We start from the raw sequence: 72,089 nt of genomic DNA on the forward strand, positions 1-72,089 counted from the left end.
GGCCATTTTGTGGTGTTTCTTGCGCAATGTACAACACCTTCCTCTCCTCTACGTATATTCCTCTGTGAAGCACCAATTGATCCCCTTGGGTCTCATTTCATATGGACGCTTTGCTGTTTCTCCACTGCCATTTTCCTGGATGGTTTTCTGGCTGCGTACTGCATTGATTTTCGCTCCATTTCAACGCATGTAAACTGGTTCTGAGGTTTTGCTTTTCCATTGCTCCTTATTGCCTCTTCTATGCCCTCTTCCTTCCAGTGCCTCTTCTAGTTATACATATAGGGTCTCAACTTCTTGGCCATTACGGTGTGACTTTCATTCCTGCGGTCCTCCTAGTTTGCCCTTTTGTTGGCATCATGTCTCAGAACGCGGGTCATACGAGATCGTCTGTCACCGGTACCACACCGAAACGCCTTAAGAATGACCCTCCTTCTCCAATTCGTTCCTCTCAGAACCCTGTGCTGGACTCCATCTTAGAAGAGGTACGTGGCTTACAACCATTTATGGTGGCAACTAACGAGAAGCTCAAGCAGATAGAGGAGCGGTGGGTCGTCATGGAGAACAAGGTTTTACAACTCGAACAACGCATCAGTGACGTCCAGGATGTATCTACGAAAATTCCTATTCTTGAAAAGGAGATACAGCAGTTGAAACTTCACACGGAGGACCTTGAAAATCGCAATAGGAGGAATAACCTCCGTATTTATGGTGTTCCGGAGTCCCTTGAGGGGGCCGACATGGTGTCCTTCATACGCAAATTCCTCTATGAACTTTTGGAACTCCAACCAGACTCTACTCCTCTAAACATACAGCGTGCTCACCGTTTGGGCCGACCCACGTCCAACCCGAGCAAACCTAGAGGTATTATCCTGCTTTTTCTTGAATTCACCGAATTGATGACTGTTCTTAAAGCTGCGAGACTGAAACGTCGACTCCTCTGGTCGGGCCATACCATCTTTATTGCCCAGGATTTATCAAACGCCACGAAGGCTCGTCGCAAGGAGTTCCTCAATCTACGACCACATATGCGGGACTTGCATATTCAATATGGTATCCTCCATTCTTGTCTCTGCAAAATAACTCACAACGGTCGTTCCCGTACATTTGATGATCCTCTGAAGCTTCGAGAATATCTCAGGAATGTTTCTGCTTCTTCTTCCACTATGGACACCAATGACTGAAATTCATTCTTTTCTGTGTCCTGCATTTACTTCTCTTACATCTGACGACTGTTGTGGCCTTGTCCCGGTCTCTTCCTTGTAATTCTTTGCTACGAATTTTCTTCTTTTTTTTTTTTGATTGTGTCATATCTATATTCCCGCGTTTTCCTCGCTCTGTGGGGTAGGCGCCCGCGCTGGCGTCTCCATGCTCCTAATGTTTAGGTATTCTCTTTTTTCTCAGGTCTGGCGGCTTTGCCTTGATCTGTTTCTTATCTCTCTCCTTCTTTTTCTTTCTTCTCTTTTTCTCCTTTTCACAGGCCATTCGTGTTTTCCCCTTGCTCATTTATGTTCCGGTCTCTTCTTTGTATTTCTTCATTCTTTTCTTATTGTTCCCTCCCGCATTCTTCATTGTTCCCCCTCTTTTTTTCTTATGCTTGAGATGCTCATTCGTCTAATGTTTCTCTATCTGTCTAACATGTTTGTCTCCATTGTCTTTCCTTGTAGTGGTTCACCCGCAGTGTATTGGACCCAGATGTTACCCTCCTCCCTTGCCTTCCATCTTGTGTAATTTTGTAACGTGGAATGTTCGTGGTCTGGGCAACCCTGTTAAACGTCAAAAGGTACTGTCCCATTTATCCAAGTTAAATGCTCAGATTGCTTTTCTCCAAGAAACTCATTGTACTGATGTTGAATCGTTGAAACTTAAGAGGGCATGGGTGGGTCAAGTTGTGTTTTCTCCTGCTGTTGATAAAAAAGGTGGTGTTGCTATATTGTTTCGTAAAGGTTTGGATGTTCAAATTCTCTCTTCTCAATCGGATGATGAAGGCCGTTGGGTTATGTCAAAAGTGATTGTACAGAATAAAACTATGGTGCTCCTGAATATTTATGGTCCTGTCCGACCGGACCCTAAATTTTGGTCTGACGTCAAAATCCTCGTTTCCTCCATTGACTGCCCTAACATTGTCATAGCTGGTGACCTTAACCAATGGTTAGATCCTTTTTCAGATAGACTATCTTCCTCCAAATTCCAGCCTGATAAGACACATAAATCCTTCCAGTCAGCCATTGCCTCACGTCCCCTTTTTGATGTGTGGAAAACATGCAATCCGAACTCACTTGAATATACATTCTACTCTAACGTTCACCACACCCGGTCCAGAATTGATTATATTCTAGTCAGCAAATCCCTTCTCCCTGCGATTCAGAAGTCCGAAATTGGTTCCATTTTTCTCTCGGACCATGCACCTGTTTATGCCACTTTTGACCTGGCCCAAACCACCTCCTCTTTCAATCGATGGAAATTTAATACTTTCCTTCTCTCCGATTCTGTATTTATGTCTAAAGTTAAAGATTTCATCTCTGAATTCTTTTCCTTCAATTTACCCCATGATACGTCAGTGTCGAATAATTGGGATGCCTTTAAAGCTGCTTTACGAGGTTTCACAATTTCTTATGTATCTAGGAAAAAGAAACTCAACCGTGATAAATATACCGCCCAACTCTCCAACATTAAGACCCTAGAACACTCTTACTTTTCGTCCAAGAATCCTGACGCTCTCCTCCAACTTATCAAAGCCAAATCTGACCTCAATCAAATTGCCACAGTTGAAGCTTGTAACACCCTCTTGAAGATTAAATCTAAATTTCATGGGGGTCAAAATAAAGCTGGGAAAATGCTAGCAAACTACCTTAAAATTAAATCTGAGCGAAAATCGATTGGCTCTATTCTCAACGAAGTAACCAACACTTTGGTTTCTTCTGATGAGGATATTGCTCAAGTTTTTCATAACTACTATAAACTCCTGTATACTGATGATACGAACCCTGATGATGTTGACCTCTCCCGTTTTTTCAAAGACCTTCCTCCTCCCCCATCTCTCCCTTCCGAATTCCATCACCTAGAATCTGCCATTACCCCTCAGGAAATTCTCAAAGCAATTTCCTCCCTAAAGAAAGCGAAAGCTCCTGATCCAGACGGTCTTCCAATTGAATTTTATGCCAACATGCATTCTATTTTTGTCCCCCATCTGTTACAACTTTTTAACTCCTTTATTGCAAATGCCAAAGCCTCTGGCTCCTTTTTGGATGCCCTAATAGTCATAATCCCCAAACCTGACAAAGACCATTCCCTTTGTAAAAACTATCGTCCCATCTCCCTGATTAATTACGATTGTAAAATTTTTGCCAAAATTTTAGCGGCCCGCCTCGAATCCCTTATCCCTCTCTTAATCAGCACCGATCAAGTTGGCTTTGTGAAAGGTAGACTTGCTGCTGACAATGCCCGTGTCTTTGCCAATATTATTTCACACAGTAAACAATTTAAAGCCCCCTTAGCTGCCCTATCCCTGGACGCTGAGAAAGCGTTTGACCGTATTAATTGGAATTTCATGTTTAAATCATTACAATGGTTTGGGTTTGGTCCCTACTTCATTTCCTTAGTTAAACTACTTTATTCTGCTCCTCGTGCAAGTGTTTTTGTTAATAACCAATTCTCTAAATTTTTCCCCTTATCCAGAGGAACGAGACAGGGTTGCCCTCTTTCCCCTTTACTTTTTATTCTTTGCCTCGAACCCTTCCTCATTAAAATCCGCTCTAACCCCCTAATCCATGGGTTCAAATTGTCATCGATTGAGACAAAGATTTCAGCCTATGCTGATGATGTCCTGGTTTACATGGCTAATCCTGTCTCTTCCCTCCCTCCATTTTTGGAAGAAGTCCGCCTATACTCCTCTGTTTCTGGTTATAAGCTTAATCTCTCTAAAACGGAGGTACTACCCCTCAACTCATCTTGTTACCAATATATGTTTGCATCAACTGATTTTGCCTGGTGTCCCTCCAAGATCAAATATTTGGGTATTTGGTTTTCCTCTACCTTAGGTGAAACACTTAAATTGACCTTTGCCTCCCTTACTCAAAAAATTCAATCACTCCTTCAATCATGGTCTCCCCTTTTCCTTTCTTGGTGGGGTCGTTTAGACACCATTACAATGATGATTTCCCCACATATTTTATACACTGTCTCCATGCTTCCTGTGAAAATCCCCAAATTGTATTTCAATCGGCTGAACTCCATCTGCTCCAAATTTCTGTGGAATAACAAAAGACCTCGTATTGCCTTACATAAACTTACACGCCCGAAATCTGAAGGTGGGGTTCGCTTCCCGGATTTTCAGTCATACCACTCTGCCTTTTTAATAAAACAAGCCTTCTCATTGGCTTTTGATTTCAATGATACCCCTCTGCCCAAATGGATTGCAGTTGAACGGTCCTTATTGAAAGATTTTACTTTCCAACAATCTCTTTTCATGTCAAATTGTTCATTCTTGACTACACACCCTGTACTGAAATACTCACATACTCTGCTGCACAATGTATTTTCGAAAGATTCGTCCCCTTTACAAAGTTTTCTTTCTTCTAGTGTATGGTATAACAAATATCTTAAGTACAAGGGTAAATCTTTTTATTTCAAGTATTGGAAAGAAAAGAATATTATGTTTGTAAATCAATTTTTCTCTGATTCCTCCATTACTTCATTTGATGTAATGAAAAATGTGTTTGATTTACCTATACATTTTCGCAAGGAATATGACATTATTACTTCTGCCATCTTCTCTCACCTTTCTACCCTTCCTACTTTTGATCTCCTTCCGTCCCTTACCCCTTCCACCCCTCTATATCCTATGTTTACTCATCAAATCCCTAAAGCTGCTCTAATTTATAAACTGTTATTGAACAATGTTGGCCTTCGACCTAAAACCATTACTGAAACTGTTTGGGAAACTGATTTATCTTTCTCGTTATCTGTTGATGTTTGGGATCGCTTATGGTGTAAATTGTTTAAGACTTCGATTTCAGCTCGTATTACTCAGTCACTTTTTTTTCTCTACCATAGAGCTCTTATTACCCCTGTACGCGTATCCCAATTCTCCCCTTCCTCCTCCCCCCTTTGTTGGTCCTGTTCCACCCATCCTGGTACACTCAAACACCTCTTGTTTGATTGCCCCTCTGTCCTTACTTTTTGGAGCTCAGTTTGGGAATATTGCATGCGTATTTTTCATTTTTCTGAACCAGTCTCATTGTTGCACATTTTCTTAGGTTCCCTATCTGATGTTTTGGACTTACATTCGTATGATGCTAAATTATTTGATCTTTTCATTGCAACTGCTTTCAAAGTAATTTTGTCTTGCTGGAAGGATAACACTAAATTGTCTGTGCATACATGGTGGAATTTTGTATGTGATGAGCACAGAATTGCAATTGCTTCTTCTTCTATCACTTTAAAAATTAAATCTGACCTTCTCTGGCTACCTTTCTCTGCCTTCTTATCCTCTTATCCCCCTCCCTGACCCTCCCTTCCTCTTTCTCTCTCTCCCTCTTATTTCCTTTCTTTTCTTCTCTTTCTTTCTCTCATCCATTTTCTTTCTTTTCAAGGTATCTCTGAACCATTTCTCATCTCCATTTATTTCTCCTGGTTATCAAATATTGGTTCTGTTTTTTATTTCTTTGTAATACTGTTATATTATGCTGTACTATTTTTCTTGAACAAAATAAAAATTTACTAAACTGAATATGTCTGTATGTGTAAGCTTGTGTATGAGTAAGCATGGATATGTGTGAGTGAAAGTGAAGGTAAAAGGGCATGGAAAGTCACTTCCGCTAACCCAGGTATTTTTGGTGAATTGGCGTCCATGGTGCCTGTGTAAACTGAGGTTAGTATCAAAACTCAAAGGGGTAAATACTCAAAGTAGTGAGAAAAGAATGGCTTAACAACCAACCTTCCTGAAAAAAACCAGTCTTCAGAACTTTCTTGGTTGGTATCGTTTGCTGAAAGAATAGAGTAGGCGATCTTGGCCGCCAAAAGACTATGTAAACAATGCATTACATAAAAAATGTACAGACCATTGATCATGTTGTACACAGCAGCTGAATTTGCACAGCTGATGGGCTTTTTTTCTCGATGAACAAGATTATCTGGAACCGTTTTGCTAATTTACCGTGGAAAAGGCAGAACAGGGAGTTGCAGTTAATTGAAACTGCTGCAGTGCTTTCGATTGCATCATGCACAGCTAAATATCCCTAAAAGGCCCGCAAAGCACGGTTATTGTCAGGCGTCTTGCTTTGCTTTGCTTGTAGAGCACATTAGGGTTTGTTTACTACTTTAGTCAATTGCACTCACATTATTTTTCAACGATACGGTTACAAATGCTGTGTTTCTGAGCAATCCTTGGGCGGGACGGATTTGCTCTAGAGACATTCAATTAAATTTGCTTAGATTGTTGAAGAAAATATGATTTTGGAAATGCTTTTCTGTCGGTTTTATTACGTTTTATAAATGCTATTTGTTATATTGTTTTCAATGGGGCAATACTGTTGAAAGCATTCAACAAGCACGTTTTCCCATTTGTTTTTGAACATTACACGACAGTGCTTTGTTGTAAACAGCCCATTCATACAGAAGCGACAGCGGAAACGTGGTCTAAAGTTCCTACTAACACAATAGTATCGAATCATCGCATTACAGTCTGTTTGTGCCTCTGGTTTTAACGTGGTTGCCAAGCATTTTTTTCCACAGAGACTGAGTAACTCTTTTCCCCGGGAAGAATGACCTTGGGGACAACATCAACAACAAAAAACAGAAACAAATGACTGCCAAAATAAAACAATGTCTAATATTTAAGCTTTGCATAGACAGCATTATTGTGAAAGCAGCCAAATTTGCGCAGAGGGGTCAAGGGAAAGTCCAGGAGGGCGGGATCCTCGCCAGATTTGCATCCAATGAATGTAAATGTGAATTATGAAAACTCGGATTTAGCCCACAATGGCTAAACTAATGTCATTCTAATGTTAGTCATGGAATATAGGGGGAAAGTGCAGATTTCCTTCCCAAAGCTATTCCAGGAGGGTTTACTGCCCCCACCTCAGTCTTCGGGTATTGTATTGTATTGCAATGGCATTTATATAGCGCTTACTAACCCTGACGAGGCGTCGAAGCGCTACGTTTTGGAAAGTTTAAAATTCACTCAATAGAGTAAAACAGGACTGGAATGTTGAAATGTAGCCACCCACAAGAGCTGATGTCTTGAGCGCCTTGCTGAAGACAAGAACATAACTTCCCCTTCTAGACCTAGGGTTCAAATCCCTGAAAGGCATGAATCTCTCGCGTTGCTGTGTGAGAGGCTGTTTTGAAGCTCAGTGACTCATGGCGCTAAGCAGCCCTTGTGTAAACGTCTCTGCGCACAGGAAATGCCATCTGGAACCAATCTGACCCCGAGTCAGGAAGAGAAACGCCCTTGAGCAGCCTCGGCCCCTGAAGAGGATATTCTTATCTCAGTGAAGGGTGGGATATCCCTTAAACTCGTAGAGGAATTTCAAGATGTACTTCATGGGTACCTACCGGAGCCTCCCACAGGCCGCTGCTTATAGAAAGCGCGCTGGAGTGGTTAACTATGCCCGTGAACTCTGACCTCACATTAGCGAGCGACCCGTGGATATCTCACTGCAAGCAATGAAGGCTTGAGGTCTGTGGGAGCAGGGTAGGATCTCGGCTCATGGTGGCCCTGGGCAGGGAGCGTAGGTAGGGGGCCCCGGAAGAGGGGGTCCGGGCGGGGCGGGGCGGAGCGCGTAGGCCAGTGAAAAGGGGGGGGGAAAGGGGGGGGGAGGGGTGTTAGGAAATGTTACAGAGCCGGAGGCCGCCAAATCCCTGCCAGGGGCCGCCACGCAAATATGTATCCATCCTCAGAGGATTATTATATTAGGGATATATATTGGCGTGGAGGCCCCTGGGGTTTGGTGGCCCTGTGCAGGTGCACAGCTTGCACATGCTTAAGGCCGCCCCTGGTGGGAGTCAGAATGTGGGAATCAGGTTGGAGGACATATTTGCGCTGGAACTAGGTGTGTGGGATTTGCTGCAGAACACCCGTTCAACTTTCAAGATGTTCAATGGAGAATGAACAATAAAGATGCCCTTCAAAGGTTTTCCTTCTGGGAGCAGTTTTTTTGTGTTTTGAAAGAAACACTGTCAAATATCTCCTACACTTTTGTGTGGTGACCTAATTGGACAGCACCCCACGCGAATAAGCGGTCCAGTACCACCCAGGGGCCAAACCACATACACATGCTGTTACGCAGATTTGTAGAGCGCCCTCTGTCACCCAGGAGAATATCCTGGTTATAGGCGCAGTAAGAAAATGGGCACAGAATGCATTTGCCCCTATTTGAATACTTGCACACTGCCATAAACGACTCATATAGTGTCCAAATGTATATCCAGATACAAGACTTCTGCATTTTAATTATATCTTGAGTGTTCTTTTTCTCCGGATTTCCTTATTTTGCAGAGTAACTTGTGAAACACCCTTGTTTTTCAGTGCCTTTGCTAGCTCCTTGTTTGTCCACTTAAATTATTCATTCTTTTCCTGAATTTGAAATGTCATTGGTTGTGTAGGTTTCAGGTGCCTCTTTCTTTTCCCTTAACTCCCTTAACTCGAAAACTGAATAGGTTATCACCTCATGGGATGTTGGATATATTTTTGAGTATACCTAATTATGCTGTACTTTGTTACATTTGCTAATGCTCTGCTTGCATACCACATACACTTCGGGCTTTATTACGAATTTCTCAAGTCTAGGTACATGGATGCGGGGGCTAGGGGGCTTGAGCTGGAATCACCAACACCGACCAGTATCCCTGCACTAAAATATGGGCATTCTGAGGTCTTTGCTCAGAATGGAGAATAACACGCTGGCCATGAATGCCAGGTCTAATCCATATGTTTTTCCCCATCTTGGGAATATAATGGGGTCACATTTACAATAATTTACTACCTGCTTTAGGCAGGTGGTATTTGAATTTGATGACTTATTTTTGGGCTGTGGTGCAGGTATCACAAGAGGGGGAGGGGTTTGGGGCATGGGATGGTGTTTAGAGACGGCCAGTAGTAGACTGCTGCTCACACTATGCCAGTGGTTCTTCTAACCTTATGAATTCTGGGAACCTCCTACTTAATCATTCCGGGGCCGGCCTGAGCCTTTTCGGTGATTTGAACCACAAAACAATGCAAATCAAATACAGAAACAAACATTAATCAAACAAAGACAGGCAACATACCTAAAAATTACAATTGACACCTACCTACTGGGAAATACCTTGCATTCTCTGCAGACCCTAAGCAACTGTCTTAGGTTTGCCAGCTGTAAATTGTGCAGTGCTTTATTTTATTAGCATATTCTATTTTATAATATTTGTTTCATGGAAAACATGCAATATTTCTCCCTAAAATAGTTTGGCTTTCATTACAATTGGGCAAGTATCCCTGAAGCACGATCATACGTTTTGTGTAAATTCCTTATAAATCTAGCCAGGTAAACACGAGGACATTGATGCAGAGAAAAAATGCAATAGGCCAAGTTTTGCAACTCGGGATGGGAGAAACATGGGGAATTACTGCAATATCCCAGTTATCAACCGCAGAACTCAGATGGACAAGGTAAAGATATGACTGAAAACCATGCTCCCCCCAGTATCAGTATTTCCTCGGGAGGGTGGTATTAGAATATAGCAGTGCTCCAAATCTTAGAATGAGGGCTCCTTGTTGAATATATTTTCATAATTATAACATATACTCTTAAAGTATGTTCTGACTTCCAAATACCCGCTTGTAATTCTTATCCCACTTTGATTAAACCGAGTTTTAGTCTTCCCTGATATCACTTCACCCATGGCCTTTCCTGCTAACCCACTCATCACATTTTTAAAACAGTGATGTTCTGTGCTCTATTCTGCTTTTATTTATAGCTAAAGCTCAATGACTTCTGCATTTCATATGTACTTTGACTATGCTTTTGTAATATGTCTGTTTCTGTGTAACATAAGAAACCTGCTTGTTTCTTTGTCTCTTTTCCAGTAGCCAAGCTGCAGCCTGTAACTGTGCAATATTTTACTACATGTATCTTTAAACAATAGAAAATTACATTATGAGATGCCATGAGGTTTTAACACCAATCACTACACAATTTACCACTGACAAACTAAAATGCTTGAGATAAAAAAAACCTGTTGATGTGCCCGAACAGTATACATCAAATGTCTTAAGATAGCAGTGTAAAATAATCTGAAGGGTTCATGGCTGCCTTGAAATGGATCCATGTCCCATTTCAACAGTCCTTAAAGTGACATTACCTTCCTTGACATAACCTTATCTGCAGTACAGTCATGGTCTCCAAATTCACCTGCACCTGGCACCTTTACTAATTAAATGTAATATCTAGGCCATGGCATGTTTGTTTAAAGTTACGTCAATGTAAAGTCCTGGCAGCTGAACGAATTTCAATGTCATTAAAAATTGAAAACCCGGGACATCATTTTCAAGCACACAGAATTAAACTTACGTTTGTTCAATGATTTGGCCTTGGATATTCATTAGGAATAGTCATGGGTAACAGTGATATTGGTGGGCTGTATTTGGTAGCCCTAGCCGCTCTCTTGTTACCCTTTATCTCAGCAGTCATGAAGGAAGAGGCAGGAACAGAACATTAGAAAGGCCCTGTTTGCATTATGTACTTTTCACTAATGTCCCTTACTCTAGCCACTCAATGGCAAATTGGAGGCTGTTAAAGGACGAAGAGTAGGACAAGAGACAACCTTGTGATGTCATTGGGCATCATAGAGTGGACATCTTATTTCATTTGCGGGGGTGCATCATAATCACGTGTAGAGCATACCCACATATAATCATCTACTGTATCAACGTGAAATGTAAGACTTGTGGAATGTGTTAACATAAATACGTGACGTATTTTAGGCTATTGACAAGTAGCATGGAGAATTAAGGTAGAACATTAATGTAACCAGCAGAGAATATTAACATGAAGAACTCGTGTTGTGAAGCTGACAATTATTCGTGTATTAAATATGCTTACTATGTCATTTCATACGCAGGTAAATGTATTAGTTGAAATTGCATTAATGTTATGTGAATTCGTAAAGCTTACATGATACATTCTTATGTTAACTGAAATTCATAGGTCTGAACCTTAAATCCTTGATAACTCTCGCTTTGGAATTAACAGTTTAAATTTCATGTGTGCTGTAGAAACTGTTCTTTCTCCCGTTTTGTGTTGCAGGTGAAGTAGCGCTCTTTTAGGCAGAATAATGTCTTTGTTTTACTAGTTAGGCAAGGAGACACGAAGTTACAATCGTGTTGTTTGAATCAATAAAGGACGGACGTTTCAATTCACACAGGAGAAGGTCTGGGAACAAAGGAGAGAGGGAGAGGAGCTGGCCTACCGGCTAAGGCGCTCGCCATCGGACCTGGGGGTCTGGGTTCGAGTCTGGGTAACAACGTCAAAACCTCCTGTGATTCTGGGCAAATCACTTAATCTCCCCGTGCCTAAAAATGAAAGTGTGTCCTCATGTAAAAAAAAACAACAAAAAAAACGTAACTTGTGCTATGTAAAGCGCTCTGATACCTGATTCGATTCGGGTCTAGTTCGCGTTATATAAAACTCCACAAAAAAAAAGGAGAAATTGTTGCGAGAAAGGTACACGGGCGACATCATCGTAAAGTACATTGAGGACTGTACCCAGATTGGATGGCGTGATTCGAGATACATCATGGGAGAGCTACCTGTGGATAACTGGTTGTTGGAATTAGGGATAGAGCCCCACTTCTTTCTTGCCTTCAGATAGGGAGCATCTCAGAACAAGCTCTTTCTTTGCACTGGTGGCCTTATGCTACTTGATCCATTGGTCATGGGGAGACTTCTTAGTAACACTCCACGCACTGACACCTTTTATCTGTTTCCTTGGGAATGCTTATGTAGGGATGTCACCTGTTGTAATGAAGACAAAATCCTGTTCCTTGGTAAACTTGAGATGGTAATTATTAAGATAGAAGGTTCAAGTTACAGAGAGCCCCACCAGGAGCAGACTTCTGCTACTCAGCCCATTCTCCCAACTGACAAACTCCACTCACCCAACATTCCACAGCATCATCCACTCCAACAATCCAAACCACACTCGTATTGGCTGAGCAGCAGGTACAACACTTCTCCCTTCTTCATATTAAACAAAAATACAATGCAATCATACAAGTGAACAGCACGTAAAAGAGATAATAACATGCACATAAAACCAGGAAAGGTACCATTGCATAGACCTGAGAATGGTTGAGGGCAAACCAGAAAGGATGAAAAGTAAGGAAAACAGTACTATGGGCTACAAGTTAACATCCAAAAATGCTAGAAAGCTGACGAGAAAACTGTATTATGCATGAATGTCAACAAAAGGCAAAGCAACGGTAAAACGTCAATGCCAACCCACGTACCTACAAACAAACAAGACAGGTAAGTCAACATTAAGGCAGAAAGACAACCTTTACACACATCCACTCTTTTTCCACACAAAACCCTCACCTTAACATAAAGCCAAACAAACCTACAAACTCCTACATTACTCACAACCAACCCCTGAGACACAAACATATCAGATGGCCAGGCCGAAAATGAACGTGAACACCAGGGAAACAAGCCACAACGGTGGAGAAGAAAACACACCACAGGACACACAAGCTCAACCAGGACAAACACGCCCAAGTTTTAAGGGAGAAAGGAAAGGGAGGACAAGCACACAGAAAATGCTAAGCAAAAACGCAAAGCTACAGGTGAAGTGACCTTCACCAACCAACCACACAAAAGTGGTAGACATGAGTGACTCAAAAACATAGTCAACTCTAACCAACGCCCACAAGGGAGACAAACCTATGTCCACCCGCAACCACAAAACAGTGGTAGGCCAGAGAGACTCCAAAGCCTTCTCACATATACACCCCCAACAGTGAGACACACTCCCACAACAACCACAAGGAGTCAACTAATTACAAACACTGCCCACAAAGGTAACAAACCAATGTCGCCGACACCACAAAAAAATAGTGGTAGGCTGCCCACAAAGGTAACATACCCATGTCACCCACAGCCACAAAAATAGTGGTAGGCTAGAGAAGCTCAAAACCAAAAAGCCAACTCCTACACACACCCCCAACAGAGAGATACACTCTCAGGACCACGACTAGGGGGAAAAACAGAGTGAAATCATGCAAAAGTCAACGCACACACACACACTCAGTAGGAGACAAAAACAAAACTCCCACAAGGACACAGGGTGGTAACCAAGGCGCCACCCCTTCCCTGAATTTTAAAACATTTTGAGGGCAGCATCACAACCATGGGATTAACATTTGTTTTTCCTTTAAAGCCCCATCTATAAAATGTACTTATTCTAGAATTGACTCCAACAACAAAACTTCAAAACTAACAAATGAGGATTCGCAAAGTCAAAGTCAAGGTTGTCAGGATTCTAGGAATGAGCCACAAGAAAGTCACTCTTCCAACGGATGCAGCAGTCTTTTCCCAAAAGCAAAAGTGTTGCACCGACCGCACACCACCACCGTAAAAGTAAAGCTCACCAGGGCAAAAAATGAAAAAAACAAGGAGCTTAGGCAACTCAAAAAACAAGAAAGGACAGCTCTCACCACATTTCCTTGGGTGCAAAATGGTAATCCGGGTCAGCACTCAACGGAAGAGGCAGGCTCACTGGTGAGGAATGAGTCGATCAGAGCGCAATGAAGTAAAACCTGACCACCTGCAAGAAAGACAACATGGCGGCACGCAGATTTACGTGAGGCCGGATGGTTTCCGGCACGTTCCTGGAGTTCAGCGTGAAAGCTGCAAGACACTGCACGAGGAAACAGGGCTCGCGCTGGAACCACCAAGTAGCGGCGGTTAAAAGCAGGTAAGCCAACGGATTTCAACGTTTTTTCCTTAACAGACGGAGAGGTAAAATGTTAGGTAAAAGCAATTAGAAATTACCTCAGAAATGCCAAACACCGCACTTTAGGTCCCCCAGCCAGTTCACAAAGACAAATGAAGACAGTAGAAAAACTCCTCCTTCTAAAAGCACCTCACGTGACACACTTCCACAAACGGACTGTGGGACTTTTCTTCTTGCCGCCCTTCTGCCCCTGGGGCTTCTCTTCCTAGCGGCCTTTCTGCACACGCACGCTGGGGACACCTCACGTCTGTAACTCAACTTGGCTCGCCATTGATACTTCCACACGTGGCTCAGGGGGCTAATCGCTCTTCTTACCAGGGACAGCTCTTCCAGAAGCACAACAGAACACAGGCTGTGTGAACTCGTCCTCCTTCCCCACACGGAGTGAAGGAACTCCTCCACCAGAATGCCACTGGTGACACGGGCTCCAGGGACTCCTCCTACGTGTTGCTCCGCTTGACTCATACACAGGGGAGTCCTGACACCACTCCACAACAGGGACTCTGAGCCCCAGTGGCACTTCCACACGGAGCCCTGGGGACTTGTTGCTCTTCAGCACCAGTGGCACTTCCTCACGGAGCCCTGGGGACTTGTTGCTCTTCCCCACATGGACACCTCTTAAAAGTTGAAGCTCTCCAGACGCTCTTTCCTGCAAAGGTTGAGGGAACACTTCTTCATCAACGGCGATCATAAGACGGACTGGGGAAAACCTCTTACTTGTTGCTTGTCTGGGGAACTCCACTTTCCACAGTTGCAGCAGCAGGAACTGGCACGCCCGAGTTGGGGACGTCCGGTCTTGTGGTCACAGGTGGGGCTCAGGGCTGCCAGTTTCTTCAGGCTCTGCTTCTTCAATTTCTATTTACTTAAGGCTTCATAGTTCTAATCCATAAAAGCAGCACACGCAGGTTCTTTTAGGTAAATCGTCTCCAAAAATGTTGTAATGAAGACAAAATCCTGTTCCTTGGTAAACTTGAGATGGTATCTATTAAGATAGAAGGTTCAAGATAAAGTTACAGAGAGCCCCACCAGGAGCAGCCTTCTGCTGCTCAGCCCATTCTCCCAACTGACAAACTCCACTCATCCAACATTCCACAGCATCATCCACTCAACATTCCAAACCGCATTCACACTGGCTGAGCAGCAGGTACAACATCACCTTAGCGTTAGAGTAGGGATAGATTCATGCTTTTAACTCACCAATCCTCGATGCAAAGACATTTGGACTCATGCTTCCTGATTTTTTTGTATCCTACTTCTTATTGAATTACTTGTGTTGTTTATGCTCCACAGGCTAAATTGGATGCACAGATTTGGCCTTATGCTAATTCCTTTGTATTTTTATACCCTTGTGTTGAGGTGTCTCTATGTTCAGTTATTTTTGGTTTTGAAATAAACTAACCTGAAGTAGTTGTCCGTGGGTTATTATGTATCTAAAAGAATTAGTGGTTAATTGATTGGTTCCTAACAGGGCTGGCTTTAGCACTGATGGCGCTCTCTGCGAAAATGTTTGTTGGCGCCCCTCAAAGACAACCTACACCACAGATTCCCACACTAACAACATTTGACAGTGTTCCTAAAGTCTCAACCACTGTCTCTTAGATTAATTTAGTTTTATAGCGCCACACATACCGGTTTAAGGTGTCAGAACACTTTACATCACACACACATTGCACAGAGACAATCATACATGTATAAATGAGTGTATAGGAAATGTTACATAAGACAAATGCCTACAAGGTGTAGGAGTAAAATATCATCTATTCTGGTAGGCAGTATAGTTTAGGAGTCCTTAGTCTGGAAAAACACAAGTTCAGAGTGTAAAATGTTACACCAATGTTAGGGGTTTTCTTTAATAGTAAGAATTGATTTCTACATAAATGAACCCTTTTTGCAATATTAGGATAAAAAAGACTGGCAAAAAACAAACATAACTCTAACACATTCCTTGCAGTTTGCATGCGAGTATATTTGGATTTTAACATATACAAGTATCAACAGGATCTCTCTGACAAAAGCGGTAACTCATTGCCCAATTTATATTTTATGCACTTTGTGATATGAATGGGACACAGTATTTTATTTGCAGCAGACATATTAACCTTCTGCACTACAAGTCAACATTTCTCAGACAAAGCTCCGGTCTCTCTCCAGGAACAACATTAGTTATCTTGACATTTGTATTGCTGGAACTAGGAACGTGGCATCAGCTGCTTCTAAAACAATAAACATGGCGCCCCACCCCAAGTCAGCATCCGGTGCGATGGTACCGATTGCACAGCCCTAGAGCCGGCCCTGGTTCCTAACGACTTTTCTCCCCTTTACACTTCCATGCTGCGAAAATGAACCATTGGAGTGTGACTCTAAAACAGGTCTAGACATATGGGCCTGGCCCTTTCAGGCACAATTGGTGACTGAAAAGATGGTCCTACTCAAAATGTATTGGACAGAGGAGGTTTATTAGTCACATATCAAAGCATGAGGCTTCCAACAGAACTTACACCCATAACACACCATAACACTTCTCTAGACTATATAAGTGGACAAAGGATTAAATTTGTGTATATCAAACATAGCATGAGTACAATTGATATATAGACATCAAATTTATATAGCCATGCTGATTGCAGTACCACATCTTTTAGTATGACAAGTTACACCACAAACTTTATTTTATAAGACGCTAACGTCTTATACAAGCACATTCTGTTACCTTTTGTTTAACCATCCTTCTCTTCTGTATATAAATCTCTCCTCTCACGAACATTATATATCTGATTACTATGCTTCACCCTGCCCATATTCTTTCTACCACTACCAAATGCATGATTGTCATTCTCGCTCACTACTTATCATAACTTGTGCCTTCCCTTCTCCTCCTTTCTTCTCTACTCCTTCCACTCCATCCTTAATATTTCTCTCACCTTACTCGTCAGCACACCTCAGCTCCAATTTCTCTTCGTGCCAGTTCCCTCTTTTTTAACCTTTTTCCTCCATGCATACAGTACTTGTACATATTTCTGCATCCCAGAAATGTCTGCTACTTTGGTTGGGACCCTGTCAGGCACTCGCAAAAGCAGTGATTCCAATATTTAAGGATGGGGAACATGAAATTACATGAATACTTTACATGAGATTAGGAGCAATAATATCAAACAAGAAAAAGTCACTTGGAGACAGCCTTCTACTTGCAGAGTTTGCTCCTCCAATAGGGAGGAGGGGACTGTAATCTGGGTTTGGAGACCACACCTGGGTCCCACATCCAACATTTTTGTGCATGTATGTTAAGATAATTCTAAAGGCCCTTAAGAAGTTCCAAAACACTAATCACCTGGATCTGGAATGGCAAACAGAACATACAGTATACATCTCTTTACTAAGCCATCTTAGAGGTTTAACACCAGATGTTTGTCCATCCCCATGAATGATTTGAGGAGTTGCCGACATGGTCCTTTATGTGTCATGAGGATCAGGATGGAAGCCTTCATGAAGAAGTGTTATATTTTCTCCGAGGAATCATTGTTTAATCGTGTATTTTATTGCTTATTTACTCTGCACATTATTTGTTGACTCTTTGGGGTTCGCAAGGTTTGTCAATTTGGTTGTTGAGGATCAGTATTTCCAGTCACAGAATCATTTGGTCTCTGGTGATTCAGCCCCAGTATCTCAAATGTTTCCTCTTTAGTATTAACCAGCTGCTATTGATATTGTTATGCCCCACCTGTACTTAATATTATTAGTACACAAATCGATAGTGGCTTCTTTAAATTCTTAGCACTTCAAGAGTGGGGCTTTTGAAACATCCTGAAATCTTGTGAGGGTGTAACCACAAATTGCAATTTCAACTGTTTTGTAGGCCGCAGCAAGGATGAATTGTTTGAGCTAAAATTAATTGAGGCGATCAAGCACATATGTTGGAAGATTTTTCTGTATTTAGAAGGAGGATTCGACCCTTTGGGTACTATCTAACATCATCTCTCCTTCATTTGGGGCTTGGATGAGATTGTGGAATAGAGGTTGTCATATTGCTTAAGGTCTGAATGAGCCTCACCTTTGCTTATGCCTCAAATATGTATAATACTGCAGCTTAACCATTTTTACCATTGTCAAGCTTGGTCATTATATGCTTTATTGGTGGATCGAGGGAGGCTTCTATATTAGAAAACTCATCACGTTCTTGCACTTGCTCTACAAAGCTGACTTCAACTAGTTTTAGGTGATTCTGAACATTTTGCAGAAAATGGTCCACGGTCGACAGGGACTTTGAAAAAATCCTGTCTCACTGCAGTGAATTCTTTGAAGAATTTGTATATCAGTAGATGAATGTCTCCTTTCATTGAGGAAGACAATACTTCTGTCTCTGCATTATGTTGCCCCTTGGAGATCTGTGGTTGTTGTTGTTGGTCAGGGGAGCTTGGTGTTCTCTGACATGCTGGCTGTAGCATTTCCTTTATGGGAGTGATCTTTGGCCTTTGGACTTGATAGTGGGTATGTCTTAGGTATCTAGAGAAGAAGGACTCATTTATTTAGGGATTTACCAAATAAAGCATTGGATTCTTAAGTTGCTCAAAGTAGCTAGCTTCGAACAATCATTGCTTTGGTTTAAGACAGCAGATTTCATAAGTAAAATGAATGTTTTAATATTTCTGATTTTATTGGGCCGAATGTTGGAGCCAGTGTGATGTGAGCAGCAGACGATTTATTATGCCCCCCAAACCTTCATTTACCCATTCTACAGATTGGGCCAGGTCACCTCTCTCCCAGAACCCTCACAAGTGCAACTCTCTGTCACTCTCTCTGTGGTCTGACCGATTGATGCGCTTTGAACAGTCTAGCACTTCTCAATCAATCGATCAATCAGGTGTCTTGTAAAGTACGACTACTCACCCGTAAGGGTCTCAAGGCGCTGGGGTGGGGGCTGCTATTCCATCCAAGGGAATGTGGTTCAGGTGAAGAGCGAGGTCTTGAGGTCCTTACTGCATTGAGGCAATGATGGTGATTGCCTGAGGTGGAGAGGTACGATGTTCCAGGTCTTTGCTGCTGTGAGGTAGGAAAAAGATCTTCTGACGTGATCTTGTGGATACATGGGATGGTGGCCTGGGCCAGTTGGGGGAGCAGACGTCCCTGGTGGGTACGTGGAATGTGAGGCAGTGGTTGAGGTACACAGGTCCCATGTCTTGAAGGGCTTTGTAGGCTTGTGTGTGGAGCTTGAAGGTGATTCTTTTGTTGACTGGGGGCCAGTGGAGGTCTCAGGTGCCCAGTGATGTGGCTACGGTGGGTAACGTTCTGGATGAGTCTGGCGGAGACGTTCTGAATGTTCTGCAGTTTCTTGAAGAGTTTCTGGGTGTTGCTAGCCTAGAGTGAATTACCGCAGTCGAGTCTGCTGCTAATGAGTGCTTGGGTGATTGTCTTTCTGGACTCAGTGGGGATCCACTTGATCTGTGTGGGTTCCACGTCCATCTTGGGTTCAACTTTCATGTTGGAGTATTCTGTCACAGTGACCTCAGGGGACTCGGGCTCCTCCCACGGTACAATGACTCATCTCGAGCACCTCACAGGGCTCTTCGATCTCTCTGAAGCTTGAGTGAGGTCCTGGAGTCTTGGGTGTGTAGACAGAAGAGTCGCCAATCTGAATTAATTTGTCGGGCACTGACTCAGATGTCATATTTTCCGCAAAGGCTGACCATTATCCTGAAAGAGCTACAGTTGTGCGCAGAGGGTGTGATAAGAATGGATTCTGCTACCCTGCCAAAGCATTTTGTTGCCAAATACACATTTTCCATGGTGGTTTGTAAGCTGTGGTAAGCAAAACAAGTATTGTTTTGGGCAGATTTGAGTGTTGGATGAGGAATTAGACCAAGTTAGAGGGCATCTGCTCTGGAGCTCAGGGGGGATGCTTCAAATTGATTCCCCTCTTTGGACATGCCATCTATTATTGCCTTGGTGATTTCTTACAAAATGGCCATTTAGGAATGAACTGTTGAGCGGAAAATAAGTGCACTCAGTGGCCCCAATGTAATATACGCAGCTTGCAAAATAGCAAGAAAAATGACCATCTCTATGATCCTATCTTGTTATGTTGCCACATTTAGTCATATAGTTTCATCAGTAGAGGCTGAAAGTCTAAAATATGTATTCTGGGATCAGCGACTTGGAGAATTTGTATCCGGGTGCAATTTAAAGTGATTAAAGTCTTGTTGAATTAAAATTATTTTACACTTTTAGTGTGTTTGAAGTCACTTGATCTTTTCTGCTATCAGAACTTTCTTCATCTCTAAGCAGCTAAACATGTGTTACAATCATAATTGACCTGATGCAGAAGACAGTACCAAGAGTTCACCTGAGACATCTTGGGTTCAAAAGTGGAAAAAGGCTTTCACGCATTCTCCATGAGCACGTTTCCAGAGATTTCACTCGGACCGATGCTGAGCATTATCTCCACCTGGATTATTCCAATGCTTCCATGTTTATAATGACCTAGAAGGTTATTCTGTGAGCTGCTTAAAGTGCGAAGGGCAGTACTGGGACTCCAGAATTTTGCACAGTGTGCAAAATGTCAAACTTGGGCTACTTCATAGTTAAACAAATACCATGAGTTATTTTAAAGAGATGGGATCAAACCTTATAAGCAGCCATTTCCAAGATAATTGTCTGGCCAATTGATGATGACTAAGTCTCCCAATCTAAGATGTTGCAGAGTATCTTCCTGTGAGGTAAGCTTATGTTTGAAGTGAATAAAATGGAGGCTTCATGAGAGGAAAATGCATTGCAATTAATTTTGTTTCCTGATTTTTACTGGGATCTTCATCCAATGCTCCTATTTTTGTTCCTGATTTTTGTTACAAGCAGATTGGATTGTTTCCCTTCTAGAATCACCACTCCCGTTTCTCTTTCCTGATGTTTTTCTTTCTTTTTAATGTGCTATCTTCATCTTCAATCAAGGAACCTTGAAACCGCATGGGTTGTTAGTGAGAGGTCTTGCGCTTACGATACTCAGCTGTTGTTCTCATGTAGCAAGGGAGAAGAGATATCAGGGATGCTGATTAAAACCTGCCTAGTTGCATTCTTCCATTGGATGACTGTTCATTACCTCAAGTGCGATGCTGACAAAACAGAAATTCTTTTCTGTGGCAATACTTCTCCAGAAACATGACAGACTTACTGGCCTGAAGATGCCTCCCCCCCCCAGGCCCCCAAGAAGGCAACCTAGGGTCAAATTTGATGATAGTCTGTCCTTTCAGCCACAAATGCAGTCAGTGGTAGGCACCTGTTTCGGTATACTGCAGTCCCTAAAAAAGTTCCTACACTACCAGTCCTTCACTGCAATAAAATAACAGTTATCTAGGATCTAATAACCTTGTGGTTGGACTATGGTATTGCCCTCTATTTTGGTTTGCCATAACACCTGTTGGAAAGGCTTCAGATGGTATAAAATGCAGCAGCCTGATTTCTTCAAAATCTGCCAGTCAGAGCACGTATGTCCCCATATCTGCGTTTACTTCACTGGCTTCCTATCAGGAAAATAATCCTATTCAAGGCACTGTTGATATTTCATGGGGCACTTTACCAGCATGGTGCGAACTACCTCAGAACAAGGTTCAGTTTCTATGCCCCGTCAAGAAACCTGGGGTCTACCAGTAAATTGCTAGCAGTGACTTCCACATATATTGCTCTGTGCAGGGTGTCACCATAGCTACTATTAGGAATACCCCTTTCTTCAGGCTATCTGGAAGAATTATAAATAGACCTTGTCAGGGTCCACTCTTTAATCGCCTTTCACCAGTATGCTCTGCCTGGACCAAGGCGTAAATGGTTGTGATGCCTGATTTTGCCAGTTGGGCAGGCGAGCCCCAGTTTTCATAAGAACCACATACGTTTTTCCACTCTTTCGAAACAGGACTTCTTAGTAATTGGAAAAGGGCTTATAATGTCATGAGCTTCTCCTGGAATTGATAGTGTCATGCCATGTGACAGTTGATTTGGCAAATTTCTCTCATAATGTGTGTGATCTCTGACTTTGCTTGAGCCAGTCGTGTATGTGCTGGATCATAATCTCTTTCTGAAGCCTTAAACGTTGGAAACAATGAACATTTGTCTGCGATTTGTAATTGCACAGTCTTCTGTACATATTTATGTTCAAATGTGTTCCTTTTCCATTTAATATTCTCAGTTTTTTATCCCACATTTACTTTTAGCGCATCTGTTTCACTATTGTTATTTTATTTAATAATTGTAGAATACCATGTACACTGAATCAAATATAACCACAGAACACAGGCAGAATAAAAGGAAACCCATGGGTTTCAAAAAAGTTCTGATACCTAGTATTTAAACGGCAGACCCTTCAGGTGTCTTTCATAAGCATAAATTAAGTAAAATAATTATAGAAAAGTGATGCGGGCAATCCTCATCATAGCTGGTTAAAATAGCCGTGGTCCTGTAGAATCTATGGTGTGTGAGGTGAAAATTTAGCTGCAATGAATTCTGGGAATGCACTTTATTTTGTGCGATGAAGAATGACTAGTGTTTTAAATAGAATGTGTTGGGAAATCGGAAGTCAGGAAAGGGATCTAAAAATGGACAAAATATAGTCTCTTCTAATGTCAGGACCTGGGCTCAGATAACATCATGAACCCCTCCTGCTCCCTCTTAGTGACAACCCTTCTTGCATCCTTTGCGTAGTGGTCTAGCACGCAGGGCTCATGTTGCTTTACCCCATGGTGCCCTATGCATGCTATGATATTTTAACTGATGTTTCTCCAGCACCCTCATGACTGATGCTTCCCCAGAATCCTCATTACTCATGTTCTCCCAACACCCCCATGACTGATGCTTCCCCAGCATCCTTCATAACTGATGTTCCCCCAGCTCCAACATGACTGATGCTCCCTCAGTATCGCTCATAACTGATGCCCCCAGGTCCTTCATGACTGATGTTCCCCCAACTCCCTCAAGACTGATGCATCGCCAGCATCCCTGATAATGTATGTTCCTTCAGCATCCCTCATGGCTGATGTTTCCCCCAGCACCCTCATGACTGATGTTTCCCCCAGCACCCTCATGACTGATGCACCCCCAGCATCCCTCACGGCTAGTGTTTCCCTAGCACCCGTAATTTCCATTACGCTTAAACTCTTGCAAGCGTTCCCCACATTCAGATAACCAATGGAATAACTGCTCTTGCTGTTCCTAGGGTCTTCATGTGGTTTTCCATTATATCCCTGCAAGCATTCCCCAGAAACCTGCGAGCCAATGGCAGCCTTGCTCCCGGTGTTACTGGGGCCTTGGTGTTGTTTTCCACTATGCAGGTTCGAGCAAAAACTATACATTTGTTTCCTGTTATTTGGTTCTGATCAACAAGTTGCACCTGCCCATTCTATAAGGTTATAGAGAGTATACTAACGTGTTTTTCCACAAGATTCAAGAACCTTCCAGACTGTCATGTGCGCCACATGCCACACATGATCTAGCTACATCCATTGAACCTTCCACAGGGTATATAATCCCCACCCAAACCCAAATTGTGGCTTGACCTTGCTCACTGCAGAACAAGCTTCCTCCTTCCCACTCACCTGAAGAATCCTGCCGGAACCAAGAAGCACTCTAGTCTCTTTAAAGTTCATCTGAACCGGTGGTTCCTGTGATATCCTGTCCTTCGTCGTCTTCCTCCTCCCTCCCTCCTGCACAGCTACTCCGGAACCCCAGCATCTCCTTGAGTCAAGGTTTCGAGATCTACTTCGAACTTCAGGCAAGTTGAAAAACTAGGCTAAGTATCTGATGTCAGGTTAGTGCGCACCAAACCTCCTACAGTAGTAAACAGGATTGAGTATCCCCATCTTAAAAGACTATAGACTTTTCCTCCATTTCTTCTTTGTGATTTATCCATCTCTTCGTGTGTGTTTATACTCCGGACCCTCCCTACAACCTTGATGCTAGAAATGTCACCGCTCAAGGATTAAAGACTAGTCCTTTGATTCTCTGATGAACAGTAATGCCAGGAGAAAGCACTTTAGAGTATTTGATATCTGCATCAACCTTGTACCCCATCCTGTGTTTCAAGTGTATCACTAAGAGTGCAAGTCACTCCAACCTTTGCTCCTTATGTATCCTTAAGAGTGCAAGTCACTACAAACTTTGGTCCAAGTGTATTTCGAGGATGAGAAAAACTCCAATCTGTATTTTAAGTTTATTCCAAGGAATGCCAATAACTGCAATCTGTATTTCATTTGTATTGCTACGAGTGCCAATCTATGATTTTGGTATTTCTGCTCTTATGACGAACTGCTGATGAAACTTGTAGATTTGTGTCACTAAAAGTTAATTTGTGTTCATTGTTTGTAAAGACTTGTTAGTGTGCAGACGGTAACTGCCTCCTCTTGATATTTGCAGTGCGTTGCGCCATTGCAAAGCCAGAGGTTCTGGTTCAGTGTACAGTTACCTCGCAAATGTAGGAGGTCTTAGAAGTGACAAATCATGTTACTCTGTATCGCACAGCCACTGAGTAGATCCAGTAACACATGTCTCTCTTTTCCTAATTATCCCAACCTCCTTTCCCCCAGGGGCATTGTGAGATCTAAGGTTTTGGTTCTGTGACTTGCATTGTCCTTGGGTGGGATAGGAGGTCCAGCATCAGCTCCAGTGTCGTCGCCATGGTTGGGACCAGGTGAGTGCACGATGGATAGCATTGAGGATGTTCAGACTGATCTTAACTCCTCCCCCTTCTTGTCAGATCATCCTGTGTGGTTATCTCATTGTCTGTGAAGAGGAGCAGGGAGAGAAAGAGAGACACACTCCTGCAGATTATTTGCTGAAAAATCTGGACTGGATTGTTTTGGCACAGCATCTTCAAGCAAAGTTCAAGGGGTCTGCAATTCACCTAGGGAAGAGATAGCACAAACCAGAGACAACACTAAAGACAACACACTAAGGGCTACTAATAGAATTATTACAGAAATAGCATTTTGGACTTACCTGAAGCAAGATGCATGCAGACTGTAACTACCCCCCAAGTGTACAAGGTGTCCTGCTCAAGAGATGAAGTCACATGTAATATCACTGTAGCACAGGGAAAGAAGGAGCCTAGTAGTAGAGAGATGAAACTAACAAACATATGATATAGGCAGGCCACGGGAACAATAAGAAATAAGGAACTAAAGCTGAAGGAACAAATGGGCAGAGTGTGAACCAAAGAGTAAGCAAAGCAGTCATAACAACCGCTGTTGCCAGACACCTTGAATCCACACATGGTAAGTCTCCCTCTACTGACCAGGAAGTGCTCCTGCTAGAACTGGTCCTAATGTGGATGGTGCAGTTCCAGTGATCTGCCTCCCACTGGAAGCAATGTCTCCTCCTATACAAGTCTATATTTTCCTTTGGCCTGTTGACCTGTTCTCCACCTTCTCCAAGTTTGAAGTCTTTGGGGGTCTTTTATCTGCGACCATGTCAGGCGTACTGACAGTACCAGTCATAATGAGGGCTGGGTTATGTACCAGTTGTAATAATTTTTTATCAATTTGTCTGAAAGATTCAGATATACCGAGGCAAAATTAGATTAGAATATTGATGAAAGGAATATGCTGTTCTCTGTTGAGAAAGGATAAACCATTCTTTACAGTTTGACTTGCCAAAAGCATGTGCTAGTAACTTTTTCTATGTTTTTCTTAACCCCTTCCATGCGTCAGATGGCCCCCGGCCATCCGACGTTACAGTTGGCATGTGCGGAGGATGTCCGGGGGCCATCCGAACCCCGCCCACTCAATAAATCACCAGCACCGCGGCAGAATTTGCGCCACCGCCAAGGTGTTAAAGGACATACTAGGAACAAAATACATACCTAGATTGCATTTGTTTTTAAATAGAACTAGAGGAAAACTTATTGCATCAGGCCAGAAAAATGGATTTCATTTATTTATGTTACGTTGTTGCTGGTGTTAAGGGACTCCATCTTAGCTGGGTTAAGTTTCATCCACCAAAAAAGCATCCATCTAAAGAAGCCCTTCTCAATCTCAGGTCCACTCAGTGCTCGCTGACCTCGCCCCTTAGCTGTTACTTAACTCCATCCAAATGCTCAAGCTGTAATCTCTCCCTCCTTTCCCTACCCTCTACAGTCAATATGTTGACTTCTGATTTCCCACAGCCTCTGCTCAAGCATAAATACATTGACTCCCCTCATGAGCTCACTTTTATCAGCTTGAATTGCAGATCACTGCCGAGGCACAAAAGAGATGTCTTTGACTTACTCACTACCGTACAACCAGCTGCCTTATTTCTTACTGAGACTTGGCTAAACGACAGCAGTGGCCCTGACCTAGCGTCAGCCCTCCCCGATAACTACACTTACATCGGCAGAAACAGAGTGGGTAAGGATGGCGGAGGGATAGCAATCATTTTCAAAAACACATACAACTGTAAATGGGAGGACTTAGATATACTGAACTCTGAAGCTGGCCTTTTTAAACTCCTGTTGTCCCCCAACTTCACCCTTTCCGGTACTCTTATTTATCGTGCCCCAGGTCCAGCCAGCTCTTGAGCTACCTCCCTTCCCGAGCATATTGCGCCCCTGTTGTTAGATGCTACTAACTTTCTGATTGTTGGAGACCTCAACATCCATTTTAACGACACCTCCTGCTCCACTAGTACCAACCTCATTTTGGATCTAGCAGCGTTGAATGTCACTCTCCGTAACTCGGGCCCTACTCACAAGGCAGGTAACTTACTTGACCCCATTTTTTCAAATCTGGACACCATCACTTGTAAACCTCACCAACCCATCCCCTGGTCAGATCACTATATGGTGGAATTTTCTATAATTATCGATCGGTCCCCCAAGACCATAGCACTTCCCTCAGGACCTAGGGTGACTAGAAACTGGAAACATTTGGACATCAATAAACTTAATTTTTGTCTTGACAACACCAGGCCTCTTACAACTATAAATAACATCGAGGAGGGAGCGGACATTCATAGCTGGCTTACCTCAGCTGTTAATGCATGCCTTCCCCAGTGTAAGAAGAAGTACAATTTGCACCACCCACCCGCCCCTTGGTTCAATGAATCACTAAAAAGGGAAAAAACAATATGTAAAAACTTAGAGCGGAGGTGGCGCACCCATTATGGCCCCTGCATTAAACAATTGTACAAAGCAGCCTTAGCCAAATATCATGCACTTTGCAATACAGCCAGGGCATAACACGTCAACCTTATTATTTTGAACGCACATAATCGCCCCAAAGCACTTTTTAAAGCTGTACAAGAACTCTCGGGCAACACATGCCAGCCAAAAGCCCCATGCCTGGATTCCATGCAATGCAATGCTGTGGCAGAATTTTTCATCACCAAAATCGATAACATCTATGCTGACTTCTGCTACCTAACACCTACCTTTACACCATCGGAGCGGACTGAATTGGCTACCCACAGTGAAATTGATTCACTGGACCAAACGCCCAGTAATTCCAGTAAGCAGTTAGCAACATGGGACCTTCTTAACACTACCACACTAAACGATATTATCATTAATATTAAATCAGGTTCTCCTATGGATCCTATTCCCCCACCAGTTCTACAAGCTCTGGATACCTCCAACCTCAATCTTTTTTTAGAACTTCTCAACTCATCCCTAAGGGAAGCTAAGGTCCCCAATGCATGGAAACATGCCATGATAGTACCTTTGCTAAAAAAGGCAAACGCTGATCCAGAAAACCCATCTAATTTCCACCCTATCTCATTGCTGCCGGTCTTTTCTAAAAATTTTAGAAAAATACATCAATATGCAACTCACCAATTACATTGAGTCAAGGAACCTCCTCCATCAATCTCAGTCTGGCTTTAGGTCAGGATTCTCGACAGAATCAACACTGTTAGGTGTCTCTGAGACTATTCGTGGCCAGGTTGATAAAGGGGAAACCGTGGCACTTATTTTGCTCGATCTTAGTGCCGCATTTGATACGGTTTCCCATGCCATCCTTCTTAATACCCTCCAATCCTGTGGTATCACTGGTTCAGCTCTAAAGTGGCTCGCAAGCTTTCTCTCTGACAGAACTTTTCAAGTTTTCTCTACCACATCTGCTTCCAAAATTCACTACTCTAAATACGGTGTCCCTCAGGGCTCCATTTTGAGTCCCCTACTTTTTAATCTGTACATCAGCCCTTTAGCCACTATTGCAGAACAAGCTGGGCTCACCATCTATTCATACGCTGATGATACCCAGCTCATTTATTCACTTTCCGCAAACTCACATTCCTATCCATCTTCCCTATGCTCTGGACTCAATGATATTGCCAAATGGATGTTTGAAAACAAATTAAAACTTAATGGGGGAAAGACTGAACTTCTTCTGTTCGGCAATAATACAGCTCTGTGGGGCTCACACCATTGGCCGCCTCAGATGGGTCCTCTTCCTTCCCCCTCCAAAACTGCCCGCAACCTTGGCATCATCTTTGATGACCAAATGTCTATGAAGCAACATGTGGTCAGAGTCTCTTCTACCTGTGTTACTATCCTCAAGTGGCTGAGGAAGATCATATGGATGCTTCCTCATGATACACAAAAAACCGTAGTCCAGGCTCTAATAACATCTAGACTGGACTACGGTAACGTTCTTTATCTAGGCGCCTGCAAGGAAGTAACACGGAAACTTCAGATGGTGCAAAACACAGCGGTCAGGCGACTTTGCAAACTCCCTAATAAATCTTCTACATCGACCTCCTTGCGTAACCTTCATTGGCTCCGCATCGAAAGTCGCACAAAGTTCAAGGCCCTGTGCTTTATGCACAGAATTAACTCAGGTAGGGCTCCACTTTATCTCAGAACATTAGTTCACCTATACTGTCCTTCTCGTGTCCTTCGTTCCTCTAACCAGCATGTTTCAGGTACCTAGGATTAAACGAGCTAGAATGGGCGGACGCTCATTCTCTTACCTGGCTCCATCCCTCTGGAATTCTCTCCCACTTCACTTGCGCACAGAACCTAGCTACCTTAAATTTCGTAAGGACTTAAATACTTGGTTGTTTAATCAATAGATTGTCCAATCTCTGTTTCTGAATGTCTCTGTGCCGCTTCTCTGCTTTCATCCTGTCCCAAGTGCCGGGAAACCTCCGGGTAGCTGCGCGCTTTATAAATTTAAATATAAATAAATAAATACTGTTACTAAGACGTTGGTGAAAGAATATTGAAAAGCCATGCCTGTGCTGATTTTGTGGTTGTAAATCTAGATTATTAGGGTGTTGTCGACATAGATATAGTATTGAACACCCAAGCAATGCAAAGGTTTGGCCAAAGGCAGCATATAGATGAATAACAGTGGGGAAAGCACCAAGGCCTGGGGCCCACCAGAGCAGATCTTTGTCTGACATAGGAAGGGAGTTAACGTGCAAATGTTTTCCTTCTCCTCCAAGAAAGACTGAATCCATGTAAGTGTGATGCCTCCAATACCCATTTCTTGGTCAGAAGGATGGCATCATATGTGAAGTTTAAATTCCGCTGAAAGGTCTAATAGAACAATGGCCAGACATCTTTGTCATCCATTAGCCTACGTAGGTTGTCCAAGACTGAATTTATCCTCAACTTGGTGCTTTGACCACAAATTATGCTAATCTGGAAATAATCCAGCTTGACATTACATTCAATTTAGACTTGCAGTAGGTGAAAAAAACTGTTACTCAAAAATGTTTCCTATTTATGCGAAAAGTGAAAATGAAGAAGACATTGTTAGGCTTGCTCAGGCTTTGAGATTGCTTATTTGAAATAGCTCAACCATTGGCATTGTCCATGACAGAAGTGGTTCTCATTGCTAAGAGAACAGTTAAAAAATGGCAAAAGTTGAGGGTCCCGAACAGGTCCAAGTAGTTACATTACTCTGGTCGGGCACAGATTGGTATGGAAGCCAGGGTGCTACCAGACAACAGTTTCCAATAGTTCATTTGTGTAGAGTTTTTTTTAACTGTGCTAGCCTATCACTAAAGGGGGGCACCTGTTCATATAATGTTAAAGATTAGGGTCGGAGTACAGGGTCTTTGGTGTTATGATTATGTTTCTTCTATTGTATTTCCCCCATATTGAACTTCTTTAAAACAAAATGTTTTCCTTAGGGCTAATGCCCTTAAACGCCAATGTTATTCACACGGAAAGAAATTTTGAAGTGCTTACATTACTAAAAGCCTTTGATTTTATTATTGTTTTCATGGTACATTTTAGTGTAAGAATCTATCCGAACAATGCCTCACATATATATATATATATATATATATATATAATCCTGCCTGACTTTTTGCGCACCTGGTTTAAATAAAAGTCACTGTGGCCAGCAGTGAGAACAGCAATTGCGGCGTTCGTGTTTCTCTTTTGGTGGGCCAAACACCGGAGCGGTAATTGGATATATATATATATCTGATTGAGTCTTCATGGTAGTTGAAGGAAGGGGTTTGTGGAGTGACCACATTGTAGTGAATGGAAAGGAACAATTATTTGGGACCAAGAGATGGCTTTACAGGGCAGGTACTGCACTGAAATCTATGGGGAGCTTTCAGCTTCATTGGAGGGTAACATTTATTTAAAGCTAGGTGGTACCCTCCACTCCTCCAGAGGATGATTGAGAGGTCTCCAAACTCTGGCAGGAATTCAAACTCTTGGTTTAAATGTGTGTAATCATAAAAAACCAATTTGCATGCAACAGTTACTAGATAAAAAGCCAGCACTATCAACGACATTAGGTCTAGTATTGGCAAAGTGGTTAAAACATTTTGTGCATGACGATGTCAAAAGTGCAACAAAATTATGAAACTAAGGGTGTGTTCCAGAAACAGAGGCTCACCATCCATAATACTGAAATGAATTTCTCTTCGGGTGGCCACGCACATCTGATCTGGAAATATGCAGTCACTCAGTGTAAGAAAGCCAGTAGCTGGAAGGGAATTTCCGATTGTCCCAAGTATACTGTGGTCGGTGGAAGCAAAATGTAAACGACAGTTGAATGGACCAATTCATGAGGAAGGCATATTGAAAGCACATGCATGTATGTATATGTATACATTTTATTGATGACTTTGAAAAAAACAAGCTGGCAAAGCAGCTACAACTATCTATCTCTAGGCCAGACCTAAAAAACATCAATGTCATTTTCTCCAACTTTTTGCCAGCACACACTGATGTGGTTTAGTTTATGCTTTGGTCTTCTGCAGTCTCGTTCCCTTGAAAGACTATGCCGTCATATTTTCGTTCAGGAGCTCAGATAATTTACAGTTACAGCTGCAAATCTATGCGTTGATTAATACATGTGGAACACTTCTGCAATTCCTTAGTGCGGCATTTTGGGAAATGTTACTATATTTTTATGTTACTATACTTTACTGAGTGAACAACCAACCCAAAATGATACTGTACTGTTTGTACTATTTTACTGAATTAAAATGTGTTACATGTTGGTTTAACATTTCTATGAGGTGTTCTCCAAGCTATCCTTTTTAGCACTCCTTGCAGATTTGCGACAGAGCACACTTCCAGCCATCTGGCTGCACTGAAGCATGACGCCTTTCTGCAGCCTCTCCAACATTTCCGCAGATCTGACTCACTACCACATCTCTCTGACTCACGCTGACCCGCCCAGAGTTACAGCGGCCATGAGGTTTAGTTGAAGTTGTAAAAAAACTTCACGCTCTTTCAGGCCAGCAACATATTCGTTTTTCAAAGTCTGTGCCCCGAGTCATGATACTATTACCCACTACCCAGGTCTGTAGGTGGGATGAAAGAAGTGGAGGGGCTCTAAAAGAGGTATGGCCTCTGCAATAGAGGGTGTGTCAAAAACATGTAAACTAATTTCTGGGATTTCCTTAGTGTGCCATCAAACTGGTGTTTTGTTTCCCCTCTGAGCTTTCTTTTATTGAATCCAGCTACACAGCACAAATAATACAAACACCTAAAACCAGCCAGAGCCATTGACTTGGCTTTATCAGTGGTTGTTAGCTGTTTAAGATAAATGAGTCACAACGACTGTGCTGTAAATAATTAATATTGAAAATGTCTCAAATCTGAAATTGTTAGACTGTGTATTAAACACTGTTGAGGCCTGTAGAAGGTGAAGTGTTTTTCAGAATGTCTCAATCACTCCTGTAATGTTCACTCCATGTTAGACATGAACAGACTTTTTCTCTCCACATTTTGTACATCCAGGGTCAGACGGGGACGAAAAATAGGCCCAGGCACCAAAAAAAGTAGGCCCCATTAATGAACTGATAGCTAAAGAAAAGCAGCCCATGTATGAAAATTGGGACCGGTTTAAACTTTTAAAGAAACACCATATACGTGTTTTGCAAGGTATGAAAGACTGCACACGTTTGAGCTTGTTGTAGGCGTTTGTTTTATAATCAGGAAAATCCTGCCCACCAGACCATAAAACAGACCCACTAACAGTAAAAACAAGCATTAGGAATGCATTAGGGCTCGGGTTTGTTTTAAGTTAGAGATAATGGCATTGTAAATGGCAATGTGTTTTAGGCACTCTGCACTACCACTCTGCACTCTGCACTACCACTCTGCACTCTGCACTACCACTCTACACTACCACTCTGCACTCTGCACTACCACTCTGCACTACCACTCTGCACTCTGCACTACCACTCTGCACTCTGCACTACCACTCTGCACTACCACTCTGCACTCTGCACTACCACTCTGCACTCTGCACTACCACTCTGCACTACCACTCTGCACTCTGCACTGCCACTCTGCACTGCCACTCTGCACTGCCACTCTGCACTGCCACTCTGCACTACCACTCTGCACTGCCACTCTGCACTACCACTCTGCCCTCTGCACTGCCACTCTGCACTCTGCACTACCACTCTGCCCTCTGCACTGCCACTCTGCACTACCACTCTGCACTGCCACTCTGCACTACCACTCTGCCCTCTGCACTACCACTCTGCACTACGACTCTGCACTGCCACTCTGCACTGCCACTCTGCACTACCACTCTGCACTCTGCACTACCACTCTGCACTCTGCACTACCACTCTGCACTGCCAATCTGCCCTCTGCACTACCACTCTGCACTGCCACTCTGCACTACCACTCTGCCCTCTGCACTACCACTCTGCACTGCCACTCTGCACTACCACTCTGCCCTCTGCACTACCACTCTGCACTGCCACTCTGCACTACCACTCTGCCCTCTGCACTACCACTCTGCCCTCTGCACTGCCACTCTGCACTACCACTCTGCACTGCCACTCTGCACTGCCACTCTGCACTACCACTCTGCACTGCCACTCTGCACTGCCACTCTGCCCTCTGCACTGCCACTCTGCACTACCACTCTGCCCTCTGCACTACCACTCTGCACTGCCACTCTGCACTACCACTCTGCCCTCTGCACTACCACTCTGCCCTCTGCACTGCCACTCTGCACTACCACTCTGCACTGCCACTCTGCACTGCCACTCTGCACTACCACTCTGCACTGCCACTCTGCACTACCACTCTGCCCTCTGCACTACCACTCTGCACTGCCACTCTGCACTACCACTCTGCCCTCTGCACTACCACTCTGCACTGCAACTCTGCACTACCACTCTGCCCTCTGCACTACCACTCTGCCCTCTGCACTGCCCTCTGCACTGCCACTCTGCACTGCCACTCTGCACTGCCACTCTGCACTACCACTCTGCACTGCCACTCTGCACTACCACTCTGCCCTCTGCACTGCCACTCTGCACTACCACTCTGCCCTCTGCACTACCACTCTGCACTACCACTCTGCACTGCCACTCTGCACTACCACTCTGCCCTCTGCACTACCACTCTGCACTACCACTCTGCACTACCACTCTGCACTCTGCACTACCACTCTGCACTCCGCACTACCACTCTGCACTCTAAACTACCACTCTGCACTACCACTCTGCACTCTGCACTACCACTCTGCACTCTGCACTACCACTCTGCACTCTGCACTACCACTCTGCACTACCACTCTGCACTACCACTCTGCACTCTACACTACCACTCTGCACTACCACTCTGCACTGCCACTCTGCACTGCCACTCTGCACTGCCACTCTGCACTACCACTCTGCACTGCCACTCTGCACTACCACTCTGCCCTCTGCACTGCCACTCTGCACTACCACTCTGCACTGCCACTCTGCACTACCACTCTGCCCTCTGCACTACCACTCTGCACTACCACTCTGCACTGCCACTCTGCACTGCCACTCTGCACTACCACTCTGCACTCTGCACTACCACTCTGCACTGCCACTCTGCCCTCTGCACTACCACTCTGCACTGCCACTCTGCACTACCACTCTGCTCTCTGCACTACCACTCGGCACTGCCACTCTGCACTACCACTCTGCCCTCTGCACTACCACTCTGCACTGCCACTCTGCACTACCACTCTGCCCTATGCACTACCACTCTGCCCTCTGCACTGCCACTCTGCACTGCCACTCTGCCCTCTGCACTACCACTCTGCACTACCACTCTGCACTCTGCACTACCACTCTGCACTGCCACTCTGCCCTCTGCACTACCACTCTGCACTGCCACTCTGCACTGCCACTCTGCACTGCCACTCTGCACTGCCACTCTGCACTACGCACTGCCACTCTGCACTGCCACTCTGCACTCTGCACTACCACTCTGCACTGCCACTCTGCACTACGCACTGCCACTCTGCACTACGCACTGCCACTCTGCACTACCACTCAGCACTGCCACTCTGCACTGCCACTCTGCACTACGCACTACCACTCTGCACTGCCACTCTGCACTGCCACTCTGCACTGCCACTCTGCACTACGCACTACCACTCTGCACTACGCACTACCACTCTGCACTACGCACTACCACTACGCACTACCACTCTGCACTACGCACTACCACTCTGCACTGCCACTCTGCACTGCCACTCTGCCCTCTGCACTGCCACTCTGCACTACCACTCTGCCCTCTGCACTACCACTCTGCACTGCCACTCTGCACTACCACTCTGCCCTCTGCACTACCACTCTGCCCTCTGCACTGCCACTCTGCACTACCACTCTGCACTGCCACTCTGCACTGCCACTCTGCACTACCACTCTGCACTGCCACTCTGCACTACCACTCTGCCCTCTGCACTACCACTCTGCACTGCCACTCTGCACTACCACTCTGCCCTCTGCACTACCACTCTGCACTGCAACTCTGCACTACCACTCTGCCCTCTGCACTACCACTCTGCCCTCTGCACTGCCCTCTGCACTGCCACTCTGCACTGCCACTCTGCACTGCCACTCTGCACTACCACTCTGCACTGCCACTCTGCACTACCACTCTGCCCTCTGCACTACCACTCTGCACTGCCACTCTGCACTACCACTCTGCCCTCTGCACTACCACTCTGCACTGCAACTCTGCACTACCACTCTGCCCTCTGCACTACCACTCTGCCCTCTGCACTGCCCTCTGCACTGCCACTCTGCACTGCCACTCTGCACTGCCACTCTGCACTACCACTCTGCACTGCCACTCTGCACTACCACTCTGCCCTCTGCACTGCCACTCTGCACTACCACTCTGCCCTCTGCACTACCACTCTGCACTACCACTCTGCACTGCCACTCTGCACTACCACTCTGCCCTCTGCACTACCACTCTGCACTACCACTCTGCACTACCACTCTGCACTCTGCACTACCACTCTGCACTCCGCACTACCACTCTGCACTCTAAACTACCACTCTGCACTACCACTCTGCACTCTGCACTACCACTCTGCACTCTGCACTACCACTCTGCCCTCTGCACTACCACTCTGCACTACCACTCTGCACTCTGCACTACCACTCTGCACTCTACACTACCACTCTGCACTACCACTCTGCACTGCCACTCTGCACTGCCACTCTGCACTGCCACTCTGCACTACCACTCTGCACTGCCACTCTGCACTACCACTCTGCCCTCTGCACTGCCACTCTGCACTACCACTCTGCACTGCCACTCTGCACTACCACTCTGCCCTCTGCACTACCACTCTGCACTACCACTCTGCACTGCCACTCTGCACTGCCACTCTGCACTACCACTCTGCACTCTGCACTACCACTCTGCACTGCCACTCTGCCCTCTGCACTACCACTCTGCACTGCCACTCTGCACTACCACTCTGCTCTCTGCACTACCACTCGGCACTGCCACTCTGCACTACCACTCTGCCCTCTGCACTACCACTCTGCACTGCCACTCTGCACTACCACTCTGCCCTATGCACTACCACTCTGCCCTCTGCACTGCCACTCTGCACTGCCACTCTGCCCTCTGCACTACCACTCTGCACTACCACTCTGCACTCTGCACTACCACTCTGCACTGCCACTCTGCCCTCTGCACTACCACTCTGCACTGCCACTCTGCACTGCCACTCTGCACTGCCACTCTGCACTGCCACTCTGCACTACGCACTGCCACTCTGCACTGCCACTCTGCACTCTGCACTACCACTCTGCACTGCCACTCTGCACTACGCACTGCCACTCTGCACTACGCACTGCCACTCTGCACTACCACTCAGCACTGCCACTCTGCACTGCCACTCTGCACTACGCACTACCACTCTGCACTGCCACTCTGCACTGCCACTCTGCACTGCCACTCTGCACTACGCACTACCACTCTGCACTACGCACTACCACTCTGCACTACGCACTACCACTACGCACTACCACTCTGCACTACGCACTACCACTCTGCACTGCCACTCTGCACTGCCACTCTGCCCTCTGCACTGCCACTCTGCACTACCACTCTGCCCTCTGCACTACCACTCTGCACTGCCACTCTGCACTACCACTCTGCCCTCTGCACTACCACTCTGCCCTCTGCACTGCCACTCTGCACTACCACTCTGCACTGCCACTCTGCACTGCCACTCTGCACTACCACTCTGCACTGCCACTCTGCACTACCACTCTGCCCTCTGCACTACCACTCTGCACTGCCACTCTGCACTACCACTCTGCCCTCTGCACTACCACTCTGCACTGCAACTCTGCACTACCACTCTGCCCTCTGCACTACCACTCTGCCCTCTGCACTGCCCTCTGCACTGCCACTCTGCACTGCCACTCTGCACTGCCACTCTGCACTACCACTCTGCACTGCCACTCTGCACTACCACTCTGCCCTCTGCACTACCACTCTGCACTGCCACTCTGCACTACCACTCTGCACTGCCACTCTGCACTGCCACTCTGCACTACCACTCTGCACTGCCACTCTGCACTGCCACTCTGCCCTCTGCACTGCCACTCTGCACTACCACTCTGCCCTCTGCACTACCACTCTGCACTGCCACTCTGCACTACCACTCTGCCCTCTGCACTACCACTCTGCCCTCTGCACTGCCACTCTGCACTACCACTCTGCACTGCCACTCTGCACTGCCACTCTGCACTACCACTCTGCACTGCCACTCTGCACTACCACTCTGCCCTCTGCACTACCACTCTGCACTGCCACTCTGCACTACCACTCTGCCCTCTGCACTACCACTCTGCACTGCAACTCTGCACTACCACTCTGCCCTCTGCACTACCACTCTGCCCTCTGCACTGCCCTCTGCACTGCCACTCTGCACTGCCACTCTGCACTGCCACTCTGCACTACCACTCTGCACTGCCACTCTGCACTACCACTCTGCCCTCTGCACTGCCACTCTGCACTACCACTCTGCCCTCTGCACTACCACTCTGCACTACCACTCTGCACTGCCACTCTGCACTACCACTCTGCCCTCTGCACTACCACTCTGCACTACCACTCTGCACTACCACTCTGCACTCTGCACTACCACTCTGCACTCCGCACTACCACTCTGCACTCTAAACTACCACTCTGCACTACCACTCTGCACTCTGCACTACCACTCTGCACTCTGCACTACCACTCTGCACTCTGCACTACCACTCTGCACTACCACTCTGCACTACCACTCTGCACTCTACACTACCACTCTGCACTACCACTCTGCACTGCCACTCTGCACTGCCACTCTGCACTGCCACTCTGCACTACCACTCTGCACTGCCACTCTGCACTACCACTCTGCCCTCTGCACTGCCACTCTGCACTACCACTCTGCACTGCCACTCTGCACTACCACTCTGCCCTCTGCACTACCACTCTGCACTACCACTCTGCACTGCCACTCTGCACTGCCACTCTGCACTACCACTCTGCACTCTGCACTACCACTCTGCACTGCCACTCTGCCCTCTGCACTACCACTCTGCACTGCCACTCTGCACTACCACTCTGCTCTCTGCACTACCACTCGGCACTGCCACTCTGCACTACCACTCTGCCCTCTGCACTACCACTCTGCACTGCCACTCTGCACTACCACTCTGCCCTATGCACTACCACTCTGCCCTCTGCACTGCCACTCTGCACTGCCACTCTGCCCTCTGCACTACCACTCTGCACTACCACTCTGCACTCTGCACTACCACTCTGCACTGCCACTCTGCCCTCTGCACTACCACTCTGCACTGCCACTCTGCACTGCCACTCTGCACTGCCACTCTGCACTGCCACTCTGCACTACGCACTGCCACTCTGCACTGCCACTCTGCACTCTGCACTACCACTCTGCACTGCCACTCTGCACTACGCACTGCCACTCTGCACTACGCACTGCCACTCTGCACTACCACTCAGCACTGCCACTCTGCACTGCCACTCTGCACTACGCACTACCACTCTGCACTGCCACTCTGCACTGCCACTCTGCACTGCCACTCTGCACTACGCACTACCACTCTGCACTACGCACTACCACTCTGCACTACGCACTACCACTACGCACTACCACTCTGCACTACGCACTACCACTCTGCACTGCCACTCTGCACTGCCACTCTGCCCTCTGCACTGCCACTCTGCACTACCACTCTGCCCTCTGCACTACCACTCTGCACTGCCACTCTGCACTACCACTCTGCCCTCTGCACTACCACTCTGCCCTCTGCACTGCCACTCTGCACTACCACTCTGCACTGCCACTCTGCACTGCCACTCTGCACTACCACTCTGCACTGCCACTCTGCACTACCACTCTGCCCTCTGCACTACCACTCTGCACTGCCACTCTGCACTACCACTCTGCCCTCTGCACTACCACTCTGCACTGCAACTCTGCACTACCACTCTGCCCTCTGCACTACCACTCTGCCCTCTGCACTGCCCTCTGCACTGCCACTCTGCACTGCCACTCTGCACTGCCACTCTGCACTACCACTCTGCACTGCCACTCTGCACTACCACTCTGCCCTCTGCACTACCACTCTGCACTGCCACTCTGCACTACCACTCTGCCCTCTGCACTACCACTCTGCACTGCAACTCTGCACTACCACTCTGCCCTCTGCACTACCACTCTGCCCTCTGCACTGCCCTCTGCACTGCCACTCTGCACTGCCACTCTGCACTGCCACTCTGCACTACCACTCTGCACTGCCACTCTGCACTACCACTCTGCCCTCTGCACTGCCACTCTGCACTACCACTCTGCCCTCTGCACTACCACTCTGCACTACCACTCTGCACTGCCACTCTGCACTACCACTCTGCCCTCTGCACTACCACTCTGCACTACCACTCTGCACTACCACTCTGCACTCTGCACTACCACTCTGCACTCCGCACTACCACTCTGCACTCTAAACTACCACTCTGCACTACCACTCTGCACTCTGCACTACCACTCTGCACTCTGCACTACCACTCTGCACTCTGCACTACCACTCTGCACTACCACTCTGCACTCTGCACTACCACTCTGCACTCTACACTACCACTCTGCACTACCACTCTGCACTGCCACTCTGCACTGCCACTCTGCACTGCCACTCTGCACTACCACTCTGCACTGCCACTCTGCACTACCACTCTGCCCTCTGCACTGCCACTCTGCACTACCACTCTGCACTGCCACTCTGCACTACCACTCTGCCCTCTGCACTACCACTCTGCACTACCACTCTGCACTGCCACTCTGCACTGCCACTCTGCACTACCACTCTGCACTCTGCACTACCACTCTGTACTGCCACTCTGCCCTCTGCACTACCACTCTGCACTGCCACTCTGCACTACCACTCTGCTCTCTGCACTACCACTCGGCACTGCCACTCTGCACTACCACTCTGCCCTCTGCACTACCACTCTGCACTGCCACTCTGCACTACCACTCTGCCCTATGCACTACCACTCTGCCCTCTGCACTGCCACTCTGCACTGCCACTCTGCCCTCTGCACTACCACTCTGCACTACCACTCTGCACTCTGCACTACCACTCTGCACTGCCACTCTGCCCTCTGCACTACCACTCTGCACTGCCACTCTGCACTGCCACTCTGCACTGCCACTCTGCACTGCCACTCTGCACTACGCACTGCCACTCTGCACTGCCACTCTGCACTCTGCACTACCACTCTGCACTGCCACTCTGCACTACGCACTGCCACTCTGCACTACGCACTGCCACTCTGCACTACCACTCAGCACTGCCACTCTGCACTGCCACTCTGCACTACGCACTACCACTCTGCACTGCCACTCTGCACTGCCACTCTGCACTGCCACTCTGCACTACGCACTACCACTCTGCACTACGCACTACCACTCTGCACTACGCACTACCACTACGCACTACCACTCTGCACTACGCACTACCACTCTGCACTGCCACTCTGCACTGCCACTCTGCCCTCTGCACTGCCACTCTGCACTACCACTCTGCCCTCTGCACTACCACTCTGCACTGCCACTCTGCACTACCACTCTGCCCTCTGCACTACCACTCTGCCCTCTGCACTGCCACTCTGCACTACCACTCTGCACTGCCACTCTGCACTGCCACTCTGCACTACCACTCTGCACTGCCACTCTGCACTACCACTCTGCCCTCTGCACTACCACTCTGCACTGCCACTCTGCACTACCACTCTGCCCTCTGCACTACCACTCTGCACTGCAACTCTGCACTACCACTCTGCCCTCTGCACTACCACTCTGCCCTCTGCACTGCCCTCTGCACTGCCACTCTGCACTGCCACTCTGCACTGCCACTCTGCACTACCACTCTGCACTGCCACTCTGCACTACCACTCTGCCCTCTGCACTGCCACTCTGCACTACCACTCTGCCCTCTGCACTACCACTCTGCACTACCACTCTGCACTGCCACTCTGCACTACCACTCTGCCCTCTGCACTACCACTCTGCACTACCACTCTGCACTACCACTCTGCACTCTGCACTACCACTCTGCACTCCGCACTACCACTCTGCACTCTAAACTACCACTCTGCACTACCACTCTGCACTCTGCACTACCACTCTGCACTCTGCACTACCACTCTGCACTCTGCACTACCACTCTGCACTACCACTCTGCACTCTGCACTACCACTCTGCACTCTACACTACCACTCTGCACTACCACTCTGCACTCTGCACTGCCACTCTGCACTGCCACTCTGCACTGCCACTCTGCACTACCACTCTGCACTGCCACTCTGCACTACCACTCTGCCCTCTGCACTGCCACTCTGCACTACCACTCTGCACTGCCACTCTGCACTACCACTCTGCCCTCTGCACTACCACTCTGCACTACCACTCTGCACTGCCACTCTGCACTGCCACTCTGCACTACCACTCTGCACTCTGCACTACCACTCTGCACTGCCACTCTGCCCTCTGCACTACCACTCTGCACTGCCACTCTGCACTACCACTCTGCTCTCTGCACTACCACTCGGCACTGCCACTCTGCACTACCACTCTGCCCTCTGCACTACCACTCTGCACTGCCACTCTGCACTACCACTCTGCCCTATGCACTACCACTCTGCCCTCTGCACTGCCACTCTGCACTGCCACTCTGCCCTCTGCACTACCACTCTGCACTACCACTCTGCACTCTGCACTACCACTCTGCACTGCCACTCTGCCCTCTGCACTACCACTCTGCACTGCCACTCTGCACTGCCACTCTGCACTGCCACTCTGCACTGCCACTCTGCACTACGCACTGCCACTCTGCACTGCCACTCTGCACTCTGCACTGCCACTCTGCACTACCACTCTGCACTGCCACTCTGCACTACCACTCTGCCCTCTGCACTACCACTCTGCACTACCACTCTGCACTGCCACTCTGCACTGCCACTCTGCACTACCACTCTGCACTCTGCACTACCACTCTGCACTGCCACTCTGCCCTCTGCACTACCACTCTGCACTGCCACTCTGCACTACCACTCTGCTCTCTGCACTACCACTCGGCACTGCCACTCTGCACTACCACTCTGCCCTCTGCACTACCACTCTGCACTGCCACTCTGCACTACCACTCTGCCCTATGCACTACCACTCTGCCCTCTGCACTGCCACTCTGCACTGCCACTCTGCCCTCTGCACTACCACTCTGCACTACCACTCTGCACTCTGCACTACCACTCTGCACTGCCACTCTGCCCTCTGCACTACCACTCTGCACTGCCACTCTGCACTGCCACTCTGCACTGCCACTCTGCACTGCCACTCTGCACTACGCACTGCCACTCTGCACTGCCACTCTGCACTCTGCACTACCACTCTGCACTGCCACTCTGCACTACGCACTGCCACTCTGCACTACGCACTGCCACTCTGCACTACCACTCAGCACTGCCACTCTGCACTGCCACTCTGCACTACGCACTACCACTCTGCACTGCCACTCTGCACTGCCACTCTGCACTGCCACTCTGCACTACGCACTACCACTCTGCACTACGCACTACCACTCTGCACTACGCACTACCACTACGCACTACCACTCTGCACTACGCACTACCACTCTGCACTGCCACTCTGCACTGCCACTCTGCCCTCTGCACTGCCACTCTGCACTACCACTCTGCCCTCTGCACTACCACTCTGCACTGCCACTCTGCACTACCACTCTGCCCTCTGCACTACCACTCTGCCCTCTGCACTGCCACTCTGCACTACCACTCTGCACTGCCACTCTGCACTGCCACTCTGCACTACCACTCTGCACTGCCACTCTGCACTACCACTCTGCCCTCTGCACTACCACTCTGCACTGCCACTCTGCACTACCACTCTGCCCTCTGCACTACCACTCTGCCCTCTGCACTACCACTCTGCCCTCTGCACTGCCCTCTGCACTGCCACTCTGCACTGCCACTCTGCACTGCCACTCTGCACTACCACTCTGCACTGCCACTCTGCACTACCACTCTGCCCTCTGCACTACCACTCTGCACTGCCACTCTGCACTACCACTCTGCCCTCTGCACTACCACTCTGCACTGCAACTCTGCACTACCACTCTGCCCTCTGCACTACCACTCTGCCCTCTGCACTGCCCTCTGCACTGCCACTCTGCACTGCCACTCTGCACTGCCACTCTGCACTACCACTCTGCACTGCCACTCTGCACTACCACTCTGCCCTCTGCACTGCCACTCTGCACTACCACTCTGCCCTCTGCACTACCACTCTGCACTACCACTCTGCACTGCCACTCTGCACTACCACTCTGCCCTCTGCACTACCACTCTGCACTACCACTCTGCACTACCACTCTGCACTCTGCACTACCACTCTGCACTCCGCACTACCACTCTGCACTCTAAACTACCACTCTGCACTACCACTCTGCACTCTGCACTACCACTCTGCACTCTGCACTACCACTCTGCACTCTGCACTACCACTCTGCACTACCACTCTGCACTCTGCACTACCACTCTGCACTCTACACTACCACTCTGCACTACCACTCTGCACTGCCACTCTGCACTGCCACTCTGCACTGCCACTCTGCACTACCACTCTGCACTGCCACTCTGCACTACCACTCTGCCCTCTGCACTGCCACTCTGCACTACCACTCTGCACTGCCACTCTGCACTACCACTCTGCCCTCTGCACTACCACTCTGCACTACCACTCTGCACTGCCACTCTGCACTGCCACTCTGCACTACCACTCTGCACTCTGCACTACCACTCTGCACTGCCACTCTGCCCTCTGCACTACCACTCTGCACTGCCACTCTGCACTACCACTCTGCTCTCTGCACTACCACTCGGCACTGCCACTCTGCACTACCACTCTGCCCTCTGCACTACCACTCTGCACTGCCACTCTGCACTACCACTCTGCCCTATGCACTACCACTCTGCCCTCTGCACTGCCACTCTGCACTGCCACTCTGCCCTCTGCACTACCACTCTGCACTACCACTCTGCACTCTGCACTACCACTCTGCACTGCCACTCTGCCCTCTGCACTACCACTCTGCACTGCCACTCTGCACTGCCACTCTGCACTGCCACTCTGCACTGCCACTCTGCACTACGCACTGCCACTCTGCACTGCCACTCTGCACTCTGCACTACCACTCTGCACTGCCACTCTGCACTACGCACTGCCACTCTGCACTACGCACTGCCACTCTGCACTACCACTCAGCACTGCCACTCTGCACTGCCACTCTGCACTACGCACTACCACTCTGCACTGCCACTCTGCACTGCCACTCTGCACTGCCACTCTGCACTACGCACTACCACTCTGCACTACGCACTACCACTCTGCACTACGCACTACCACTACGCACTACCACTCTGCACTACGCACTACCACTCTGCACTGCCACTCTGCACTGCCACTCTGCCCTCTGCACTGCCACTCTGCACTACCACTCTGCCCTCTGCACTACCACTCTGCACTGCCACTCTGCACTACCACTCTGCCCTCTGCACTACCACTCTGCCCTCTGCACTGCCACTCTGCACTACCACTCTGCACTGCCACTCTGCACTGCCACTCTGCACTACCACTCTGCACTGCCACTCTGCACTACCACTCTGCCCTCTGCACTACCACTCTGCACTGCCACTCTGCACTACCACTCTGCCCTCTGCACTACCACTCTGCACTGCAACTCTGCACTACCACTCTGCCCTCTGCACTACCACTCTGCCCTCTGCACTGCCCTCTGCACTGCCACTCTGCACTGCCACTCTGCACTGCCACTCTGCACTACCACTCTGCACTGCCACTCTGCACTACCACTCTGCCCTCTGCACTGCCACTCTGCACTACCACTCTGCCCTCTGCACTACCACTCTGCACTACCACTCTGCACTGCCACTCTGCACTACCACTCTGCCCTCTGCACTACCACTCTGCACTACCACTCTGCACTACCACTCTGCACTCTGCACTACCACTCTGCACTCCGCACTACCACTCTGCACTCTAAACTACCACTCTGCACTACCACTCTGCACTCTGCACTACCACTCTGCACTCTGCACTACCACTCTGCACTCTGCACTACCACTCTGCACTACCACTCTGCACTCTGCACTACCACTCTGCACTCTACACTACCACTCTGCACTACCACTCTGCACTCTGCACTGCCACTCTGCACTGCCACTCTGCACTGCCACTCTGCACTACCACTCTGCACTGCCACTCTGCACTACCACTCTGCCCTCTGCACTGCCACTCTGCACTACCACTCTGCACTGCCACTCTGCACTACCACTCTGCCCTCTGCACTACCACTCTGCACTACCACTCTGCACTGCCACTCTGCACTGCCACTCTGCACTACCACTCTGCACTCTGCACTACCACTCTGCACTGCCACTCTGCCCTCTGCACTACCACTCTGCACTGCCACTCTGCACTACCACTCTGCTCTCTGCACTACCACTCGGCACTGCCACTCTGCACTACCACTCTGCCCTCTGCACTACCACTCTGCACTGCCACTCTGCACTACCACTCTGCCCTATGCACTACCACTCTGCCCTCTGCACTGCCACTCTGCACTGCCACTCTGCCCTCTGCACTACCACTCTGCACTACCACTCTGCACTCTGCACTACCACTCTGCACTGCCACTCTGCCCTCTGCACTACCACTCTGCACTGCCACTCTGCACTGCCACTCTGCACTGCCACTCTGCACTGCCACTCTGCACTACGCACTGCCACTCTGCACTGCCACTCTGCACTCTGCACTACCACTCTGCACTGCCACTCTGCACTACGCACTGCCACTCTGCACTACGCACTGCCACTCTGCACTACCACTCAGCACTGCCACTCTGCACTGCCACTCTGCACTACGCACTACCACTCTGCACTGCCACTCTGCACTGCCACTCTGCACTGCCACTCTGCACTACGCACTACCACTCTGCACTACGCACTACCACTCTGCACTACGCACTACCACTACGCACTACCACTCTGCACTACGCACTACCACTCTGCACTGCCACTCTGCACTGCCACTCTGCCCTCTGCACTGCCACTCTGCACTACCACTCTGCCCTCTGCACTACCACTCTGCACTGCCACTCTGCACTACCACTCTGCCCTCTGCACTACCACTCTGCCCTCTGCACTGCCACTCTGCACTACCACTCTGCACTGCGTCTCTGCACTGCCACTCTGCACTACCACTCTGCACTGCCACTCTGCACTACCACTCTGCCCTCTGCACTACCACTCTGCACTGCCACTCTGCACTACCACTCTGCCCTCTGCACTACCACTCTGCACTGCAACTCTGCACTACCACTCTGCCCTCTGCACTACCACTCTGCCCTCTGCACTGCCCTCTGCACTGCCACTCTGCACTGCCACTCTGCACTGCCACTCTGCACTACCACTCTGCACTGCCACTCTGCACTACCACTCTGCCCTCTGCACTGCCACTCTGCACTACCACTCTGCCCTCTGCACTACCACTCTGCACTACCACTCTGCACTGCCACTCTGCACTACCACTCTGCCCTCTGCACTACCACTCTGCACTACCACTCTGCACTACCACTCTGCACTCTGCACTACCACTCTGCACTCCGCACTACCACTCTGCACTCTAAACTACCACTCTGCACTACCACTCTGCACTCTGCACTACCACTCTGCACTCTGCACTACCACTCTGCACTCTGCACTACCACTCTGCACTACCACTCTGCACTCTGCACTACCACTCTGCACTCTACACTACCACTCTGCACTACCACTCTGCACTCTGCACTGCCACTCTGCACTGCCACTCTGCACTGCCACTCTGCACTACCACTCTGCACTGCCACTCTGCACTACCACTCTGCCCTCTGCACTGCCACTCTGCACTACCACTCTGCACTGCCACTCTGCACTACCACTCTGCCCTCTGCACTACCACTCTGCACTACCACTCTGCACTGCCACTCTGCACTGCCACTCTGCACTACCACTCTGCACTCTGCACTACCACTCTGCACTGCCACTCTGCCCTCTGCACTACCACTCTGCACTGCCACTCTGCACTACCACTCTGCTCTCTGCACTACCACTCGGCACTGCCACTCTGCACTACCACTCTGCCCTCTGCACTACCACTCTGCACTGCCACTCTGCACTACCACTCTGCCCTATGCACTACCACTCTGCCCTCTGCACTGCCACTCTGCACTGCCACTCTGCCCTCTGCACTACCACTCTGCACTACCACTCTGCACTCTGCACTACCACTCTGCACTGCCACTCTGCCCTCTGCACTACCACTCTGCACTGCCACTCTGCACTGCCACTCTGCACTGCCACTCTGCACTGCCACTCTGCACTATGCACTGCCACTCTGCACTGCCACTCTGCACTCTGCACTACCACTCTGCACTGCCACTCTGCACTACGCACTGCCACTCTGCACTACGCACTGCCACTCTGCACTACCACTCAGCACTGCCACTCTGCACTGCCACTCTGCACTACGCACTACCACTCTGCACTGCCACTCTGCACTGCCACTCTGCACTGCCACTCTGCACTACGCACTACCACTCTGCACTACGCACTACCACTCTGCACTACGCACTACCACTACGCACTACCACTCTGCACTACGCACTACCACTCTGCACTGCCACTCTGCACTACGCACTACCACTCTGCACTGCCACTCTGCACTACGCACTACCACTCTGCACTGCCACTCTGCACTACGCACTACCACTCTGCACTGCCAATCTGCACTACGCACTACCACTCTGCACTGCCACTCTGCACTACGCACTACCACTCTGCACTACGCACTACCACTCTGTACTACGCACTACCACTCTGCACTACGCACTACCACTACGCACTACCACTCTGCACTACGCACTACCACTCTGCACTACCACTCTGCACTACGCACTACCACTCTGCACTGCCACTCTGCACTGCCACTCTGTACTACGCACTACCACTCTGCACTGCCACTCTGCACTACGCACTACCACTCTGCACTCTGCACTACGCACTACCACTCTGCACTACGCACTACCACTCTGCACTACGCACTACCACTCTGCACTACGCACTACCACTACGCACTACCACTCTGCACTACGCACTACCACTCTGCACTGCCACTCTGCACTACGCACTACCACTCTGCACTGCCACTCTGCACTAAGCACTACCACTCTGCACTGCCACTCTGCACTACGCACTACCACTCTGCACTCTGCACTACGCGCTACCACTCTGCACTGCCACTCTGCACTACGCACTGCCACTCTGCACTACGCACTGCCACTCTGCACTACGCACTGCCACTCTGCACTCTGCACTGCCACTCTGCACTCTGCACTGCCACTCTGCACTCTGCACTGCCACTCTGCACTCTGCACTGCCACTCTGCACTCTGCACTGCCACTCTGCACTACGCACTACCACTCTGCAATACGCACTACCACTCTGCACTACGCACTACCACTACGCACTACCACTCTGCACTACGCACTACCACTCTCCACTACGCACTACCACTCTGCACTACGCACTACCACTCTGCACTACGCACTACCACTACGCACTACCACTCTGCACTACGCACTACCACTCTGCACTGCCACTCTGCACTACGCACTACCACTCTGCACTGCCACTCTGCACTACGCACTACCACTCTGCACTGCCACTCTGCACTACGCACTACCACTCTGCACTCTGCACTACGCACTACCACTCTGCACTGCCACTCTGCACTACGCACTGCCACTCTGCACTACGCACTGCCACTCTGCACTACGCACTGCCACTCTGCACTACGCACTGCCACTCTGCACTCTGCACTGCCACTCTGCACTCTGCACTGCCACTCTGCCCTACGCACTACCACTCTGCACTACGCACTACCACTCTGCACTACGCACTACCACTCTGCACTACGCACTACCACTACGCACTACCACTCTGCACTACGCACTACCACTCTGCACTACGCACTACCACTCTGCACTGCCACTCTGCACTACGCACTACCACTCTGCACTGCCACTCTGCACTACGCACTACCACTCTGCACTGCCACTCTGCACTACGCACTACCACTCTGCACTACGCCTCTGCACTACGCCTCTGCACTCTGCACTACGCCTCTGCACTACGCCTCTGCACTCTGCACTATGCCTCTGCACTCTGCACTACGCCTCTGCACTACGCCTCTGCACTCTGCACTCCGCCTCTGCACTACGCCTCTGCACTCTGCTCTACGCCTCTGCACTACGCCTCTGCACTCTGCACTGCCACTCTGCACTACACACTACCACTCTGCACTGCCACTCTGCACTACGCACTACCACTCTGCACTACGCCTCTGCACTACGCCTCTGCACTCTGCCTCTGCACTACGCCTCTGCACTACGCACTATGCCTCTGCACTCTGCACTACGCCTCTGCACTACGCCTCTGCACTACGCACTACGCCTCTGCACTACGCACTACGCCTCTGCACTATGCACTACCACTCTGCACTATGCCTCTGCACTACGCACTACGCCTCTGCACTCTGCACTACGCCTCTGCACTACGCACTACGCCTCTGCACTCTGCACTACGCCTCTGCACTACGCCTCTGCACTACACACTACCACTCTGCACTACGCACTACCACTCTGAACTACGCCTCTGCACTACGCCTCTGCACTACGCACTACCACTCTGCACTACGCCTCTGCACTACGACTCTGCACTACGCACTACCACTCTGCACTACGCCTCTGCACTACGCACTACCACTCTGCACTACGCCTCTGCACTACGCCTCTGCACTATGCACTACGCCTCTGCACTACGCCTCTGCACTACGCACTACCACTCTGCACTCTGCACTACGCCTCTGCCATACGCCTCTGCACTATGCACTACCACTCTGCACTACGCCTCTGCACTACGCACTACCACTCTGCACTACGCCTCTGCACTACGCACTACGCCTCTGCACTACGCCTCTGCACTCTGCACTACACCTCTGCACTACGCCTCTGCACTATGCACTACCACTCTGCACTACGCACTACCACTCTGCACTACGCACTACCACTCTGCACTACGCCTCTGCACTACGCACTACCACTCTGCACTACGCACTACCACTACGCCTCTGCATTATGCACTACCACTCTGCACTACGCCTCTGCACTACGCACTACCACTCTGCACTACGCCTCTGCACTACGCCTCTGCACTACGCACTACCACTCTGCACTACGCCTCTGCACTACGCACTACCACTCTGCACTACGCCTCTGCACTATGCACTACGCCTCTGCACTCTGCACTATGCCTCTGCACTACGCCTCTGCACTACGCACTACCACTCTGCACTACGCCTCTGCACTCTGCACTACGCCTCTGCACTACGCACTACGCCTCTGCATTACGCCTCTGCACTACGCCTCTGCACTACGCCTCTGCACTCTGCACTACGCCTCTGCACTCTGCACTATGCCTCTGCACTACTCACTACGCCTCTGCACTACGCACTACGCCTCTGCACTACGCACTACGCCTCTGCACTACGCCTCTGCACTACGCCTCTGCACTACGCACTACGCCTCTGCACTACGCCTCTGCACTACGCCTCTGCACTATCCACTACGCCTCAGCACTCTGCACTACGCCTCTGCACTACGCACTACGCCTCTGCACTACGCCTCTGCACTACGCACTACGCCTCTGCACTACGCACTACCACTCTGCACTACGCCTCTGCAATCTGCACTACGCCTCTGCACTCTGCACTACGCCTCTGCACTACGCACTACGCCTCTGCACTACGCCTCTGCACTACGCACTACGCCTCTGCACTACGCACTACCACTCTGCACTACGCCTCTGCACTACGCCTCTGCACTCTGCACTCTGCACTACGCCTCTGCACTACGCCTCTGCACTCTGCACTACGCCTCTGCACTCTGCACTACGCCTCTGCACTACGCCTCTGCACTCTGCACTCCGCCTCTGCACTACGCCTCTGCACTCTGCTCTACGCCTCTGCACTACGCCTCTGCACTCTGCACTGCCACTCTGCACTACACACTACCACTCTGCACTGCCACTCTGCACTACGCACTACCACTCTGCACTACGCCTCTGCACTACGCCTCTGCACTCTGCACTACGCCTCTGCACTACGCCTCTGCACTACGCACTACGCCTCTGCACTCTGCACTATGCCTCTGCACTACGCCTCTGCACTACGCCTCTGCACTACGCACTACGCCTCTGCACTACGCACTACGCCTCTGCACTATGCACTACCACTCTGCACTACGCCTCTGCACTACGCCTCTGCACTATGCACTACGCCTCTGCACTCTGCACTACGCCTCTGCACTACGCCTCTGCACTACGCACTACCACTCTGCACTACGCACTACCACTCTGCACTACGCCTCTGCACTACACCTCTGCACTACGCACTACCACTCTGCACTACGCCTCTGCACTACGCACTACCACTCTGCACTACGCCTCTGCACTACGCACTACCACTCTGCACTACGCCTCTGCACTACGCACTACCACTCTGCACTACGCCTCTGCACTACGCACTACGCCTCTGCACTACGCACTACCACTCTGCACTACGCCTCTGCACTACGCCTCTGCACTACGCACTACCACTCTGCACTACGCCTCTGCACTACGCACTACCACTCTGCACTACGCCTCTGCACTACGCACTACGCCTCTGCACTAGGCCTCTGCACTCTGCACTACGCCTCTGCACTACGCCTCTGCACTATGCACTACCACTCTGCACTACGCACTACCACTCTGCACTACGCACTACCACTCTGCACTACGCACTACCACTACGCCTCTGCACTACGCACTACCACTCTGCACTACGCCTCTGCACTACGCACTACCACTCTGCACTACGCCTCTGCACTACGCCTCTGCACTATGCACTACCACTCTGCACTACGCCTCTGCACTACGCACTACCACTCTGCACTACGCCTCTGCACTATGCACTATGCCTCTGCACTCTGCACTATGCCTCTGCACTACGCACTACCACTCTGCACTACGCCTCTGCACTACACACTACCACTCTGCACTACGCCTCTGCACTCTGCACTACGCCTCTGCACTACGCACTACCACTCTGCACTCTACACTACCACTCTGCACTACCACTCTGCACTCTGCACTGCCACTCTGCACTGCCACTCTGCACTGCCACTCTGCACTGCCACTCTGCACTACCACTCTGCACTGCCACTCTGCACTACCACTCTGCCCTCTGCACTGCCACTCTGCACTACCACTCTGCCCTCTGCACTGCCACTCTGCACTACCACTCTGCACTGCCACTCTGCACTACCACTCTGCCCTCTGCACTACCACTCTGCACTACCACTCTGCACTGCCACTCTGCACTGCCACTCTGCACTACCACTCTGCACTCTGCACTACCACTCTGCACTGCCACTCCGCACTACCACTCTGCCCTCTGCACTGCCACTCTGCACTACCACTCTGCCCTCTGCACTGCCACTCTGCACTACCACTCTGCACTGTCACTCTGCACTACCACTCTGCCCTCTGCACTACCACTCTGCACTACCACTCTGCACTGCCACTCTGCACTGCCACTCTGCACTACCACTCTGCACTCTGCACTACCACTCTGCACTGCCACTCTGCCCTCTGCACTACCACTCTGCACTGCCACTCTGCACTACCACTCTGCCCTCTGCACTACCACTCGGCACTGCCACTCTGCACTACCACTCTGCCCTCTGCACTACCACTCTGCACTGCCACTCTGCACTACCACTCTGCCCTCTGCACTACCACTCTGCCCTCTGCACTGCCACTCTGCACTACGCACTACCACTCTGCACTACGCACTACCACTCTGCACTACGCCTCTGCACTACACACTACCACTCTGCACTACGCACTACCACTACGCCTCTGCACTACGCACTACCACTCTGCACTACGCCTCTGCACTACGCACTACCACTCTGCACTACGCCTCTGCACTACGCACTACCACTCTGCACTACGCCTCTGCACTACGCCTCTGCACTACGCACTACCACTCTGCACTACGCCTCTGCACTACGCACTACGCCTCTGCACTATGCCTCTGCACTATGCACTACCACTCTGCACTACGCCTCTGCACTACGCACTACCACTCTGCACTACGCCTCTGCACTCTGCACTACGCCTCTGCACTACGCACTACGCCTCTGCACTACGCCTCTGCACTACGACTCTGCACTACGCCTCTGCACTCTGCACTACGCCTCTGCACTCTGCACTACGCCTCTGCACTACGCACTACGCCTCTGCACTACGCCTCTGCACTACGCACTACGCCTCTGCACTACGCACTACGCCTCTGCACTACGCCTCTGCACTATGCCTCTGCACTATGCACTACCACTCTGCACTACGCCTCTGCACTACGCACTACCACTCTGCACTACGCCTCTGCACTCTGCACTACGCCTCTGCACTACGCACTACGCCTCTGCACTACGCCTCTGCACTACGACTCTGCACTACGCCTCTGCACTCTGCACTACGCCTCTGCACTCTGCACTACGCCTCTGCACTACGCACTACGCCTCTGCACTACGCCTCTGCACTACGCACTACGCCTCTGCACTACGCACTACGCCTCTGCACTACGCCTCTGCACTACGCCTCTGCACTACGCACTACGCCTCTGCACTACGCCTCTGCACTATCCACTACGCCTCAGCACTACACCTCTGCACTAAGCACTACCACTCTGCACTACGCACTACCACTACGCACTACCACTCTGCACTACGCACTACCACTCTGCACTAAACACTACCACTCTGCACTGCCACTCTGCACTATGCACTACCACTCTGCACTGCCACTCTGCACTACCACTCTGCACTGCCACTCTGCACTACGCACTACCACTCTGCACTACGCCTCTGCACTACGCCTCTGCACTCTGCACTACGCCTCTGCACTACGCCTCTGCACTCTGCACTATGCCTCTGCACTCTGCACTACGCCTCTGCACTACGCCTCTGCACTCTGCACTCCGCCTCTGCACTACGCCTCTGCACTCTGCTCTACGCCTCTGCACTACGCCTCTGCACTCTGCACTGCCACTCTGCACTACACACTACCACTCTGCACTGCCACTCTGCACTACGCACTACCACTCTGCACTACGCCTCTGCACTCTGCACTACGCCTCTGCACTACGCCTCTGCACTACGCACTATGCCTCTGCACTCTGCACTATGCCTCTGCACTACGCCTCTGCACTACGCCTCTGCACTACGCACTACGCCTCTGCACTACGCCTCTGCACTCTGCACTGCCACTCTGCACTACACACTACCACTCTGCACTGCCACTCTGCACTACGCACTACCACTCTGCACTACGCCTCTGCACTACGCCTCTGCACTCTGCACTACGCCTCTGCACTACGCCTCTGCACTACGCACTACGCCTCTGCACTCTGCACTACGCCTCTGCACTACGCCTCTGCACTACGCCTCTGCACTACGCACTACGCCTCTGCACTACGCACTACGCCTCTGCACTATGCACTACGCCTCTGCACTACGCCTCTGCACTACGCCTCTGCACTATGCACTACGCCTCTGCACTCTGCACTACGCCTCTGCACTACGCCTCTGCACTACGCACTACCACTCTGCACTACGCACTACCACTCTGCACTATGCCTCTGCACTACGCCTCTGCACTACGCACTACCACTCTGCACTACGCCTCTGCACTACGCACTACCACTCTGCACTACGCCTCTGCACTACGCACTACCACTCTGCACTACGCCTCTGCACTACGCACTACCACTCTGCACTACGCCTCTGCACTACGCACTACGCCTCTGCACTACGCACTACGCCTCTGCACTACGCACTACCACTCTGCACTACGCCTCTGCACTACGCCTCTGCACTACGCACTACCACTTTGCACTACGCCTCTGCACTACGCACTACCACTCTGCACTACGCCTCTGCACTACGCACTACGCCTCTGCACTACGCCTCTGCACTCTGCACTACGCCTCTGCACTACGCCTCTGCACTATGCACTACCACTCTGCACTACGCACTACCACTCTGCACTACGCACTACCACTCTGCAATACGCCTCTGCACTACGCACTACCACTCTGCACTACGCACTACCACTACGCCTCTGCACTACGCACTACCACTCTGCACTACGCCTCTGCACTACGCACTACCACTCTGCACTACGCCTCTGCACTACGCCTCTGCACTATGCACTACCACTCTGCACTACGCCTCTGCACTACGCACTACCACTCTGCACTACGCCTCTGCACTATGCACTATGCCTCTGCACTCTGCACTATGCCTCTGCACTACGCACTACCACTCTGCACTACGCCTCTGCACTACGCACTACCACTCTGCACTACGCCTCTGCACTCTGCACTACGCCTCTGCACTACGCACTACCACTCTGCACTCTACACTACCACTCTGAACTACCACTCTGCACTCTGCACTGCCACTCTGCACTGCCACTCTGCACTGCCACTCTGCACTGCCACTCTGCACTACCACTCTGCACTGCCACTCTGCACTACCACTCTGCCCTCTGCACTGCCACTCTGCACTACCACTCTGCCCTCTGCACTGCCACTCTGCACTACCACTCTGCACTGCCACTCTGCACTACCACTCTGCCCTCTGCACTACCACTCTGCACTACCACTCTGCACTGCCACTCTGCACTGCCACTCTGCACTACCACTCTGCACTCTGCACTACCACTCTGCACTGCCACTCTGCCCTCTGCACTACCACTCTGCACTGCCACTCTGCACTACCACTCTGCCCTCTGCACTGCCACTCTGCACTACCACTCTGCCCTCTGCACTGCCACTCTGCACTACCACTCTGCACTGTCACTCTGCACTACCACTCTGCCCTCTGCACTACCACTCTGCACTACCACTCTGCACTGCCACTCTGCACTGCCACTCTGCACTACCACTCTGCACTCTGCACTACCACTCTGCACTGCCACTCTGCCCTCTGCACTACCACTCTGCACTGCCACTCTGCACTACCACTCTGCCCTCTGCACTACCACTCGGCACTGCCACTCTGCACTACCACTCTGCCCTCTGCACTACCACTCTGCACTGCCACTCTGCACTACCACTCTGCCCTCTGCACTACCACTCTGCCCTCTGCACTGCCACTCTGCACTACGCACTACCACTCTGCACTACGCACTACCACTCTGCACTACGCCTCTGCACTACGCACTACCACTCTGCACTCTGCACTACCACTACGCCTCTGCACTACGCACTACCACTCTGCACTACGCCTCTGCACTACGCACTACCACTCTGCACTACGCCTCTGCACTACGCACTACCACTCTGCACTACGCCTCTGCACTACGCCTCTGCACTACGCACTACCACTCTGCACTACGCCTCTGCACTACGCACTACGCCTCTGCACTATGCCTCTGCACTATGCACTACCACTCTGCACTACGCCTCTGCACTACGCACTACCACTCTGCACTACGCCTCTGCACTCTGCACTACGCCTCTGCACTACGCACTACGCCTCTGCACTACGCCTCTGCACTACGACTCTGCACTACGCCTCTGCACTACGCCTCTGCACTCTGCACTACGCCTCTGCACTACGCACTACGCCTCTGCACTACGCCTCTGCACTACGCACTACGCCTCTGCACTACGCACTACGCCTCTGCACTACGCCTCTGCACTACGCCTCTGCACTACGCACTACGCCTCTGCACTACGCCTCTGCACTATCCACTACGCCTCAGCACTACACCTCTGCACTAAGCACTACCACTCTGCACTACGCACTACCACTACGCACTACCACTCTGCACTACGCACTACCACTCTGCACTAAACACTACCACTCTGCACTGCCACTCTGCACTATGCACTACCACTCTGCACTGCCCCTCTGCACTACCACTCTGCACTGCCACTCTGCACTACGCACTACCACTCTGCACTACGCCTCTGCACTACGCCTCTGCACTCTGCACTACGCCTCTGCACTACGCCTCTGCACTCTGCACTATGCCTCTGCACTCTGCACTACGCCTCTGCACTACGCCTCTGCACTCTGCACTCCGCCTCTGCACTACGCCTCTGCACTCTGCTCTACGCCTCTGCACTACGCCTCTGCACTCTGCACTGCCACTCTGCACTACACACTACCACTCTGCACTGCCACTCTGCACTACGCACTACCACTCTGCACTACGCCTCTGCACTCTGCACTACGCCTCTGCACTACGCCTCTGCACTACGCACTATGCCTCTGCACTCTGCACTACGCCTCTGCACTACGCCTCTGCACTACGCCTCTGCACTACGCACTACGCCTCTGCACTATGCACTACGCCTCTGCACTATGCACTACCACTCGGCACTACGCCTCTGCACTACGCCTCTGCACTACGCACTACGCCTCTGCACTCTGCCCTACGCCTCTGCACTACGCACTACGCCTCTGCACTCTGCACTATGCCTCTGCACTACGCCTCTGCACTATGCACTACCACTCTGCACTACGCACTACCACTCTGCACTACGCCTCTGCACTACGCACTACGCCTCTGCACTCTGCACTACGCCTCTGCACTCCACCTCTGCACTACGCACTACGCCTCTGCACTACGCCTCTGCATTCTGCACTACGCCTCTGCACTACGCCTCTGCACTCTGCACTGCCACTCTGCACTACGCACTACCACTCTGCACTGCCACTCTGCACTACGCACTACCACTCTGCACTATGCCTCTGCACTCTGCACTACGCCTCTGCACTCTGCACTACGCCTCTGCACTATGCACTACGCCTCTGCACTCTGCACTACGCCTCTGCACTACGCACTACGCCTCTGCACTACGCCTCTGCACTACGCCTCTGCACTACGCCTCTGCACTATGCACTACGCCTCTGCACTACGCCTCTGCACTACGCACTACCACTCTGCACTACGCACTACGCCTCTGCACTACGCCTCTGCACTACGCACTACCACTCTGCACTATGCCTCTGCACTACGCCTCTGCACTACGCACTACCACTCTGCACTACGCACTATGCCTCTGCACTACACCTCTGCACTACGCACTACCACTCTGCACTACGCACTACGCCTCTGCACTACGCACTACCACTCTGCACTACGCCTCTGCACTACGCACTACGCCTCTGCACTACGCACTACCACTCTGCACTACGCCTCTGCACTACGCACTACCACTCTGCACTACGCCTCTGCACTACGCCTCTGCACTATGCACTACGCCTCTGCACTACGCCTCTGCACTACGCACTACGCCTCTGCACTATGCCTATGCACTCTGCACTATGCCTCTGCACTACGCCTCTGCACTACGCACTACCACTCTGCACTACGCACTACGCCTCTGCACTACGCCTCTGCACTAGGCACTACCACTCTGCACTACGCCTCTGCACTATGCACTACCACTCTGCACTATGCCTCTGCACTATGCACTACCACTCTGCACTACGCCTCTGCACTATGCACTACCACTCTGCACTACGCCTCTGCACTACGCCTCTGCACTACGCACTACGCCTCTGCACTACGCCTCTGCACTACGCACTACCACTCTGCACTACGCACTACGCCTCTGCACTACGCCTCTGCACTACGCACTACCACTCTGCACTACGCCTCTGCACTACGCACTACCACTCTGCGCTACGCCTCTGCACTACGCACTACACCTCTGCATTACGCCTCTGCACTCTGCACTACGCCTCTGCACTACGCCTCTGCACTACGCACTACCACTCTGCACTATGCCTCTGCACTACGCACTTGCACTCTGCACTATGCCTCTGCACTATGCACTACCACTCTACACTACGCACTACCACTACGCCTCTGCACTATGCACTACCACTCTGCACTACGCCTCTGCACTACGCACTACCACTCTGCACTACGCCTCTGCACTACGCCTCTGCACTACGCACTACCACTCTGCACTACGCCTCTGCACTACGCACTACCACTCTGCACTACGCCTCTGCACTACGCACTACGCCTCTGCACTCTGCACTATGCCTCTGCACTACGCACTACCACTCTGCACTACGCCTCTGCACTACGCACTACCACTCTGCACTACGCCTCTGCACTCTGCACTACGCCTCTGCACTACGCACTACGCCTCTGCACTACGCCTCTGCACTACGCCTCTGCACTACGCCTCTGCACTCTGCACTACGCCTCTGCACTACGCCTCTGCACTATGCACTACCACTCTGCACTACGCACTACCACTCTGCACTACGCACTACCACTCTGCACTACGCCTCTGCACTACGCACTACCACTCTGCACTACGCACTACCACTACGCCTCTGCACTACGCACTACCACTCTGCACTACGCCTCTGCACTACACACTACCACTCTGCACTACGCCTCTGCACTACGCCTCTGCACTACGCACTACCACTCTGCACTACGCCTCTGCACTACGCACTACCACTCTGCACTACGCCTCTGCACTATGCACTACGCCTCTGCACTCTGCACTATGCCTCTGCACTACGCACTACCACTCTGCACTACGCCTCTGCACTACGCACTACCACTCTGCACTACGCCTCTGCACTACGCACTACGCCTCTGCACTACGCCTCTGCACTACGCCTCTGCACTACGCACTACCACTCTGCACTACGCACTATGCCTCTGCACTACACCTCTGCACTACGCACTACCACTCTGCACTACGCACTACGCCTCTGCACTATGCACTACCACTCTGCACTACGCCTCTGCACTACGCACTACGCCTCTGCACTACGCACTACCACTCTGCACTACGCCTCTGCACTACGCACTACCACTCTGCACTACGCCTCTGCACTACGCCTCTGCACTATGCACTACGCCTCTGCACTACGCCTCTGCACTACGCACTACGCCTCTGCACTACACCTCTGCACTCTGCACTACGCCTCCGCACTACGCCTCCGCACTACGCCTCTGCACTAGGCACTACCACTCTGCACTACGCACTACGCCTCTGCACTACACCTCTACACTACGCACTACCACTCTGCACTACGCCTCTGCACTACGCACTACCACTCTGCACTACGCCTCTGCACTACGCACTACCACTCTGCACTACGCCTCTGCACTACGCATCTGCACTACGCACTACGCCTCTGCACTACGCCTCTGCACTACGCACTACCACTCTGCACTACGCACTACGCCTCTGCACTACGCCTCTGCACTACGCACTACCACTCTGCACTACGCCTCTGCACTACGCACTACCACTCTGCGCTACGCCTCTGCACTACGCACTACGCCTCTGCACTACGCCTCTGCACTACGCCTCTGCACTACACCTCTGCACTATGCACTACCACTCTGCACTACGCACTACCACTCTGCACTACGCACTACCACTCTGCACTACGCCTCTGCACTACGCACTACCACTCTGCACTACGCACTACCACTACGCCTCTGCACTACGCACTACCACTCTGCACTACGCCTCTGCACTACGCACTACCACTCTGCACTACGCCTCTGCACTACGCACTACCACTCTGCACTACGCCTCTGCACTACGCACTACCACTCTGCACTACGCCTCTGCACTACGCACTACGCCTCTGCACTCTGCACTATGCCTCTGCACTACGCACTACCACTCTGCACTACGCCTCTGCACTACGCACTACCACTCTGCACTACGCCTCTGCACTCTGCACTACGCCTCTGCACTACGCACTACGCCTCTGCACTACGCCTCTGCACTATGCCTCTGCACTATGCCTCTGCACTCTGCACTACACCTCTGCACTCTGCACTACGCCTCTGCACTACGCACTATGCCTCTGCACTACGCCTCTGCACTATGCACTATGCCTCTGCACTACGCACTACGCCTCTGCACTACGCCTCTGCACTATGCACTACGCCTCTGCACTACGCCTCTGCACTACGCCTCTGCACTACGCCTCTGCACTACGCCTCTGCACTATGCACTACGCCTCTGCACTACGCCTCTGCACTATGCACTACCACTCTGCACTATGCACTACGCCTCTGCACTACGCCTCTGCACTACGCACTACCACTCTGCACTACGCCTCTGCACTACGCCTCTGCACTCTGCACTACACCTCTGCACTCTGCACTACCACTCTGCACTACGCACTATGCCTCTGCACTACGCCTCTGCACTACGCACTACCACTCTGCACTACGCACTACGCCTCTGCACTACGCACTACCACTCTGCACTACGCCTCTGCACTATGCACTACGCCTCTGCACTACACACTACCACTCTGCACTACGCACTACCACTCTGCACTACGCACTACCACTCTGCACTACGCACTACACCTCTGCACTACGCACTACGCATCTACACTACGCACTACCACTCTGCACTACGCCTCTGCACTACCACTCTGCACTACGCACTACGCCTCTGCACTACGCCTCTGCACTACCACTCTGCACTATGCACTACGCCTCTGCACTACGCACTACGCCTCTGCACTACGCACTACCACTCTGCACTACGCCTCTGCACTACGCACTACGCCTCTGCACTCTGCACTACGCCTCTGCACTACACCTCTGCACTCTGCACTACGCCTCTGCACTCTGCACTACGCCTCTGCACTACGCCTCTGCACTCTGCACTACGCCTCTGTACTACGCACTACCACTCTGCACTACGCACTACCACTCTGCACTACGCCTCTGCACTACGCACTACCACTCTGCACTACGCACTACCACTACGCACTACCACTCTGCACTACGCACTACCACTCTGCACTACGCCTCTGCACTACGCCTCTGCACTACGCACTACCACTCTGCACTACGCCTCTGCACTACGCACTACCACTCTGCACTACGCCTCTGCACTACGCACTACCACTCTGCACTACGCCTCTGCACTATGCCTCTGCACTACGCACTACGCCTCTGCACTACGCCTCTGCACTACGCCTCTGCACTATGCCTCTGCACTCTGCACTACGCCTCTGCACTATGCCTCTGCACTACGCACTACCACTCTGCACTACGCACTATGCCTCTGCACTACGCCTCTGCACTATGCACTACCACTCTGCACTACGCCTCTGCACTACGCCTCTGCACTACGCACTACGCCTCTGCACTACGCCTCTGCACTACCACTCTGCACTACGCCTCTGCACTACGCCTCTGCACTACGCACTACCACTCTGCACTACGCCTCTGCACTACGCACTACCACTCTGCACTACGCCTCTGCACTACGCACTATGCCTCTGCACTACGCCTCTGCACTCTGCACTATGCCTCTGCACTACGCCTCTGCACTATGCACTACCACTCTGCACTACGCACTACCACTCTGCACTATGCACTACCACTCTGCACTACGCCTCTGCACTACGCACTACCACTCTGCACTACGCACTACCACTACGCCTCTGCACTACGCACTACCACTCTGCACTACGCCTCTGCACTACGCACTACCACTCTGCACTACGCCTCTGCACTACGCCTCTGCACTACGCACTACCACTCTGCACTACGCCTCTGCACTACGCACTACCACTCTGCATTACGCCTCTGCACTACGCGCTACGCCTCTGCACTCTGCACTATGCCTCTGCAGTACGCACTACCACTCTGCACTACGCCTCTGCACTACGCACTACCACTCTGCACTACGCATCTGCACTCTGCACTACGCCTCTGCACTACGCACTACGCCTCTGCATTACGCCTTTGCACTATGCCTCTGCACTACGCCTCTGCACTCTGCACTACGCCTCTGCACTCTGCACTACGCCTCTGCACTACGCACTACGCCTCTGCACTACGCCTCTGCACTACGCACTACGCCTCTGCACTACGCACTACGCCTCTGCACTACGCCTCTGCACTACGCCTCTGCACTACGCCTCTGCACTACGCCTCTGCACTATCCACTACGCCTCAGCACTCTGCACTACACCTCTGCACTACACACTACGCCTCTGCACTACGCACTACCACTCTGCACTACGCCTCTGCACTCTGCACTACGCCTCTGCACTATGCACTACGCCTCTGCACTACGCACTACGCCTCTGCACTATGCCTCTGCACTACGCACTACGCCTCTGCACTACGCACTACCACTCTGCACTACGCCTCTGCACTACGCCTCTGCACTCTGCACTACGCCTCTGCACTACGCCTCTGCACTCTGCACTACGCCTCTGCACTCTGCACTACGCCTCTGCACTACGCCTCTGCACTCTGCACTCCGCCTCTGCACTACGCCTCTGCACTCTGCTCTACGCCTCTGCACTACGCCTCTGCACTCTGCACTGCCACTCTGCACTACACACTACCACTCTGCACTGCCACTCTGCACTACGCACTACCACTCTGCACTACGCCTCTGCACTACGCCTCTGCACTCTGCAATACGCCTCTGCACTACGCCTCTGCACTACACACTACGCCTCTGCACTCTGCACTACGCCTCTGCACTACGCCTCTGCACTACGCACTACGCCTCTGCACTACGCACTACGCCTCTGCACTATGCACTACCACTCTGCACTACGCCTCTGCACTACGCCTCTGCACTACGCACTACGCCTCTGCACTCTGCACTACGCCTCTGCACTACGCCTCTGCACTACGCACTACCACTCTGCACTACGCACTACCACTCTGCACTACGCCTCTGCACTACGCCTCTGCACTACGCACTACCACTCTGCACTACGCCTCTGCACTACGCACTACCACTCTGCACTACGCCTCTGCACTACGCACTACCACTCTGCACTACGCCTCTGCACTATGTACTACCACTCTGCACTACGCCTCTGCACTACGCACTACGCCTCTGCACTACGCACTACCACTCTGCACTCTGCACTACGCCTCTGCACTACGCCTCTGCATTACGCACTACCACTCTGCACTACGCCTCTGCACTACGCACTACCACTCTGCACTACGCCTCTGCACTACGCACTACGCCTCTGCACTACGCCTCTGCACTACGCACTACCACTCTGCACTACGCACTACGCCTCTGCACTACACTTCTGCACTACGCACTACCACTCTGCACTACGCCTCAGCACTACGCACTACCACTCTGCACTATGCCTCTGCACTACGCCTCTGCACTACGCACTACCACTCTGCACTACGCCTCTGCACTACGCACTACCACTCTGCACTACGCCTCTGCACTACGCACTACGCCTCTGCACTATGCCTCTGCACTACGCACTACCACTCTGCACTATGCCTCTGCACTACGCACTACCACTCTGCACTATGCCTCTGCACTCTGCACTACGCCTCTGCACTACGCACTACGCCTCTGTACTACGCCTCTGCACTACGCCTCTGCACTACGCACTACCACTCTGCACTACGCACTATGCCTCTGCACTACACCTCTGCACTACGCACTACCACTCTGCACTACGCACTACGCCTCTGCACTACGCACTACCACTCTGCACTACGCCTCTGCACTACGCACTACGCCTCTGCCCTACGCACTACCACTCTGCACTACGCCTCTGCACTACGCACTACCACTCTGCACTACGCCTCTGCACTACGCCTCTGCACTATGCACTATGCCTCTGCACTACACCTCTGCACTACGCACTACGCCTCTGCACTACGCCTCTGCACTCTGCACTACGCCTCCGCACTACGCCTCTGCACTACGCACTACCACTCTGCACTACGCACTACGCCTCTGCACTACGCCTCTGCACTACGCACTACCACTCTGCACTACGCCTCTGCACTACGCACTACCACTCTGCACTACGCCTCTGTACTACGCACTACCACTCTGCACTACGCCTCTGCACTACGCACTACCACTCTGCTATACCTCTCTGCACTACGCCTCTGCACTACGCACTACGCCTCTGCACTATGCACTACCACTCTGCACTACGCACTACGCCTCTGCACTACGCCTCTGCACTACGCACTACCACTCTGCACTACGCCTCTGCACTACGCACTACCACTCTGCGCTACGCCTCTGCACTACGCACTACACCTCTGCACTACGCCTCTGCACTCTGCACTACGCCTCTGCACAACGCCTCTGCACTATGCACTACCACTCTGCACTACGCACTACCACTCTGCACTATGCACTACCACTCTGCACTACGCCTCTGCACTACGCACTACCACTCTGCACTACGCACTACCACTACGCCTCTGCACTACGCACTACCACTCTGCACTACGCCTCTGCACTACGCACTACCACTCTGCACTATGCCTCTGCACTACGCCTCTGCACTATGCACTACCACTCTGCACTACGCCTCTGCACTACGCACTACCACTCTGCACTACGCCTCTGCACTACGCACTACGCCTCTGCACTCTGCACTATGCCTCTGCACTACGCACTACCACTCTGCACTACGCCTCTGCACTACGCACTACCACTCTGCACTACGCACTACCACTCTGCACTACGCCTCTGCACTACGCACTACGCCTCTGCACTACGCCTCTGCACTACGCCTCTGCACTCTGCACTACGCCTCTGCACTCTGCACTACGCCTCTGCACTATGCACTATGCCTCTGCACTACGCCTCTGCACTACGCACTACGCCTCTGCACTATGCACTACGCCTCTGCACTACGCCTCTGCACTACGCACTACGCCTCTGCACTACGCCTCTGCACTACGCCTCTGCACTACGCCTCTGCACTATGCACTACGCCTCTGCACTACGCCTCTGCACTACGCACTACCACTCTGCACTACGCACTACGCCTCTGCACTACGCCTCTGCACTATGCACTACCACTCTGCACTACGCCTCTGCACTACGCCTCTGCACTACGCACTACCACTCTGCACTACGCACTATGCCTCTGCACTACGCCTCTGCACTACGCACTACCACTCTGCACTACGCACTACGGCTCTGCACTACGCCTCTGCACTACGCACTACCACTCTGCACTACGCCTCTGCACTATGCACTACGCCTCTGCACTACACACTACCACTCTGCACTACGCACCACCACTCTGCACTACGCACTACCACTCTGCACTACGCACTATGCCTCTGCACTACGCACTACGCATCTACACTACACACTACCACTCTGCACTACGCCTCTGCACTACCACTCTGCACTACGCACTACGCCTCTGCACTACCACTCTGCACTACGCACTACGCCTCTGCACTACGCACTACGCCTCTGCACTACGCACTACCACTCTGCACTACGCCTCTGCACTACGCACTACGCCTCTGCACTCTGCACTACGCCTCTGCACTACACCTCTGCACTACGCACTACGCCTCAGCACTCTGCACTACGCCTCTGCACTACGCCTCTGCACTCTGCACTACGCCTCTGTACTACGCACTACCACTCTGCACTAAGCACTACCACTCTGCACTACGCCTCTGCACTACGCACTACCACTCTGCACTATGCACTACCACTACGCACTACCACTCTGCACTACGCCTCTGCACTACGCCTCTGCACTACGCACTACCACTCTGCACTACGCCTCTGCACTACGCACTACCTCTCTGCACTATGCCTCTGCACTACGCACTACCACTCTGCACTACGCCTCTGCACTATTCCTCTGCACTACGCACTACGCCTCTGCACTACGCCTCTGCACTACGCCTCTGCACTCTGCACTACGCCTCTGCACTATGCCTCTGCACTACGCACTACCACTCTGCACTACGCACTACGCCTCTGCACTACGCCTCTGCACTATGCATTACCACTCTGCACTACGCACTACGCCTCTGCACTACGCCTCTGCACTACGCACTACGCCTCTGCACTACGCCTCTGCACTACGCACTACCCCTCTGCACTACGCCTCTGCACTACGCCTCTGCACTACGCACTACCACTCTGCACTACGCCTCTGCACTACGCACTACCACTCTGCACTACGCCTCTGCACTACGCACTACGCCTCTGCACTACGCCTCTGCACTCTGCACTACGCCTCTGCACTACGCCTCTGCACTATGCACTACCACTCTGCACTACGCACTACCACTCTGCACTACGCACTACCACTCTGCACTACGCCTCTGCACTACGCACTACCACTCTGCACTACGCACTACCACTACGCCTCTGCACTACGCACTACCACTCTGCACTACGCCTCTGCACTACGCACTACCACTCTGCACTACGCCTCTGCACTACGCCTCTGCACTACGCACTACCACTCTGCACTACGCCTCTGCACTATGCACTACCACTCTGCACTACGCCTCTGCACTACGCACTACACCTCTGCACTCTGCACTATGCCTCTGCACTACGCACTACCACTCTGCACTACGCCTCTACACTATGCACTACCACTCTGCACTACGCATCTGCACTCTGCACTACGCCTCTGCACTACGCACTACGCCTCTGCATTACGCCTCTGCACTACGCCTCTGCACTACGCCTCTGCACTCTGCACTACGCCTCTGCACTCTGCACTACGCCTCTGCACTACGCACTATGCCTCTGCACTACGCCTCTGCACTACGCACTACGCCTCTGCACTATGCACTACGCCTCTGCACTACGCCTCTGCACTACGCCTCTGCACTACGCCTCTGCACTATCCACTACGCCTCAGCACTCTGCACTACGCCTCTGCACTACGCACTATGCCTCTGCACTACGCACTACCACTCTGCACTACGCCTCTGCACTCTGCACTACGCCTCTGCACTCTGCACTACGCCTCTGCACTACGCACTACGCCTCTGCACTACGCCTCTGCACTACGCACTACGCCTCTGCACTACGCACTACCACTCTGCACTACGCCTCTGCACTACGCCTCTGCACTCTGCACTACGCCTCTGCACTACGCCTCTGCACTCTGCACTACGCCTCTGCACTCTGCACTACGCCTCTGCACTACACCTCTGCACTCTGCACTCCGCCTCTGCACTACGCCTCTGCACTCTGCTCTACGCCTCTGCACTACGCCTCTGCACTCTGCACTGCCACTCTGCACTACACACTACCACTCTGCACTGCCACTCTGCACTACGCACTACCACTCTGCACTACGCCTCTGCACTACGCCTCTGCACTCTGCACTACGCCTCTGCACTACGCCTCTGCACTACACACTACGCCTCTGCACTCTGCACTACGCCTCTGCACTACGCCTCTGCACTACGCACTACGCCTCTGCACTATGCACTACGCCTCTGCACTATGCACTACCACTCTGCACTACGCCTCTGCACTACGCCTCTGCACTACGCACTACGCCTCTGCACTCTGCACTACGCCTCTGCACTACGCACTACGCCTCTGCACTCTGCACTACGCCTCTGCACTACGCCTCTGCACTACGCACTAACACTCTGCACTACGCACTACCACTCTGCACTACGCCTCTGCACTACGCCTCTGCACTACGCACTACCACTCTGCACTACGCCACTGCACTACGCACTACCACTCTGCACTACGCCTCTGCACTACGCACTACCACTCTGCACTACGCCTCTGCACTACGCACTACGCCTCTGCACTACACCTCTGCACTACGCACTACCACTCTGCACTACGCACTACGCCTCTGCACTACGCACTACCACTCTGCACTACGCCTCTGCACTACGCACTACCACTCTGCACTACGCCTCTGCACTACGCACTACGCCTCTGCACTACGCCTCTGCACTCTGCACTACGCCTCTGCACTACGCCTCTGCACTATGCACTACCACTCTGCACTACGCACTACCACTCTGCACTACGCACTACCACTCTGCACTACGCCTCTGCACTACGCACTACCACTCTGCACTACGCACTACCACTACGCCTCTGCACTACGCACTACCACTCTGCACTATGCCTCTGCACTACGCACTACCACTCTGCACTACGCTTCTGCACTATGCCTCTGCACTACGCACTACCACTCTGCACTACGCACTACCACTCTGCACTACGCCTCTGCACTACGCCTCTGCACTACGCACTACCACTCTGCACTACGCCTCTGCACAACCACTCTGCACTACGCCTCTGCACTACGCACTACCACTCTGCACTACGCCTCTGCACTATGCACTACGCCTCTGCACTACGCCTCTGCACTACGCACTACCACTCTGCACTACGCACTACGCCTCTGCACTACGCCTCTGCTCTACGCACTACCATTCTGCACTACGCCTCTGCACTACGCACTACCACTCTGCACTACGCCTCTGCACTACGCACTACGCCTCTGCACTACACCTCTGCACTCTGCACTACGCCTCTGCACTATGCACTACCACTCTGCACTACGCACTACCACTCTGCACTACGCACTACCACTCTGCACTACACCTCTGCACTACGCACTACCACTCTGCACTACGCACTACCACTACGCCTCTGCACTATGCACTACCACTCTGCACTACGCCTCTGCACTATGCACTACCACTCTGCACTACGCTTCTGCACTACGCCTCTGCACTACGCACTACCACTCTGCACTACGCACTACCACTCTGCACTACGCCTCTGCACTACACACTACGCCTCTGCACTCTGCACTATGCCTCTGCACTACGCACTACCACTCTGCACTACGCCTCTGCACTACGCACTACCACTCTGCACTACGCCTCTGCACTCTGCACTACGCCTCTGCACTACGCACTACCACTCTGCACTCTACACTACCACTCTGCACTAGCACTCTGCACTGCCACTCTGCACTGCCACTCTGCACTGCCACTCTGCACTACCACTCTGCACTGCCACTCTGCACTACCACTCTGCCCTCTGCACTGCCACTCTGCACTACCACTCTGCCCTCTGCACTGCCACTCTGCACTACCACTCTGCACTGCCACTCTGCACTACCACTCTGCCCTCTGCACTACCACTCTGCACTACCACTCTGCACTGCCACTCTGCACTGCCACTCTGCACTACCACTCTGCACTCTGCACTACCACTCTGCACTGCCACTCTGCCCTCTGCACTACCACTCTGCACTGCCACTCTGCACTACCACTCTGCCCTCTGCACTACCACTCGGCACTGCCACTCTGCACTACCACTCTGCCCTCTGCACTACCACTCTGCACTGCCACTCTGCACTACCACTCTGCACTACCACTCTGCCCTCTACACTGCCACTCTGCACTACGCACTACCACTCTGCACTACGCACTACCACTCTGCACTACGCCTCTGCACTACGCACTACCACTCTGCACTACGCACTACCACTACGCCTCTGCACTACGCACTACCACTCTGCACTACGCCTCTGCACTACGCACTACCACTCTGCACTACGCCTCTGCACTACGCCTCTGCACTACGCACTACCACTCTGCACTACGCCTCTGCACTACGCACTACCACTCTGCACTACGCCTCTGCACTATGCACTATGCCTCTGCACTCTGCACTATGCCTCTGCACTACGCACTACCACTCTGCACTACGCCTCTGCACTACGCACTACCACTCTGCACTACGCCTCTGCACTCTGCACTACGCCTCTGCACTACGCACTACGCCTCTGCACTACGCCTCTGCACTACGCCTCTGCACTACGCCTCTGCACTCTGCACTACACCTCTGCACTCTGCACTACGCCTCTGCACTACGCACTACGCCTCTGCACTACGCCTCTGCACTACGCACTACGCCTCTGCACTATGCACTACGCCTCTGCACTACGCCTCTGCACTACGCCTCTGCACTACGCACTACGCCTCTGCACTACGCCTCTGCACTATCCACTATGCCTCAGCACTACGCCTCTGCACTACACACTACCACTCTGCACTACGCACTACCACTACGCACTACCACTCTGCACTACGCACTACCACTCTGCACTACGCACTACCACTCTGCACTGCCACTCTGCACTACGCACTACCACTCTGCACTGCCACTCTGCACTACGCACTACCACTCTGCACTGCCACTCTGCACTACGCACTACCACTCTGCACTACGCCTCTGCACTATGCCTCTGCACTACGCCTCTGCACTACGCCTCTGCACTCTGCACTATGCCTCTGCACTCTGCACTACGCCTCTGCACTACGCCTCTGCACTCTGCACTACGCCTCTGCACTCTGCTCTACGCCTCTGCACTACGCCTCTGCACTCTGCACTGCCACTCTGCACTACACACTACCACTCTGCACTGCCACTCTGCACTACGCACTACCACTCTGCACTACGCCTCTGCACTCTGCACTACGCCTCTGCACTACGCCTCTGCACTACACACTACGCCTCTGCACTCTGCACTACGCCTCTGCACTACGCACTACGCCTCTGCACTATGCACTACGCCTCTGCACTATGCACTACCACTCGGCACTACACCTCTGCACTACGCCTCTGCACTACGCACTACGCCTCTGCACTCTGCACTACGCCTCTGCACTACGCACTACGCCTCTGCACTCTGCACTACGCCTCTGCACTACGCCTCTGCACTACGCACTACCACTCTGCACTACGCACTACCACTCTGCACTACGCCTCTGCACT

This window comes from Lissotriton helveticus, chromosome 2_1 (genome assembly GCF_964261635.1).
Source record: "Lissotriton helveticus chromosome 2_1, aLisHel1.1, whole genome shotgun sequence".
NCBI lineage: Eukaryota > Metazoa > Chordata > Amphibia > Caudata > Salamandridae > Lissotriton > Lissotriton helveticus.